Genomic DNA, 71,943 nt, shown 5'->3' on the forward strand with positions numbered 1-71,943 from the left:
GCTGCTTCTGTTACTATGCTGAGAGGGTTGTCTGCAATGCACGATCTGGCCAGGAGGGGTCAGCTCTTGTGTAACAGGCGCAGGTGTGGGGGGCTGGGCACATGGGAACCCCTGGAGCTATGTCTTCAGTGCTCCTATCTGCAAGTCACTGTGCTTGAAGACAGGGCAAAGGGACCGTACTTGGCCACTGGCCTGGTCGTGTTTGGTGTTTGTTTGTCCTTTGTGGTAAGCATGCATATCTACATCTGTTCAGTCTCCTCTGATAGCCTCCAGGCCACGGCCCCATAGTTCTGCCCATTTTCACTTGTCCATGCCAAGCCCACATGCTCACCTGTATTCTCTGCCTTATGCTGCCAAAGTTGGCAACCACAGCTCACATGACAGGCCACAGGACCATAGTGTGCATCCACTTTGACTCTGCCTGGCAATGGTGTTCTTCCTGGCCTTGGTGTCCCCAAACCTGGCCTTGCTACATCTCTGCAGGGAAGGGTTCCATACAGCTGTGGTGAAGCAAGACACCCACAGGAAGCCAAAGTGTTTTTGGTCCCTCTGTCCCAGTTGGATGGACCCTGGGCTCCCTCCTGTAGAAACACTGACAATGTCCTCCAGCTCCTCACTTTCTCTGGGAGCAGTTGTTTGGTAGGAAAGATGGTGCCAAACGGCTACTAGGGTCCCTCCAGGCAGGCAGGTGGGCCACCACTGATGGCAAGGACTAGCCCAGGGCTAGGAAGTCATTGTCCCTGCTTGATCATGGCTCCTCCTCACTGCAGCCTCCTGGGTGGAGACCCTTGTGTCCTTACTTACTCTTAGCTGGTCATCTTGGGCTGTGAAGTCTCAGGAGAGTCAACATCAATTGTGAACACAGGCCAGAACACAAAGCCAGTGGGTCCCTGTGGTGGTTTGATTCAGGTGTCCCCCATAAACTTAGGTGTTCTGAATGCTAGGTTCCCAGCTGATGGAGATTTGGGAATTAACGCCTTCTGGAGCGAGTGTATTGTTGGGGGCGGGCTTTTGGGTGTTTTTGCCAGTTTCCCTTTGCCAGTGTTTGGCATACTCTCCTGTTGCTATTGTCCACCTTTTGTTGGCCAGGGGGTGATGTCCACCCTCTGCTCATGCCATCGTTTTCTCTGCCATCATGGAGCTTCCTCCTCGAGCCTGTAAGCCAAAAATAAACCTATTTTCCCACAAGCTGCTCTTGGTCGGGTGATTTCTACCAGCAATGCGAACCTGACTGCGACAGTCCCTGTTGGCTGTGCACTATTCTGGGCCCCAAAAGCTACAGAAGGTTGGAATTAGAGCCCCTCCTCAAGCTGTACTGGTATGGACCCACCGATCTGTCCGTCAACCTACCCCCTCCAAATCTTCTAGTTCATTGCCTTCTCTGTCTCCTTGCTTCCATGCCCTGTCCCTCCCCTACTTTTACATCCTGTCCTCCTGGAGAGAGCCCCTAGTCCTCCAGTGACCTATCTTTGGAGTGTGTGTGTGGGTGCTGTTGCTCCCTTCACCCTGGAGGGCCCAGCTCTTCCTACCTTTATTTACCGTTTTAGAGGAAACATACATTGCTTCCCAGAAGCCATCTTATTTATTTATTTATTTTGTGGTGTAGGAAACTCCAAGCTTCCCTCAGGCTAGGCAAACACTCTACCACTAAACTGCATCCCCAGCCCCTTTTTGCTTTAACCAGACTTCCTCAGATTATGTGTGTACAACATGCCATGTAGTTTTTAAAATATTTTATTTTTATTTATTTATTTGACAGAGAAAGAGGGAGGGAGGGAGAGAGAGAGAGAGAGAGAGAGAGAGGGAGAGGGAGAATGGGTGTGCAGGGCCTCTAGCCACTGCAAACAAACTCCAGATGCACGCACCACCATGGCTTACATGGGTCTTGGAGAATCAAACCAGGATCCTTAGGCTTCACAGGCATGTGCCTTAACCACTAAGCCATCTCTCCAGACCCAAGATTTTTTAACAGGAAAAAAAAAAAAACAAAAAAAACTCAAAAATGTGCTGTTGTCCCAAACTGTGTGTGGGAGTTGCTGGGGTGGGGACAAGTCAGTCAGGGCAGGAGCCTGGTCATCTTTCAGCAAGTGGTAGGTGGCAGGTTTCCTGTGGGGGCTGAAGGCTCAGGTGAGACCCCAAGAATGCCATAGGATGACTGGACACTCCTAGTCACAGTCCCTCTCCTTATGGGAGGGATATTTGTGCTGATGGTGTTCTGTGGCACCTGGGAGGGCTTGGTTTTTATATTCTTTTCCCTCCAAAGCTGCCAGCCTCATAATGTAGCTTGCCCTTGTGGTCATGGAACCCTTGCCCTGGAAAGTGAACACCATAGGGCTAACTGGGCTTGTACTGCCTCTTCCTGGTAGGGGACAAAGAGGAGAATTCCTCAGTCCCAACAGCCAGGGGATCAGGGATCAGGGTCTACCCTCCACAGCAGCAGCTGGAGTAGGGCCTGATCTCCATAGCAGCTGTTGTGAGTTGAGGTCAAGGACTGCCTTCCACATTAGCTGTCCCAGATCGGGGTTAGAGGCTGCTCTCAACAGCACCTGTCTTGGGGTGAAGTCAGGACCTGCCATCCACAGTATCTGTTTTGAGTTGAAGTGACAAGCTGATCTCCATAGCAGCATCTATCCTGGCCTGGGGTCAGGGACTACCCTCCATGGTAACTGTCCTAGACTGAGGTCAGGGACTACCCTCCATGGCAGCTGTCCTGGCCTGGTGTCAGAGACTGCGCTCCATGGCAGCTGTCCTTGACTGTGATCAGGGTCTACCCTCCATGGTAACTGTCCTAGACTGAGGTCAGGGACTACCCTCTATGGTAGCTGTCCTAGACTGGGGTCAGGGACTGCCCTCCGTGGCAGCTGTGCTCTGCTCGGGTCAGGGACTGCTATCCATAGCATTTGTCCTGGGCTGGGGTCAGTGCATGAGTTTGGTTTGGGTGTGTGGCTGGTATGGCCTGGGTACGTTTGTGCCTCTCTCTGAATATATCTGTGAAAAGTGGGGTTCCTGTTCCTAGAGGCTTTGCCCAGGACAATACCTGAGGACAGGCTTGGGGGTCTTCAGTGGCCTTATGGGCACACCCTAACTGCATTCTGCTTGTGTCTCTGATTCTGCATTTATGTGTGACTCTGATGTGACTTTCACCATGGGTCTGAGTGTGTGATATGTGCAGTGTCAGCCTGTTGTGGCAGACTGTGAGCCTCAGAGAATATGTATGAGTCTATAGAGTTTGTTGGTACATGTGTGTGTGAACATCAGTGTGTGCTGTGTGTTCCTGAACTCATGTATCTCTGTTATGTTTCTGGGTGCCCATGCAATATGTCTCTATACATGTGTGGTTGTATGTGTGTCCAGTTGGATGTCTGAATGCCTGACCATTTTTCTATTTCTGTGTGTGAGTGTGTACTTATCTGTGTGTCTGTGTCTCTGTGTGTATTTGTAGGTCCATGGATGTGTCTTTTAGTCTCTGTGTGCCTATGTGTCTTTTTGTGTACCTCTATGTGTACAGGTGTGATTCTGTGTGTGTTATGGGTTGATGTATGTGTCTGTATGTCTGCTATGCGTGCCTATGTATATATGTGTCTGTATATCTCTCTGCATGTCTGTGTATCTGTGTCTATGTCTGAGTATCTATATGTATGTGCCTGTGTGTGTCTGCATATGTCTCTGTGTGTGTCTTTATGTCTCTGTGCAGGTCTTTGTGTCTGTGTGACTACATGACTGTTTTTGTGGAAAACTGTACATTTGTTGGGGGGGGTTCACTCCTATCCCTGACTCATCATCCTGGCCATTCTTTGAAATCCTCCCAGGGACACTGCTTTACACTGAGATCTGCCTGGAAACTCACATTCAGCTGGGAAGGTGGGCTGAGATGCAGGCATCCTCCAGGGACACAGGCTAGACATTGGGTTTCTGGCCTGGACATCTCAATGTGCACATGGGCACCCACAAAGTGCTCCTTTCCCACATCATCCTGTCTATGTGGGATCTTGTCTGGTGGGAGGAGGACTTGATACAGTTCCTGTATGTAGACTGGGGTTTTATGGCACCCCTGAGACCTCTTGGGGACATGGGCTGAGGTAAGGCAGGTCTGTACTAGGTTTGCTCTGGATCTTGGGGCTAGGAGCTGCACCCTGGTTGCATCCCAAAGGGAACCGTGTAGGCCAGACATGGTGACAAAATTTTGGTAGCAGGATCTACTGTGAGGAGCTTCAGGGTAACAGCTGAGGGGGCAGCTAACATCCTAGGTTGCTTGACTTTTCTGCTTAGGACTTCTGCCAGGTGCTGCAGTTTCCCAGGCAGACTCACTGCATGTCTCTATATGATAGTACTCTGTAGAGCATCCTTGGAGCCTGGTCATCATTGCAGTCTGGACACAGCACAGGTCTGGCCACTTAGTGGGGGAGGTAGAATGGGGAAGGGTTTGTCAGGAACCTCTAGGCCCACTGGCCCAAGGCCAGTTTCCTTTCTCCCCCACAATGCAAATCTCACCATGAAGCTGGATCTCCATGTTTCAGTCCCAGGGGTGAGCGGGGCTTTCCACCCTGGTCTCCACCTGCTCTGTGGTTCCTGTTTTCAGCAGTTTAAGAAAATTTGCAAGTGTTTGTGTTATGTGTGTGATGGGGGAAGGGAAGGAGCAGTAACATGCACCATGGGGTCTTGCTTTTCAGATTGAGCTGGGTGAGGGTGAGGGTGGGGGTGGGATGGGGACAGTGAGTGTCTTGGCTGGTTTAGGCTATGGTATACACTCTGGTCAGTCTATGGAGTAAAGTCTGCATCTGAGACATGGTGGGGAGGCCCTGGCAGACCCAGTGCCCAACCTGAGCATGACCCAGGCCTATCTCAGGCCCATGTCAGGGCCAGTATCAGGTGGTGAACCCAGTCCACCAAGGACTGTACACACACACACACACACACACACACACACACACACACACACACAAACACACACACATGTGCTGACCCATCATGCAGTGTGCAGGGTCACTGTCCCTGTGTCCTGCACTGTAGCCATGGCCTGGTTCCTGGACCAGCTGTATAACTTTGACACTGGTCAAACTGGGTATAGCTGTCATTTCTTGAGTCTTCTCTGATCCTAGGTACCATAGCACTCCCAAGCAGTGCCTCTTGTGTGTATGTGTGTGTGTGTGTGCGTGCATATGCACACATGTGCATTGTACAAGCCAGTGTGGGGTGCACATGTGAGGCAAGAGCAGCTAGGATCAGGGTGAGCTATGAGTCTGGACAGACTCTTGTGTTGTATGCAGTATGCATATGTATGTGGGTGTGTATAGCTTTGCACAGGTGTGTGGAAGGGCTCACATTCTCACCAATAGGACAAGGCCTCTATCCACCCTCATGGCTCTGCAGGCACCTACAGTAACTGGGAGTAACAGGACTGGTGGGTGTAAAGGCTGTGATCTGGCCAATGTGGCCTGGTCCAGAGTGAAGGATCCTGACATGATGGAGCTGGGATTGGGAAAGTATATTTGGGGGAAGTGGGTTGATGCTTGTGTGAGTGTGTTTGTGCTTCTACCCTACATACATGTGTGTCTGTGTCCCTGTGTGCACACTGGGGTCTACCCAGGTGGCTGTCTATATACAAGTAGTCTGTCCATGTGTGTCTGAATATGCGTTTCTGTGTATATATGTGAGTTTGATTATATCTGTGTATTTGGATAAATTTGTATGTGTCTCTGTGTATACACATATGTGTTTGGAGTTTGTGTGAGTGTATGTATTTATCTCTATGTGGTCATGTTTTGTGTGTATGTCCCTTGTGTACCTGTTACTATAAATATATGTCTGTGTCTGTGTATGTCTGTGAGTGTGTCAGGGTAAGTCCATGCTGGTGTTCAGGTGCAATGGGTTTGCTGAACTCCTTTCTGGACTGGGCAGCACTGGAGACACAGTGTGGGAGGGGGTTCTAGATTGTCTTGGAGGGCTGGGTCCTGTACTCCTGATGGGGAGAGCTGGGGGAAAGGAGGAGGTGGTAGCTATAGCCACTCAACTTCTGAACTTTCCCCAGCTTAGACAGATGTGGGGCCTGAAGGGAAAAGTGGGCTCAGAGACAGACAGACATCAGCCGAGGAATGAATGAAGGAGACATGACAAGTCATAGGAATTGGAGGCTTAGGTTAAGAGTACAAGTGTCCCTTACAGCCACATGTAAGCCCTGCCACACAAAACACATTTGTTTTTACACACCCACAATCACCTGGGAACACTTATCTATACTTACTCCTGAACTAACTCCCCACTCACTGTTAAGTAGTACATACCCCAACATTTCCAGGATTACACACAGAGATGAGCACATACATATTCATTCTTAAACACACACTCATCCACACATATTCTCTGACACCCCTTCACTTGCCTCAATCATCCCTCATGCCCATAGGACAATATACACAGATGTTTACACACATGCCTTTAAACACACACTCACACTCTCACAGTCACATTCACATTCACACTTCCCTACCCCTAAGCATGCAGGAGTATGCACATAGGCACCCACCACACTCTCTTTTATACATTTACACACTTATACCCATACATTCACTCTCACCTTCACAAATTCAGCCAAACTGTCACTTACGTACATCCCTCATTAGCACCTTGATATCCCACAACTCCAAGAATGTACACAAGGGTGTATACAAAAAGACTAGAAAGGACACTGTGTAGGTGCACAATGCCATCAATATCTGCCACACAAGCACAGGCATATCTGAGAAGCTTATGTGTATACAGAGGTGTCAGTGTGCAAAAGTGCTTGCATGCTGAAGTGTCTGGGTCCTGATCTGTCTGTGTGCTGAGGTACCTGTGTACTGAGGTGCTTGTGTGCTTAGGTGCCCATGTGCTGAGGTCTCTGTGTGAGGCGGAGTCTATATGACAAGGTGTCTGTATGCTGAGTTGCCAATATGTTGTGGTACCTGTGTGTTTAAGGTGCTTGTGTGCTGAGTTGCCCATGTGTTATCTGTTTGCTGAGGTGTCAGTGTGTTGAAGTGTCTGTGTGGTAAGGTGACTGTTTACTAAGGTGCCTGTGTACCAAGGTGTCTTGTGTGCTGAGGTGACTGTGCTGAGGTATTTGTGTGATGAGGTAACTGTGTGTTGAGATGTGTAAGGAAAGTATACGAGAAAAGCAAAAGATAACTCTGGACTTGATCTCTACAGACAGTTTTATTGAAACAAACAGTGAAAGGGCAGCAGCCTTGCTGTGGGATGAAGCGCTGAACCATGCTAGGGTTTGAACTTATATGGAGGATCCTAAGAAACAGACTGTACCAGGTGCAGTTGATAAGAAAATTGTAGCTGTTTGTGTCCTTATTCAGAATAGGTTTCTTCAGCCAGGAATGTCTAAGGGAGGATGCTCAGAAGGTCCCTGGTCCTTCAAAGCATTCTAGGCTAAGGGGAGTACATCAATTAGGGAAGGTGTCAAACATAATGAGGACAAATAACTCGGTTGCTTCTTTATTGCTCTTGAGCTTTAAGGATAGATATTAACTCTTCAGTACCCTTTAGTTTTCAGGGAAGGCAATTAACCCTTCAAGATGACTGTGTGCTGAGATGTCTGTGTGCTGAGATGTCTGTGTGCTGAGGTGACTGTGCGCTTTGCTGCCTATGCTGAGATGACTGTGTGCTGAGGTGATTGTGTGTTGAGGTGTCTGTATGTTGAGGTGTCTGTGTATTGAGGTGACTGTGTGCTGAGGTGTTATTGTTCTGAGGTGTCTGTGTGCTGAGCTGTCTGTGCTGACTGTGTGCTGAGATGTCTGTGTGTTGAGGTACTGTGTGCTGAGGTGACTGTGTGCTGAGGTGTTTGTGTGTTGAGGTGTCTGTGTATTGAGGTGATTGTGTGCTGAGGTGGCTGTGTGCTGAGGTGTTTGTGTGTTGAGGTGTCTGTGTATTGAGGTAATTGTGTGCTGAGGTGGCTGTGTGCTGAGGTGTTTGTGTGCTGAGTTGTCTGTGTTCTTTTTTTTTGTTCACTTTTATTTATTTATTTGAGAGTGACAGAGAGAGAAAGAGGCAGATAGAGAGAGTGAGAGAATGGGCACGCCAGGGCTTCCAGCCACTGCAAACGAACTCCAGATGTGTGCGCCCCTTTATGCATCTGGCTAATGTGGGTCCTGGAGAATCGAGCCTTGAACCAGGGTCCTTACACTTCACAGGCAAGCGCTTAACCACTAAGCCATCTCTCCAGCCCTGAGTTGTATGTGTGTTGAGGTGTCTGTGTATTGAGGTGACTGTGTGCTGAGATGTCTGTGTGTTGAGGTGACTGTGTGCTGAGGTGTCTATGTGCTGAGGTGACGGTGTGTTGAGGTGTCTGTGTATTGAGGTGATTGTGTGATGAGGTGTCTGTGTGCTGAGCTGCCTGTGCTGACTGTGTGCTGAGTTGTCTGTGTGTTGAGGTATCTGTGTATTGAGGTGTCTGTGTGCTGAGGTGTTATTGTTCTGAAGTGACTGCTGAGGTGATTGTGTGCTGAGGTGACTGTGTGCTGAGGTGTCATTGTTCTGAGGTGTCTGTGTGCTGAGCTGTTATTGTTCTGAGGTGACTGTACTGAGGTGATTGTGTGCTGAGGTGTCATTGTTCTGAGATATCTATGTGCTGAGGTGACTGACTGTGTGCTGAGGTGTCTGTGTGTTGAAGTGTCTGTGTATTGAGGTGACTGTGTGCTGAGGTGTTATTGTTCTGAGGTGTCTGTGTGCTGAGGTGTCTGTGTGTTGAGGTGTCTGTGTATTGAGCTGACTGTGTGCTGAGGTGACTGTGTGCTGAGGTGGCTGTGTGCTGAGGTGTTTGTGTGCTGAGGTGACTGTGCTGAGTTGTCTGTGTGCTGAGGTGTTTGTGTGCTGAGCTGCCTGTGCTGAGGTGACTATGTGCTGAGGTGTTATTGTTTTGAGGTGACTGTGTGCTGAGTAGTCTATGTGTTGAGGTGTCTGTGTATTGAGGTGACTGTGTGTTGAGGTATCTGTGTGTTGAGGTGACTGTGTGCTGAGATGTCTGTGTGTTGAGGTGACTGTGTGCTGAGGTGTCTGTGTGCTGAGGAACTGTGTGCTGAGGTGTCTGTGTGCTGAGGTGAGTTTCTTCTGAGCTCTATGTGCTGTGGTGTTTGTGTGCTGAGGTTACTGTGTGCTGAACTGCCTTTGTTAAGATGTCTGTGTGCTGAGATTACTTTGTCCTTAGCTTCCTCTGCTGAGGTGTCTGTGTGCTAATGTGTCTTACTCTTGAGTTTACTGTGTGCTGAGGTACCTGTGTGATAAGGTGGCTATGTGATGAAGAATCTTTGTGCTCATGTGACTGTATGATGAGAGTTTATGTTTAATTTGGCATTCTCAACAGACCTTCTAGAAGTTCTATATGCTGTTTAACACACACTTGTTCTCCTGCACCCTCATAAACTAATAACCCTTCCCTTTCTGGCCCTTTTTCTGAGGCATTCTTGCTCAATGTTACTTTGCCTGGCTACTTCCCAGCAGGCCCAGCAAACATCTTGGTTTTTCTGGGTTTACTGGACGTTGTTCTGAGAATCAAGCCCAACCCAAACAGGCTAGCTGGGCTAGGGGTTTGTGTGTGGGCCTTGGACCAGGGGAAGCCATTGTTAGACCTGAGAAGGCCCCAGTCTATGTTACACAATGCTAGCTAGGGCCATCCACTATCAGACCTTTGTGAGATCAAGTTCAGCCAGGATTAGAGAAATGCTACACATGATCAACTATGGTCTACCCAGGGTCATCAAATATCAGGCAATGTCAGTGAGGGTCAGCCTAGATCAGACAAGGGTCAATATGGTAAATCCAAGGTCAAAAGATCTATTCTACCAGCCATGTGGAGTAAGCAGCTCAGCAGGAACTTTCTGAGTACAGGATACAGAATGTGAAACACATTGCCACTGCAAGGACATGTAGCCAGGTAGTCAGGCCTTGTAGCCTTCAATCCTCCCTCAGTTTCTTTCAGGCCAGAGCTGGACCAAAATTGTAAGGGAGTGTTCCACACTCAAAAATCATAGAAGGATGTATTCCATACCCAGGGTCACAGAGGTCCAGGCAGGTACAAGTGACACAAATAGGTATAGGAATAAGGACAATGAGAGGTAGAAAGAAAGAGAAAGAAAGACAGAGATGAAGCTGGAAGCAAAAAGATTCTGAGGGAGACAGAACAAAAGACACTAAGAGAGAAAGAGAAAGGGTAAGGGAACAAAAGCTGTACTGAGACAGAAAAACAGATGAACATGGCCAGCATGAGTGAGGAGACACAGATACACTGAAAGAGGCAGAGAAATAGAGAGACAGTTAGAAAAATATACTGAGACATGTAGAGATGGGCACAAAAGGACAGAGATACTGAGAGGAGAGTGATAAGTGAATATTGATACAGGATAGTGAGTTTTCTTCATGGTCCTAGAAACAAAGTCTTTTTTCTGATTGTTGAGACCCGGATGTACACACTGATGCATGGTCAAGATAACATGTCCTGATCACTGAGTCCTGGCACTGATCACTGAGTCCTTGTCATGATCACTAAGTCTTGGTCATGAACACTGAGCCCTGGTCCTGATCATTGTGTCCTGGTCCTGATAACTGAATCCTTGTCCTGAACACTGAGTCCTGGTCCTGATCACTGAGCCCTGGTCTTGAACACTGAGTCCTGGTCCTGGTCACTCAGTCCTGGTCCTGATCACTGAGCCCTGGTCCTGATCACGGGGACCTTGTCCTGATCACTCAGCCCTTGTCATGATCACTGAGTCCTTTTTCCTGATCACTGAGTCCTGGTCCTGATCACTGAGTCATAATCCTGATTACTGAGTCCTGGTCTTGAATACTGAGTCTTTGTCATGATCACTGAACCCTGGTCCTGATCACTGAGTCCTGGTCCTGATCACTGAGCCCTGGTCTTGAACACTGAGTCCTGGTCCTGATCACTGAGTCCTGGTCCTGAGCACTGAGCCCTGGTCCTAATCACTGGGACCTTGTCCTGATCACTCAGCCCTTGACATGATCACTGAGTCCTTGTCATGATCTCTGAGTCCTTTTTTCTGATCACTGAGTCCTGGTCATGATCACTGAGCTCTGGGCATAGACATTAGACCCAAATTATGATCCCTAACACTGGTCCTGACCCAGATCCATAATCTCACCACAGGCCCATTGATCTGAGGGCCAAGCCTACACCAGTGTTTTACACACAGAGTCCATTTTCTTCATTGTGAGCCTCAATCTCATCAGGAAGGTTCTGGCAGGGCTCAGGGAAAGCTTCCAGGAGACTCATGAAAGTGTGCCCGTAGACTGTGCTGTCATAGGGATGGTGGTCTCCTTTACTCATCCATGCTTCCCAGCCCCAAGGAAGGAATAGAAATCAAGGTGGCTCAGGCTTGCTGAGTTGGAGCCTCCATCCTTGGGGGTCTTTGGGTCCAGGATCACCACCATGGACGAAGGGTTGCAGTACAGGTGTGGGGGCAGGCCAGGGGACTAGCATGTTTTGCAGGCACTTGTTTTTCTCTTTCTGTCACCTGCTGAAATACCCAAAATAGCCCTGAGGGTGGCTGAGTCATTGTGAACACAGCCCAACACAGATGTTCCCACCCAGAGATGCTGTTCTGAGAATCATACCCCAAAGCAGTCCCGCCAGGTGGGCCTAGGGGCTGGAGAGGGCCTGCAGGCAGGGAGAGCCTGCAAACTGGAGATGCCCAGTCACCATCATCGTGGGCCAGTCAGGACTTTCCATAATCAAGCCTTAGTGAGACCACCTCAGCCAGGATTAGAAAAACTCTAACCAATGGATAGGGGAGCTGGCTCAGTGGTTAAAAGCTCTTGCTTTCAAAACATGCTGGCCTGGGTTCCTGAGTACCTATGTAAAGATGCACAAAGTGGCACATGAATGGAGTTGGTCTATACTTCCAAAAGGCCCTGGCTCTCACACTCTTACATTCCTTTTCTCTCTCTCTCTCTGTCTCTCTCTCATAAATAAAGTATGTTATAAAAGAAAAGGAAAGCAAAGAAAAATTCTGGTCACCCAGAATCAGGCAGTATCAGTCAAGGTCAAACAAGATCAGACTGGGGTCCATCAAGGACATCCAAGGTCAAATGGACTGTTCTAGAAGTTACCTAGATTGGCAAGATCAGCAGGGCTCTCCTGGTGCAACGAAAAAGAGTATGCACACCGGCCAGGGTAGGGCCTGGACACCAAACACCCTCATTCCACTTCCACCGGCCACAGCTGGGCCCAGACTATGTGGGATTGTCCCAGCCCCAGACTCATGGCATGACATGGCCACACATTCAGGGAAACTGAGGTCCAGGGAGGATGATGGACCAGGCCCCTAAGAGAGACAGAGATGGTCAAGAAGACACAGACACAGAGAGGATCAAGGAGTATAGACATGAAGGCTCATAAGAGAGACAGAAATGGGCAAAAAGAACAGACATAGACAGAGAGGCAGAGAGAGGTAAAAGGAATAGGGACATGACAGACACATGGGAAGAAGATGACAGAGAGCTGAGAGACAGAAAGGCAGAGATGGAGCAGGGGACACAGGGACATTGGGACAGAAGCAAAAAGAGACAGACATGAGGGTAAGGCAACATAGAGGTGAAACAAAAAGAGATGGGGACAAGAGGTCAGACACTAGATAGACTGAGATGATCAAATGGGCACAGAAACACATACAGGTAAGACTGTGGGCAGACAGACACACGGAGAGACAGAGACAGGAACAAGATGAGCCACAGAGACAGTAAAGAAATGAGAGACAGGGATAGGAATAGACAGAGAGACAGGGGCATGTAAGAGAGACAGAAATGACAGGAGAGGCAAGGAGAAACCAATAGACCGACAGAGAGGCATAGCAACATTATCAGCACTCAGGCGCAGGGCCCTGGCACACACATATGTACTCCCTGACAAACAGCCAGGATCCACAAAGCTGCAGAAGTAATCATCACCAGACACGCTCACCCCAGAACACTCACTCCAGACTCCACACAGACACAGCACAGGACCCACCTACCCACCACAGACCCTTCACACCCACCACCCAGTCCAACCCCTCCAGTCGCCCTCAGGGAGTCACACTGAGGGTATCCCAGACTGGACACTTCTCAGGGGCCTAATGAACAGCCTGAGCCTCTGAGTGCTCAGTCCCCACCACTGCTGACTGCGGGCATCATGTCTTGCATGGGTAGAAGGGGATCTGAGAACAGGCATGTGTCTATCCTCTGCTCTGAGTGGTCTGGGACAAGCTCCTAAAAGGCCTGGTCAGCTCAGGCCCTGTGAACTGAAGAAAGCTACTCTGTGTAAAAGATTCCATAGACTCACTGATTAGAACCTCACTGATTATGGAGAGTGAAATGTTGCAGGTCATTGTCTTGGGATATCTTTTTAAAATTTCTTTTTTTCTTTTGGGTCATTTTTAGGCCCTTAGGTTTCCACCTCTGTGTTTGAACAGTGTCTTGCTTTAAAGTTACTTTAAGTTTGTTTGTTCTATTTCTACAAAAATTTCATGAAGCTGTTACATCACATAAGAACATCAAACTTGGGGTAAACTAAATTGTGTTCCAAGCCATAGCCACTCATATTTGGCTACAGAATAAACCATCTCTTATTGTTCTTGAAGTGAGGGCTATGTTTCTCCTTTCACATGCCAAATGGGGACAGGAGTCAATGGGCTAGGTTACCTGACAGCTGTGATGACCTGGCCAGTCTTGGTCACACAGTCGGGGATGCTCAGAGCCCACTGTACCTCTGCAGTCTGGCCCCGCAATAATCCTGGGCACCTACCCAGTTCTCCACCCTCATTCCCTGTAAATGAGCCAACCAGGGATGGCCTGGGCTTCAGAGAGAAGCACACAGAGCCACAACAGACCCCAGTTCCCAGGGCTTTGGAGGGAAGAAGAGAAGGAAAAGGAACAGGATTCTAGGGTATTGGGTTCCCAGCCTAGAAACAGCCAGTAAACAGTGAGCCTGAGCAGCATGGTATAGAGTTGGTAGGTTCTCACTCTAGTCCAATCTGATCAGTCTTGGTCATATAGTCTGGGATGGCTCAGGGCCCACTGTACCTCTGAGGTCTGGCCCTGCAATAAACCTAGGCACCCACCCAGTTCTCCACCCCATCACTGCCCAGCATGGCTACTAACTTGCCCACAAGTGGCAGAGGCTTTACTGTGTCCAGTCATTGAAAGGACTAACTAAGAAATTGCCTGGACTAGAGATGCTGCTCATCCAAGGCCAGGGCCTATGGCCTCAGGTATTATTTCATGATAGCCTACAAGATGGGAGTCCTACTCCCTCCTCGCAAGGTTCCTTCCAGTAGGAGAGGCTCCTCTTCAGACAGATAGGTGTGCAGATAGATTCCACAGAACCAACTTTGGATTGATGTTTCCCTTAGTGACCGGGGATACAGAAAGATAGAGGTAGGAAGAGGAGGAGGAATAGAAAAAGAAGGAGAAGGAGAAGGAGAGGCAGTGAGACAAAGGTTGAGAAGTCATAGAAAAAGAGTATAATATAGCCAGAAGGAGGAAGATAGACAATGAGATAGAGACAGGGCCAGACAGGAGATTGGGAGACAGATGGGGGATAGAGGGAGAGGTAGAGACAAAGGAAGAAAGAGGGCTGGAGGGATGGCTTAGTGGTCAAGCGCTTGCCTGTGAAGCCTAAGGACCCCGGTTCGAGGCTCGATTCTCCAGGACCCACATTAGACACATGCCCAAGGGGGCACACACGTCTGGAGTTCGTTTGCAGTGTCTGGAGGCCCTGGCGCACCCATTCTCTCTCTCTCTATCTGCCTCTTTCTCTCTCTGCCACTCTCAAATAAATAAATAAAAATGAACAAAAAAAAATTTTTTTTAAAGGGAGAAAGATAGAGGGCCAGAGGCTGAGAGAAGGGAGACATGAGGACAGAGAGTAACAGAGGTAAAGGAGAGGAAGAAACAAGAGATAAGGGGGGATAGAGAGACAGAGATGGAAGGGATGCCTGAAAATGCTATCTTACCTCGAGAAAGGGACTATGAGAGGGGCTGGAGAGATGGCTTAATGGTTAAGACACTTGCCTGTGAAGCCGAAGGACCCTTGTTTGATTCCCCCAGGACCTACGTAAGTCAGGTGCACATGGCACATGCGTCTGGAGTTCATTTGCAGTGGCTGGAGGGCCTGGTGCGCCCATTATCTCTCTCTCTCTCTCTCTCATAAAGAAATAAATAAGTAAAAATATTTTTTAAAAGGGGACTCTGAGATGGAGACAACAGGGACATAAGAGACAAAGAAGGAATTTCAAGATGGTAGGAGAGAGACCACTGATGGGGCTCATGGAGATGGAGACCATGACAGACAGAGATACCAACAATGGGAGAGAGACAGAGACTGAGGTAGAACGTGGAGGTTAGGGCTTGGAGAAGTGGGGTTGGCCAGAGAAGAGAACAGAGGGAAAGGCAGAAAGCACAGGAGGGACAGGCTCATGGACAGGTCCAGGGACAGGCCAGGGAGGCAACAGGCTGGTGCCATGACCACCTCACATCCCACTGGCCATGGCCATAGGGCCTGTCTCTGTGTGACAGAGGGCTAGACAGGCCTACTTCCTGCCCTGCCAAGCTCATCTGTAGATGGGACTGGAGAGTGAGACTAAGTGGAGAAAGTCAGCACTTTGCCAACGGGGTGACCGGTGCCTGGTGCATGCTGACCATTGCTCCATATGTATGTAGGATGGGCCCAAAGAGGCTTCTGAGCTCTTGTGTCCCTGTTTGCTTGGTGGAGCCTGCACAGCAAAGCAGTGGCTCTCCACAGTGGCCCACATTGTACATGGACTGGCTGGGTGAAGAGCAGCCATGCCACAATGGGAAGTTACTCATTTGGGGCAAACTTGGCCCTTAAGGGAGCATACAAATGGCTCTTTGTTCCATACCAAAAAACATTAAATTAAATGGATCTCCATTTGTTGCTACCCTTGTGATACGGCACACGTGGCTGGAAGTATCCTTAGTGCTGTGATTAAAGTCATTTGCCACCATATCCAGCTTGCTCATCTTTTCCTTGTCTTCCACCTACCCCCTTCTAGCCCTCAGATCCATTTAATTCAGTAAGTTATCACTGAAAGAGTCACAGAACTACCGATCCTTAGTATCCTTGTACTGGGGAGGATGTCACCAATCCTGATAATGGGCCTAGCCTGGCCAAGTGGGGGGTTGCAGTTGCAGGTGCAGATGGGGAATCAATGCAGATGTTTTTTCAAATAGCTTGAGTGAGTGAGAAACATGTTTTTCGGTATGGAACAAAGAGCCATTTGCATACTCCCTTAAGGGCCAAGTTTGCCCCAAATGAGTAACTTCCCATTGTGGCATGGCTGCTCTTCACCCAGCCAGTCCATGTACAATGTGGGCCACTGTGGAGAGCCACTGCTTTGCTGTGCAGGCTCCACCAAGCAAACAGGGACACAAGAGCTCAGAAGCCTCTTTGGGCCCATCCTACATACATATGGAGCAATGGTCAGCATGCACCAGGCACCGGTCACCCCGTTGGCAAAGTGCTGACTTTCTCCACTTAGTCTCACTCTCCAGTCCCATCTACAGATGAGCTTGGCAGGGCAGGAAGTAGGCCTGTCTAGCCCTCTGTCACACAGAGACAGGCCCTATGGCCATGGCCAGTGGGATGTGAGGTGGTCATGGCACCAGCCTGTTGCCTCCCTGGCCTGTCCCTGGACCTGTCCATGAGCCTGTCCCTCCTGTGCTTTCTGCCTTTCCCTCTGTTCTCTTCTCTGGCCAACCCCACTTCTCCAAGCCCTAACCTCCACGTTCTACCTCAGTCTCTGTCTCTCTCCCATTGTTGGTATCTCTGTCTGTCATGGTCTCCATCTCCATGAGCCCCATCAGTGGTCTCTCTCCTACCATCTTGAAATTCCTTCTTTGTCTCTTATGTCCCTGTTGTCTCCATCTCAGAGTCCCCTTTTAAAAAATATTTTTACTTATTTATTTCTTTATGAGAGAGAGAGAGAGAGATAATGGGCGCACCAGGCCCTCCAGCCACTGCAAATGAACTCCAGACGCATGTGCCATGTGCACCTGACTTACGTAGGTCCTGGGGGAATCAAACAAGGGTCCTTCGGCTTCACAGGCAAGTGTCTTAACCATTAAGCCATCTCTCCAGCCCCTCTCATAGTCCCTTTCCCGAGGTAAGATAGCATTTTCAGGCATCCCTTCCATCTCTGTCTCTCTATCCCCCCTTATCTCTTGTTTCTTCCTCTCCTTTACCTCTGTTACTCTCTGTCCTCATGTCTCCCTTCTCTCAGCCTCTGGCCCTCTATCTTTCTCCCTTTAAAAAAAATTTTTTTTTGTTCATTTTTATTTATTTATTTGAGAGTGGCAGAGAGAGAAAGAGGCAGATAGAGAGAGAGAGAATGGGTGCGCCAGGGCCTCCAGACACTGCAAACGAACTCCAGACGTGTGTGCCCCCTTGGGCATGTGTCTAATGTGGGTCCTGGAGAATCGAGCCTCGAACCGGGGTCCTTAGGCTTCACAGGCAAGCGCTTGACCACTAAGCCATCCCTCCAGCCCTCTTTCTTCCTTTGTCTCTACCTCTCCCTCTATCCCCCATCTGTCTCCCAATCTCCTGTCTGGCCCTGTCTCTATCTCATTGTCTATCTTCCTCCTTCTGGCTATATTATACTCTTTTTCTATGACCTCAACCTTTGTCTCACTGCCTCTCCTTCTCCTTCTCCTTCTTTTTCTATTCCTCCTCCTCTTCCTACCTCTATCTTTCTGTATCCCCGGTCACTAAGGGAAACATCAATCCAAAGTTGGTTCTGTGGAATCTATCTGCACACCTATCTGTCTGAAGAGGAGCCTCTCCTACTGGAAGGAACCTTGTGAGGAGGGAGTAGGACTCCCATCTTGTAGGCCATCATGAAATAATACCTGAGGCCATAGGCCCTGGCCTTGGATGAGCAGCATCTCTAGTCCAGGCAATTTCTTAGTTAGTCCTTTCAATGACTGGACACAGTAAAGCCTCTGCCACTTGTGGGCAAGTTAGTAGCCATGCTGGGCAGTGATGGGGTGGAGAACTGGGTGGGTGCCTAGGTTTATTGCAGGGCCAGACCTCAGAGGTACAGTGGGCCCTGAGCCATCCCAGACTATATGACCAAGACTGATCAGATTGGACTAGAGTGAGAACCTACCAACTCTATACCATGCTGCTCAGGCTCACTGTTTACTGGCTGTTTCTAGGCTGGGAACCCAATACCCTAGAATCCTGTTCCTTTTCCTTCTCTTCTTCCCTCCAAAGCCCTGGGAACTGGGGTCTGTTGTGGCTCTGTGTGCTTCTCTCTGAAGCCCAGGCCATCCCTGGTTGGCTCATTTACAGGGAATGAGGGTGGAGAACTGGGTAGGTGCCCAGGATTATTGCGGGGCCAGACTGCAGAGGTACAGTGGGCTCTGAGCATCCCCGACTGTGTGACCAAGACTGGCCAGGTCATCACAGCTGTCAGGTAACCTAGCCCATTGACTCCTGTCCCCATTTGGCATGTGAAAGGAGAAACATAGCCCTCACTTCAAGAACAATAAGAGATGGTTTATTCTGTAGCCAAATATGAGTGGCTATGGCTTGGAACACAATTTAGTTTACCCCAAGTTTGATGTTCTTATGTGATGTAACAGCTTCATGAAATTTTTGTAGAAATAGAACAAACAAACTTAAAGTAACTTTAAAGCAAGACACTGTTCAAACACAGAGGTGGAAACCTAAGGGCCTAAAAATGACCCAAAAGAAAAAAAGAAATTTTAAAAAGATATCCCAAGACAATGACCTGCAACATTTCACTCTCCATAATCAGTGAGGTTCTAATCAGTGAGTCTATGGAATCTTTTACACAGAGTAGCTTTCTTCAGTTCACAGGGCCTGAGCTGACCAGGCCTTTTAGGAGCTTGTCCCAGACCACTCAGAGCAGAGGATAGACACATGCCTGTTCTCAGATCCCCTTCTACCCATGCAAGACATGATGCCCGCAGTCAGCAGTGGTGGGGACTGAGCACTCAGAGGCTCAGGCTGTTCATTAGGCCCCTGAGAAGTGTCCAGTCTGGGATACCCTCAGTGTGACTCCCTGAGGGCGACTGGAGGGGTTGGACTGGGTGGTGGGTGTGAAGGGTCTGTGGTGGGTAGGTGGGTCCTGTGCTGTGTCTGTGTGGAGTCTGGAGTGAGTGTTCTGGGGTGAGCGTGTCTGGTGATGATTACTTCTGCAGCTTTGTGGATCCTGGCTGTTTGTCAGGGAGTACATATGTGTGTGCCAGGGCCCTGCGCCTGAGTGCTGATAATGTTGCTATGCCTCTCTGTCGGTCTATTGGTTTCTCCTTGCCTCTCCTGTCATTTCTGTCTCTCTTACATGCCCCTGTCTCTCTGTCTATTCCTATCCCTGTCTCTCATTTCTTTACTGTCTCTGTGGCTCATCTTGTTCCTGTCTCTGTCTCTCCGTGTGTCTGTCTGCCCACAGTCTTACCTGTATGTGTTTCTGTGCCCATTTGATCATCTCAGTCTATCTAGTGTCTGACCTCTTGTCCCCATCTCTTTTTGTTTCACCTCTATGTTGCCTTACCCTCATGTCTGTCTCTTTTTGCTTCTGTCCCAATGTCCCTGTGTCCCCTGCTCCATCTCTGCCTTTCTGTCTCTCAGCTCTCTGTCATCTTCTTCCCATGTGTCTGTCATGTCCCTATTCCTTTTACCTCTCTCTGCCTCTCTGTCTATGTCTGTTCTTTTTGCCCATTTCTGTCTCTCTTATGAGCCTTCATGTCTATACTCCTTGATCCTCTCTGTGTCTGTGTCTTCTTGACCATCTCTGTCTCTCTTAGGGGCCTGGTCCATCATCCTCCCTGGACCTCAGTTTCCCTGAATGTGTGGCCATGTCATGCCATGAGTCTGGGGCTGGGACAATCCCACATAGTCTGGGCCCAGCTGTGGCCGGTGGAAGTGGAATGAGGGTGTTTGGTGTCCAGGCCCTACCCTGGCCGGTGTGCATACTCTTTTTCGTTGCACCAGGAGAGCCCTGCTGATCTTGCCAATCTAGGTAACTTCTAGAACAGTCCATTTGACCTTGGATGTCCTTGATGGACCCCAGTCTGATCTTGTTTGACCTTGACTGATACTGCCTGATTCTGGGTGACCAGAATTTTTCTTTGCTTTCCTTTTCTTTTATAACATACTTTATTTATGAGAGAGAGACAGAGAGAGAGAGAAAAGGAATGTAAGAGTGTGAGAGCCAGGGCCTTTTGGAAGTATAGACCAACTCCATTCATGTGCCACTTTGTGCATCTTTACATAGGTACTCAGGAACCCAGGCCAGCATGTTTTGAAAGCAAGAGCTTTTAACCACTGAGCCAGCTCCCCTATCCATTGGTTAGAGTTTTTCTAATCCTGGCTGAGGTGGTCTCACTAAGGCTTGATTATGGAAAGTCCTGACTGGCCCACGATGATGGTGACTGGGCATCTCCAGTTTGCAGGCTCTCCCTGCCTGCAGGCCCTCTCCAGCCCCTAGGCCCACCTGGCGGGACTGCTTTGGGGTATGATTCTCAGAACAGCATCTCTGGGTGGGAACATCTGTGTTGGGCTGTGTTCACAATGACTCAGCCACCCTCAGGGCTATTTTGGGTATTTCAGCAGGTGACAGAAAGAGAAAAACAAGTGCCTGCAAAACATGCTAGTCCCCTGGCCTGCCCCCACACCTGTACTGCAACCCTTCGTCCATGGTGGTGATCCTGGACCCAAAGACCCCCAAGGATGGAGGCTCCAACTCAGCAAGCCTGAGCCACCTTGATTTCTATTCCTTCCTTGGGGCTGGGAAGCATGGATGAGTAAAGGAGACCACCATCCCTATGACAGCACAGTCTACGGGCACACTTTCATGAGTCTCCTGGAAGCTTTCCCTGAGCCCTGCCAGAACCTTCCTGATGAGATTGAGGCTCACAATGAAGAAAATGGACTCTGTGTGTAAAACACTGGTGTAGGCTTGGCCCTCAGATCAATGGGCCTGTGGTGAGATTATGGATCTGGGTCAGGACCAGTGTTAGGGATCATAATTTGGGTCTAATGTCTATGCCCAGAGCTCAGTGATCATGACCAGGACTCAGTGATCAGAAAAAAGGACTCAGAGATCATGACAAGGACTCAGTGATCATGTCAAGGGCTGAGTGATCAGGACAAGGTCCCAGTGATTAGGACCAGGGCTCAGTGCTCAGGACCAGGACTCAGTGATCAGGACCAGGACTCAGTGTTCAAGACCAGGGCTCAGTGATCAGGACCAGGACTCAGTGATCAGGACCAGGGTTCAGTGATCATGACAAAGACTCAGTATTCAAGACCAGGACTCAGTAATCAGGATTATGACTCAGTGATCAGGACCAGGACTCAGTGATCAGGAAAAAGGACTCAGTGATCATGACAAGGGCTGAGTGATCAGGACAAGGTCCCCGTGATCAGGACCAGGGCTCAGTGATCAGGACCAGGACTGAGTGACCAGGACCAGGACTCAGTGTTCAAGACCAGGGCTCAGTGATCAGGACCAGGACTCAGTGATCATGACAAAGACTCAGTGATCAGGACCAGGACTCAGTGTTCAGGACAAGGATTCAGTTATCAGGACCAGGACACAATGATCAGGACCAGGGCTCAGTGATCAGTACTAGGACTCAGGGATCAGGACTAAGACTCAGTGATCAGGACCACGACTCAGTGATCAGGACCAGGACTTGATCAGGACCAAGACTCAGTGATCAGGACTAGGACTCAGGGATCAGGACTAAGACTCAGTGATCAGGATCAGGACTTGATCAGGACCAGGACTCAGTGATCAGGACTAGCAATCAGGGATCAGGACTAAGACTCAGGGATCAAGATCAGGACTCAGTGATCAGGCCCTGGATTCAGTGATCAGGAATAAGAGAGATCATGACAAGGACTCAGTGATCATGACCAGGACCCAGTGATCAGGACTAGGACTCAGTGATCAGGAAAAAGGACTCAGAGATCATGACAAGGACTGAGTGATAAGGACAAGGACTCAGGACTCAGTGTTCAGTATCAGGACTCAGTGACCAGGACCATGACTCAGTGATCAGGACCAGGACTCAGTGATTATGACAAGGACTCAGTGATCAGAACCAGTACTCAGTGTTCAGTAGCAGGACTCAGTGACCAGGAACACAACTCAGTGATCAGGACCAGGACTTGATTAGGACAAGGACTCAATGATCAGGGCTAGGACTCAGGAATCAGGACAAGACTCAGGGATCAGGACCAGGACTCAGTGATCAGGATCAGGACTCAGTGATCAGAACTAGGACTCAGAGATCATGACAAGGACTCAGTGATCATAACAAGGACTCAGCAATCATGACTAGGACTGAGTGAACAGGACCACGACTCAGTGATCAGGACCAGGACTCAGTGTTCAGGACCTGGACACAGTGATTGTTACCAGAACTCAGTGAGCAGGACCAGGCCTAGTGATCATGACCAGAACTCAATGATCATGACCAGGACTCAGTGTTCAGGACCAGGGCTCAGTCATCAGGACTAGGACTCAGTGTTTAGGATCAGGGCTAAGTGATCAGGACCAGGACTCAGTGATAAGGACCAGGGCTCAGTATCAAGACCAGGACTCAGTGTTCAAGACCAGGACTCAGTGATGAAGACCAGGACTCAGTGATCATGACCAGGGCTCAGTGATCAGGACTAACAGATCAGGACCAGCACCCAGTGATCATGACCAGAACTCAGTAATAAGAACAAGGACTCAGTGATCAGGATCAGGGCTCATTGGTCAGGACCAGGCCTCAGTGTTCAGGACCAGGACTCAGTAATCAGGAACAGGAATCAGTGATCAGCTCTAGTGTTCAGGACCAGGGCTTAGTGATCAGGACCAGGGCTCATTGGTCAGGATCAGGCCTTAGTGTTCAGGATCAGGACTCAGTAATCAGGAACAGGAATCAGTGATCAAGGCCAGGACTCTATTGTTCAGGACCAGGGCTTAGTGATCAGGACCAGGACTCAGTGATTAGGACCAGGGCTCAGTGTTTAGTAGTAGTACTTCGTGATCAGGACCAGGACTCAGTGTTCAGGACTAGGGCTCAGTGATCAGGACCAGGGCTCAGTGTTCAGGTCCAGGACTCAGGGATGAGGACCAGGGCTCAGTGTTTAGTAGCAGTACTTCGTGATCAGGACCAGGACTCAGTGTTCAGGACTAGGGCTCAGTGATCAGGACCAGGGCTCAGTGTTCAGGTCCAGGACTCAGGGATGAGGACCAGGGCTCAGGGATCAGGACCAGGACTCAGTGCTTAGGACCAGGGCTCAGTGATCAGGACAAGGACTCAGGAATTATGACCAGGACTCAGGGATCAGGACCAGGACTCAGTGTTCAGGACCAGGGCTCGATGATCAGGACCAGGACTCAGGGATCAGGACCAGGCTCAGTGATCAGTACCAGGACTCAGTGGTCAGTACCAGGGCTCAGTGAACAGGACAAGGAAGGCTTCAGTGATCATGAGTAGGGTTCAGTGATCATGACCAATGGTTTGTGATTAGGACCAGGGCTCAGTGATCAGGATTATGGCTCAGTGTTCCAACTTCAAGGCTCAGAGATCATAAACAGGACTTTATGGCCAGGAGCAGGACTCCTGTATTAATTTCCTGTATTAATGTTTACATATCATTGTTCTGTCAATATTTCTGTCCTTCATGCCCATCTCTATGTGTCTCAGCATCTTTTTTTTTCTTTCTCTCTATTTTTCTTTCTCTCTCAGTGTGTCTGTGTCTCCTCTGGTCATGCTCATTCTGTCTCTCTACATCTCATGTTCCATTACTCTATCTCTTTATTGGTCTCTGTCTCTTAGACTCTCTGTCCACTCCTTTATCTCTCTCTCTTTCTCTTAGTGTGCATGTTCCTGTAGCCATCTGTGTCTCTTGCATATCAGCTTCAATATCTCTTCCTTGACCTCTGTGACCCTGGGTATGCAAGTACACTTTTGTATGATTCTGGGTATAAAACTCTCCTCTACAATCTGGACCCATTTGTGTCCTTTGAGAAACTGAGGGAGGATCGAGGGCTGCAGAGCCTGCCTATAGTGCTTAGTGATTAGTAGCATGGGTCAGTATTTGTGATCTGGTCCCAGCTCTAAAGTGGCTTTCTGGGGTCTGTCTTTTGATGTATCTAGCATTCATCCTTCAGCATCAGCCATACACAGTCCCAGTCATGTGTGGGATACCAGGCTAGAGGCACCCTGTGTATCCTGCCCTAACACTAATGTTAAATGATATAAGAGTATAAGACTAAAAAGTCTGTTGCCACCATGCTTTCCCTGGCCCTCTACTCTCCTCTGTTTATGTCTGTCTTTGAGAGTGACAACATTTGCTTTCATATAAATTTATTGTACAAGAAGGCATGTGATTTGGGATAGGGCAGTTGTCACACAGGGTGCAATAGTAAAAAGTAGTGGGACTCCTCCATGCTTCTTTCCTGAAAAGACAAGAGGGTTAGGACCTGGGCCTAAGGGTGAACTATGTCTTTACCAGTTTCCTGACCAAGTATTGGCTTGTGGGAGCCTTGGCTGAATCCTGAAGTTACTGCACCTGTAGGAAGCTACTGCCTTGACTCCTGGACTCCACATCCTCAGTGTCTGTGAGGGGTCCCAGCACCCCATGACAAAGGGTCATGCTCAGAGCAGAGTGTACCACACCCATTCAGCCTATTGTCTCCTTTCTGACTCCCACCTGTGTCCTGCTGGTTTCTGGTCAGTACTGGGGTTCCTCTTTGTTGCCAGGTATGCCTTTCACAGTTGTCACAGTGAGTGCCGTGCTGTAGAACAGGCTCAATAGGAAGAGGGTGAGGAAGGTGATGGTGGTGGGCCACAGGTTGGCACCTGGTACCTCATCCTCCAGGCGCTCCTGTGGCTGGTCCAGTATCGCCCAGGGAAGTGTCTCTCGACATTCTGCAAGATATGGGGGGGGGGGGCTGTCAGACCCAGACCCATGAGTATGGGGGCCTGGGCCTAAGGCCTCCCCGTGCTTTCTTGGGTTTTGAGGATGGTAGTGGTAGTGTTCCCTGAGGAGCCAGAGCCCCAAGGTAAGGGGCTGGGGTCATCATAGCTCTCGGGATGCCCACAAGACCCATTTTTCTCAGGACTAGAGGGGGTCACTGTCTGGTTCTATGAAGAGCTTGAGCCTCAGGTCTCAGCTGCATCAGGAGACTTAGTGAGCCCTCACCAAGCCCCAGTTCTTAGGATGGCTGTGGCCTGTGTGCCGGAGCTGGGCAGGTCCAGATACACCTTCCAGGAAATCTGAGCCAACATGGAGTTCTGTGTCTGAGGTTGGCATGTCAATAGCTGTATAGAACTGACCAGAGAACTCTTTACAGTCCCAGAACTTGTGACTATGGGAAAGTCACTAGCAAGGTCCCGGTGAAGGCTACTAGCACAGGTAGCCCTGCTATCTTCAGGGTCCTAGAGTTTAAAGCTTCCATGATAAATCTGCTTGTTACATGCTAATATAGCTGGTCATCCTTCCTTCTTTTCATCCGTCTCTCCATCTTACCATAAAGCTATGCTCTATCCATCCTCCAGTCAGCTATGACCCATTTTCACCTCTGTCCGTCTATCCATCTACCCAGTCATCAGTCATCCTCCAGCCACCCCCATCCAGTCATATGATCCATCTACTTATCTGTCTACTCTCCTTTGTGGGTTCAGCTTTCATATATTGATTCTTCTCCCTTCCCCATCTCTAGAAAACCCTGCTTTTGGCCATGTATTTGGGCTCCATGGGTGGCTGAAGCACTGCTCTGCATCAGGCTTTCCCGTTTTCCTGTTGTTCTTGCTAGTCCCCTCTGGTTATTTGACTTTCAAGGAGCAAAGCAGTGTTCAGGATGCATATGGGCCTTTACTCCATCATGGCCCTAAGAACAGAGAGAAATTTCTAGAAGCCAACACCCTGAGGAGGCCTGAAGGCTTGTGAGATAAAAGCAGTGGCCCCACTGCCCCCTTGTGGACATCCTAGTGCTTGTGTCTCCACCAGGGTTGCAGAGCCTTTTTCTTAGTGCTCTTGGGGGCCCCATGCAGAAGACAGAGGCCTCCTGTTAAGGTTTATGAGAGAGAGGCTTCTCTGACCTGCTTTTGCCTACTCCCTCTTGCTTTGCCCCCTCCTCTATGGTTTAATCATACTTGGGCTCAAGGATAGAAAGTAAATTCAAGTTATGGGGACCATATAGGGAGCAGGGATCCCCTGGAAAGGGTCTGTGGACTTTTCCCTGAGCTCTACATACTTAGCAAGGCTGGGTCTGGGGAATCCCCTTAGGGGCTTGGGAGGGGACTCCCCTAGCTTTCCAAGAGATGAATGTGGAGTATGAACTTCCTGTCCCTGAAGGTCTTAGGTGCATGTGAGTATACGAATGTGTGTGTGTGTGTGTGTGTGTGTGTGTGTGCATGTGTACCCACATGAATGTGTACAGAGCATAGTACTGCTGAGGGTAGGTTGTGCCCATATTGTGGCCCCTTTCCATGCCATAGAGTGCTCTGCTCAAGGCTAATCCACCAAGGGGGGTAGGACCATCATCCTCTCAGTGCTCCTGGAATTCAGTCCCTCATTCCTTCACCATCTCTCCTGTGGCCCCCACATGGCACAAGCTTTGTTCCTACTAAACTTTTGCTTTCTTAACCACTTCCTAGCTACTTTCAGAAGCCGTAGTCTAAGATACAAATAGCTATATCACTGGCCTATTCAGAAATCTTCTGCAGTCATCCACTGCTCTTGGGACTCTTCCTTGGGCTGTGCCTGTCTTGGTTTGAGTCTAATGACCTAACAATCACATTTCATATCCAGCTTGGCCTTATCTCCCATTCACTTCACACATGGTAAGTACACATGCTCACATGCATACACATAAACTCTTATACCCACACAGGCACACAAATTTACTCCCAGGCACACAGTCACAAACAAATGCATATATGTAACCAGATATATAGCACACACATACACACTCACAGGTATATGCAGGCACATGCACACACACACACACGGGCACATACAGGGGTAGTTATCACAGACAAACACATAGTCACACACACACAGACACATGCACACCAGGGCACACACAAATACAGACACACACATACAAGCACACACAGGTACAGACACACACACACACATGTGCTCCTAACATGAAGGGCCTTTGAGGTCCTGAGGTTCCAGAGTTTCAGGAAGTGGTTCTCCTTCCTTTCTAGGCCCTTGTCCCTCCTAGTATGTGGTAGACCCCTAAGGATGATGGACAGGCGCGGGATGGAAGTGCAGGGCTACTTTGGAGGAGCATGGAATTTATTTAAAGGAAAGACAGGCAGGACAGCTCAGTAGCAGGTGCCATCTGCCTCTGACATGATCACGGACACGTTGACGTGGGTTGGTTTACCCGATAGGCGGTCGATGGTCTTCTGCGTGAAGGTCAAGGGCAAGGTTTCATGGCCCACCATGCAGGAGAAGCTGTCGCCCTTTTTCCAGGCTGCAGCTGTCACACGCAGTACACTGGTCACTGCAAAGGTGATGGTGCCCTCGCCTGGCTCCTTTAAGGGTTTCCACACCAGGTATTCCTCACGGGGAAGCTCCTGGCTCCCGTGCAGCCAGCGCACCAATATCTCCTTGGGGTTGAATCCCCGCACCAGGCATGTCAGTGACACTAGCTCGTTCAGGGCCAGCTCCTCCGACGGCGGCGGTAGCAGATGAACCTGAGGTGGGAAGGTGTTTTCTGAAAGGTAGAGAACAGGGTCATGGATCAGAGCAGGAGATGAAAGAGCCCTTTGCTCTTCTGGGAAGCCCCTCAGATGGTCTCAGTTTCCCTCTGCTATATGGGGGTGGGAGCAGCTGAGTATAGGTGTCATGGAAAGCCCACCTGAGACTTTGGTAATGTTGGCAGTTAGTGGGGTCTTGAACTCAGAATGGGTGGCTGTGCATGTAAAGGTCTCTCCACTGTTCCAGAGCTCAGCACAACCTGGCAGGACACTGGTTACACTGTAGCAACCACAGGAGTCCTTCTCTGGTGACTTCTGCACTGGATCCTTCCCAGCTGATGGTTGCCAGCTGAAGGTGGCTCCCTTGGGATTATTAAGGCCGCTCAGTACGCATGTGAGGCTGGCATCTGAGCCCAGGAGTAGGTCCTCTAGGGCTGGCCGGTGTAGTGACAGACGGGGCTGACAGTTGCACACAGGGCATTCTATAATTGAGAGGGGCCAGCATGTCAGTGCACCTCTCCTGTCCCCTTCCTTGTTCCCTTCCTTGCCTATCCTACGCCTCAGCCCCCTCCTGGCCCATCTATGGCTCCTCCTAGGGCCTTGCAAAGCCGTCTACTCTGGTGGCTTCTGGGGTTTCCTGGGAGGGGGTATGAGTTAGGTACCAGATCAGGGAAGGGCTGGATCCATCCCCAGCCCACTCTCTGACCTTTTCCTCTGTGGCAGGGCACAGTCACATCTTGAATAGGGTTAGAGTCATGCTGCACGTAACATGTCAGGCATTTTTCATCACTGCACTGGTCAGCTGGCAGGGTCAGTTGGCTGCTCATGGTGTATAGGCCCCCTGGAGCCTGGGCAGGTGGGAAGTTTAAGATGGTCACATGTTCCCCGCTCTCACTCCAGGTCACATTCATAGGTCCCGACGGGAAGTAATCCTGAATCAGGCATCCGACCATAACTTGGTTGTTTGACTCAGGATGTGGGAGGCTAAGTGGGTAGATGGAAGGCATCCTCTGGGGTTCTGGAACATAGGACATGAGTGAGATAATGGTCATCACATTGCCCATCCTGAGATAGCCCCTGAGGATGGACAACACCTGCCTCTTCTTGACAATGGAGAGCTAGTGACTACCCAGTGTCACACAGCTTTGTCATAGGTCTGTGGTTGTGGCCAACCATTGGTTCTCACTGCACCACTTCTGACCCCCAAACAATCCTTCATGGAGACTTTGCTGGGTGCCTCTAATAGGACCTTGCTTACATTGTGTGTCCAGTTACCAAACATGACTGTGCCACTGAGCACTCAAATGTCCTACATTCAGGAACCTCACTCCACTTTTAGGCAGTGGGTACAGCAGTGCTCTCAAGCCCAGGGTTTAGAGGCTCATGAATAGTGGGCCTGGGCAGAGATGGACAGCCTGGTCTTTAACCTCAGCCAGCACAGGTTGGGAGACGGCAGGGGCAGTGATGGCTTGAATGTCATACTAAAGAGAAGGGAACTATTCTGCCTATGTTTCTGCCACACTCTTGCTCTATCAGGGCTTCAGACCTATCACTAACTAACTCCTCCAACCCCATCTAGTCATCTAACAAGCAGCTGTAGATCCCCATGGTCTACAGAGATCTTCAGCACAGAGCCCTAAACTCAAGCAGTGCTTTGGCCTGGATAGGGCAAGAATACTGCTATGTACTATCTTCCTTGTCAGAGCAAAGGGGAAGGTAGGGAGAACATATGAAATGGCTACTGAGATGCATGGCCCAAACATGACTGAGATGCATTCATCAAAAACAAACTGTGACTGCCAAACAGACTCATAGGAAAAAGGCTAATCCAAGTATAGCCTGAAGGTTTCAGATCACTTCAGCAAAAATCTCAGACAGCTCTGTTCAACTCAATGAAGCTCAGACTAGGACTGTGAATCTAGTTCAGCCAGACCATCCAGGCCCAGCACAGCTTAGCCTGGTTAGACCAGCCCAGCCTAGCCCAGCCCAGTTAGACAAGTCCAGCACAGTTTAGTACAGACAGGCCAGCCCAGTGAGATAGTTCAGCCCAGCTCAGCCCAGCCTGCCCAGTTCAGTTAGACTAGCACAGCCCATCTCTACACAACTAAGCTTGATGAAACTCAGACTAGGATTGTGCATCTAGCTTAGCCAAGGCCAGCCCAGTCCAGCTTAGCCCAGCCCAGCTCAGTCAAGCTTAGCTTAGATCAGCCAGTCCTGCTCTATTTGGCCAATTTAGCTCAGCCTAAGTCAGCTCAACCCAACCAGTCCAGCCTAGATCAGTCCAGCCCAGCATAGACCAGCCCAACTCGGCTCAATCAAGTAAGACCAGCCTATCTTTCAGCTCATCTTAGCCTAGTTCAACCCAGTTCAGCTCAGCTTAGCTAAATCCTGCTTGACTTGGTTTGGCCTGGCCCAGCCCAGCTATACCAACCCAACCCAGCCCAGCCCAGCCCAGCGTACCTATATCAACCCAACCCATCCCAGCTATACCAACTTAGCCCAGCCCAGCCCAGCTACACCAACCCAACCCATCCCAGCTATACCAACTTAGCCCAGCCCAGCCCAGCTACACCAACCCAACCCAGCCCAGCTGTACCAATGTAGCCCAGCCCAGCCAAGCTATACCAACCCAACCCAGCCCAGCCCAGCCTAGCCCAGCTATACCAACCCAGCCCAGCTATACCAACCCAGCCTAGCTATACCAATCTAGCCCAGTCCAGCCCAGCCCAGCCTAGCTATACTAACCCAGCCCCGCCCAGTCCAGCTATACCAACCTAGCCCAGTCCAGTCCAGCTCAGCTCAGCTATACCAACTCAGCCCAACCTGGCTCAGCTTGGCTTGGCCCAGCCCAGCTATACCAGTCCAGCCCAGCTCATCCCAGCTCAGCTCAGCTCAGCTCAGCTCAGCTCAGCTCAGCTCAGCTCAGCTCAGCTCAGCTACACTAGTCCAGCCCAGCTTAGTGCAACTCAGCTCAGCCCAGCTAACCTAACTCAGTCCAACCCAGCTGAACCCAGCCTATCTCAACCTAGTCCTGCCAGCCCAGCTCAGTCCAGCCCAGCTCAGTTCAAACCAGCTCAACCTAGTATAATCCAGCCCAGCCAGCTTAGACCAGTTCATCCCAGCTCACCATAACCCAGCCAGTTTAGGACAGCTCAGCTTAACCCTGCTCAGCTCACCCCAACTCAACCTAGTCCAGCCAGTCTAGCCCAGTCCAGCCCAGCTCAGCCTAGCCTAGCCTAGTTTAGCCCAGCCCAGCCCAGCCTAGTCCAGCTCAACCTAGGCCAGCCAGCTCAGGTCAGTTCAGCTCAGCTTAGCCCAGTTTAGCCAAGCCCAGTTAAACCTAGTCCAGCTAGCCCAGATCAGCTCAACCCAGGATAGCCCAGCTTAGCCCATATCAGTCCAACTAGCCCAACTCAACCGAGCCTAACCCAGTTTCACCCAGCTCAGCCCAGCCCAGCTGAGCCCAGCCAGCTCAGTCCAGCTTGATCTAGTTCAGGCAGCCCAGTTCAGTCCAGCCTAGCCTAGTTTAGCCTAGGTTAGCTCAACCTAGTCTAGTCCAGCCCAGCCCAACCTAGCTTATCCCAGCCCAGCCCAGCCCAGCTCAGCCCAGCTCAGCTCAGCTCAGCCCAGCATAGCCCAGCCAGCTCAGCTCAGCTCAGTTCAACTTGACCTAGTTCAGGCAGCCCAGCTCAGTCTAGGTCAGCTCTACCTAGTCCAGTCCAGTCTAGTCCAGCCAAGTTTAGCCTAGTTCAGCCTAGGTCAGCTCAACCTAGTCTAGTCCAGCCCAGCCCAACACAGCTTAGCCCAGCCAGCTCAGCTCAGCTCAGCTCAGCTTGACCTAGTTAAGGCAGCCCAGCTCTGTCTAGGTCAGCTTGACCTAGTTCAGTCCAGTTAAGCCCAGTTTAGCCCAGTTCAGGGCAGCCCAGCCAGTGCAGCCAAGTCCAGCTCAACCCAGTCTAGCTCAGCCCAGCCCATTCAGCTCAGCAAAGCTCAGTTCAGCCTAGCACAGCTCAGCCTGGCTCAGCCCATCCCAGTTTTGGACAGCTCATTCCAGCCCAGCCTAGCTCAGGCCAGTCCAGTCCAGCTTAATCCAGCACAATTAGACCAGCTTAGCCCAGCTCTGCACAGTTCAGGTATGGCTAGTTAGATAAGCTCAGTTTAGCCTGCTAGTCTAGCTCAGCTAATCACAGGTAGACCAGACCAGCTCAGCTTAGCCCAATTTAGAAAGTCCAGCCTAGTTTAGCCCAGCTCATCATAGCTTATTTCAGGTTAACCCAGTCAGACTAGCCCAGTCCAGCCCAGTTCAGCTCAGTCCATATCAGTCAATCTAGCTTAGCCCAGCCTAGTTCAGCTCAGCTTAGCTCAGCTCAGCCCAGCTCATTTCAGTTCAGCTCGGTCCAATGTGGTCTATTCCAATTAGCCAGCTCATTGCAGAAGTTTGTATCAGCTTGCCCTTTGCTGTTATTTCCTATTCTTCACCTCGGTACAGCCTGCAAATAGCTTCTTGCTTTCCAGGGATTTCTGTTTCATCTATGTTTCCTCTTCTCTGCATCTCAGCTCATGACACCAGCTGGTGCCTGCCTATGTTCATGTTCTGTGTTCTGGGTCTACCTCTCTAAATCTCCTTCTCTTTCTTGGTGACCATTATTTATCCTGCACTATTAGCACTGGCCCAGCTGAGATGCCTCAGTGTACCAATGAGCAGAGGAGGCCAGAGAGCACTGGAACCCACCTGTCCACTGGGGAGCAACCAGGCCCCCGTTGGCCAGGTGGTCCCACACTGCAGGTCCAATCTCATAGATATTGCTCGCATGCCTCATAGGAGTTGTAGCAGGAAGGCAGCTCAAATCTGGGCTCTGCTTGACCTGGAGGCTGTCTCCTCAGTTGTCTTTGCTTCTCTCCGAGTGTGGTTGCCTGTGGCTGGGCCAGTCTGGATGCTAAGGTATAGGCTGGAGAGGGGCTGCATGACTGTGTATCTGGCCCCTAGATGGGGTCCCTCACCCACTTCCTGTTCCACCTCCACATTGTGGCCGCTCTCTTCCACGTCATGTCTGGTCTGTGGTCTGGCTGTGGTGGGGACAGGTGTGTTGTTTGACCCCATGGGCCATGGTGGGACCACAACTGCACATGGCTAGACTGGGGCCTGAGATACATTTAGGGAAGGAGACTGAAATAGACACAGTCAGCAACTCAGAGACACTGAGACAGTGAGGAAGAAGGAAAGAGGCAGATCAGGGCTGGAAGGAAGCCCTAAGGGCCAGTAGGCATGGATCCAAGAGGCAAGTCTGGCCCAGAGTGATCCCCAGGCAGAGAGGTCTCTGGAAAGTTCTTTGAGGTCATAGGCTGGGCACTGAAGTAGGAAGAATGTCTTGTATGGTTTGGCTGGAGCCACACCAGACTGGTTATAAGCTGTGGTTACCCCCATAGCTAGCTCCAAGAGAAACTTGGGGCTCTAGACTTATGCCCAGGGTATGAGCCTGGTAGCTTGATGCTGTTTTTGCTCTCATCCCCTACTTCTCTGTGGCAACTCTGTCATGAATTCCCATGTTGGAGACTCAGCCCCACAGGTCCCCTCAGAGGCTGCCTGGTGAAGTCTCATCCTTTCCTTTCTCCTGTACATATACTCCTGTCTCCTCCCTGACAGCTCCCAAAGTGGGCTGCTACTGTCACTGTGCCTCATCCACATGAGTATTCCTTGAACACATAGGGCTCTGGACCTCCACACAGGCACTGGACAGTTCTTGCCTTGGGAAAGGCCCATGGGTAGGGGTTGAGTAAGCAGGTGCAGTGGAGTGTATGGGTGGTGCTGGAGTGGGAGCTGTTTGCTCTTCCTGGAGTCTTGGCTGGGGTACTTCAGAGTATTGAACAGCATGGGGTGAATTGAAGGGCCCCTGGCTCCACTCCAGCCAGAGGAGGTGGGGAAGTGGAGTGAGGAGGAGGACTGGGTTATGGGAATGTGGGAGGACATATGGGCCTATTTCAAGGGGGCCCTGCAGGGTCTTTCATAAGCTCAGGGTTCTTGGTGCTTGGGAGCTGTAAGCAATGAAGACCTTGTGGATGGGTGTCTTAGTTGCTTCTGTAGCTGTAACAAAAATACCACAGGATGGGCAGCTTAGTCAGTTAATGTTTATCTCTCAGTTCTGGAGGCTGGAAGCCAACAATCAGGGTGCTGGCTGGTCAGTTGTGGTGTGGCCCACTTCCTGGTTCATAGGAGGCCATTTAGGAAACTAACCTTGTCATGAGGCTGCACCCTCATGAAACAATGATCTCCTTTTGGATTTAGTTAATGAGACAGCCTCCCAGGACAGTCTAGAAAGAGCATGCCATGCTAACATGGTGCCACAGGCTATAGCATGTCATTGAGGCCAAGAAGATGAAGATGTTTCAGGTGGAATGGGAGTTTCAGCCTGCTATCACCATGATTGTGAGGTTGGATGGGTAGCTGGTAGGCCAATGTCCCAAAGAGGCTTTTCTGTGTGGGGTCTCAGTGGCTGTGAGTTGTGATTTTTAGTGGAGGCTCTTATGATAGTTATTATTAAGCAGTCCTATGTGAGAACCTCCCACATGGCTCTCCTGGTGCCACAGGTTATCATTAGACACAGAGTTTCTGTTTAGGCTATCTCTGTTTTACATTTTGATCTGGGGGAACAGAGACAGTCATACTGCTTTTCCCTGGGTTGTACTCTTTGTTTCTGTCTCTCTTTTTCTGAGTGTGTTTGTATGTATGTAGAGTCCACAGGTTCCACTTATTCTCTACCTTATTTTTGAGACAGTACCTCTCACTGAACCTGGAGCTCACCAACTGGACTAGATATGTCAGCTAGCAAGCCCAAGGGAACGCTTGCCTACACAGTGCTGGGTCACCAGGCTCAGATTTTATGTGGGTACTGTGGATCTGAACTCAGGTTCTCATGCTTGTGTGACAAGCACTAACAGAACCATCTCCCAAACTCCTCCTTCTGTTTCTTATGTGGACACTTGTCACTGGGTTAAGGCCCATTGTCCAGTCCCTGATAATCTTGTCTTGAGAAGGTTACTTTGGCCACATCTATGAAGACCTGTTTATCATAATGCCAGATGGCTGTGTCTTTTGGAGGATCCCACTGAGCCCTTCATGGTGTGTTGATAAAAGCATAGAAAAAAGAATGACTAGGGGGCCTTTGATGGTGTCCTTTTGGTCCAGAGAGGCCATGGCATATAGAAGGCAGGGTCACTGGCCCAGATGCTTTAATTGAGTTCAGCTATCAGTGAACTCTGGGCCCAGGCAATTGTTTCTCTTTCCTCAGGTCTGTGTGGGGTGGAATTTGCTCATGTGTGTTGATGCCTGTCACATAGGGCCAAGTGAACTTAGCTCTTGCTACCTGGGTCCCATGATGTCTGGGGTTCTGGGCAGAGGAAGAAGACATTGAACTATACCTTTTGGGGTCCTGGTCCTAGAATTGGGGGCACCTCGGTCTCAGCCTGAAGGAGCTGGGTCTTAGGAGAGCTAGGTATGAGGAGGGGTAGCCAGGACCTGGCTCCCTGAGGCTATGTCTGAGTATGAGCCTGTGTGTGTGGCATGCCTGGCTCTGTGAGAGTCAGCATGACACAAATGTATGTTTGTGTGTTTATGTTTGAATGTGTGTGACTGTGTATACCCCCAAATGTGAGCTCATGAGAGTGTATCTTAGTATGGGAAGACTGGGCAAGGCTGGGGCTTTGGCTGCATTTTGAGCAGCCTCTCCCTTCCATTCCTCCAGGTCTTGGTCAGTCAGACTTGCTCCTCCTTGCCTTCACTAGTTAAGCCCTGACTGCCCCTGGGCCTTCAGGAGCCCAGTTCTATGGTGGGATAACTGGCTCAGGGGCTGGGTTCTGGCAGAGTTCACATGGTGCTACATTTGGCACTCTGACATGGATCTTCTTGTGGGGCCATTGGACAAGTGATGACTAGGGTGTTCATCTAACTGGTTCCCCAAATGGTCTTAGCAATTGTTATGCTCTCAGCCTGAGCCTGAAAGGGCCATGCTCACCCTAGTGTACTCCTTATTGCAACAGTTCATATCACTGAAATGTCTTTTTTTTAAACATATCATTGGCTGTTGTGTTTTTTCTTTCCATGAAGATTCACCTTTTTATTGGTTCCTGAGTGCTATTTGTATATGAGGCAATCCTGAATTTTGTCATGTAACTTTATGCATTCTCCCTTATTTTTGTAGGATTTTATGTAACCTGTAAACAGATTTCTCCAACCAGAAGAAACCTTTGTGCTGAGTGCAAGTCCAGCCCCAGACCCATTTCTATTTTTTTCTGGCCATCTCTCCTTTCATTTGTGCCTTCTTTTGTCTTCCTAGTTGATCAGGATTCTTTCTGGGTATGTCAACTCTTGTTGCCTAGTGTGTCCCTGCTTAGCCTGTCTGGCATCCCAGGTGGGGTCAGTGGATGGGCAGACTGTGGTCCTGTGAGGTCATATATAAGTTACTCCTTGGTGACTTGCAGTAAGCTCCAGTGGACCTTCTCTGACTACAGCATCAGCCACTCTGGCCTTGCCCATAGTAACTCTACTGTTACTTTGGCCTAAGAAGAGGGTGTAAGTCTGGACTAGAGGCCAGCAGGCATGACAGATGGTGTGGGAACCTGGGTGTCAAAGGTACTCTCACATGGGTGGTTGCATCATCCCTGCCCAGGCTTCCCTCTGGCCCTGGCCCATATTCTTGGAGGTCTTGCCTCCTGTTTTTCCCATGGCAGCTATTGGTACCTACCTCTCCAGAGCACCCTTAGAGACATGGGGCTGTAGAAAGTAACTTTACTAAGAGACCCAGAGATAAACTAGGACTGTTGGGTCAAAATTAGAGGGTACTGAGGCCATGGGTTGCCCTTCACTTGCTGTGGGACCCTCTGTCCAGCCTAGGGGCCTGAAACCACCCCCAGTCCTGTGGTCTCATCCCTGAAGGCTTGTTTACTTCCTCATTCTGCAGAGTCTGAAGGCTGGCATTGGTGAGCAGCAGGGAAAGACTGGACTGAGTCTGGGGGTATAGGGACGATGACATCTGGAGAGCAAGGCCCTGGGCTTGTACTAGCTGGTTCTAACTGTCCTGGCTCTGGCCTCTGGGACAGGGGACAGACTAAGGGCTTTGGGTCCTTGCGTTTTTGTGGTCATTCATTCAAAAGGGAGTGACCCTGATATCCACGGGGATAGGTAAGGTGGTTGTCATCCATCCTACAGCATAGGCCACTTGATGAGGGGACACATACTTTTGTGTGGCTTGCCTCAAAGTTGAGTGGTATCCACAAAGTTGTCTTGAGCTGGACTTTTCTGGAGCCTGAAGCTTCAGTTGCTGGGCTCTGCCTTTGGTCCCTGTGGGTTAGTCTGTTCCCTCCTGAGGCTTAGCTCAGAAGCTGGTGAGGGGTGGGTAGTATGCCTGGGTGATGTTTACATTGCTTTTAGACCCTAGGCTGGAGGATGTTGATGTAGTCATGGAAGGTCTGAGGTGTATCCTGCATTAGGGCAGAGAAGATCCACTTCACCTGGGGGAGATAGTATATGTGAGGATAGCTCTGCATCTTGGTTCAGGCCTCCTTGACCCAACCTACTGAGGCACAGGATCCCACCTTGAGGAGGGTGACAGTGGCCCCATAGCTCACACTGATCAGGAACAGAGTGATGAAGATGTAGGTGCTGGTCCACAGCTCTTCCAGCTCCTTGCTCTCAGACTCCTCTGCACAAAGGTCCTGGAGGTCCAGCTCTGGGGGTGGGTGGGAAGGGACCAACCAGTTAGCCACCCTGGACTCCTGGTGACAGTGGGGAGGGGTAGAGCCCTTGCTGGTCTCTCAGGAAGCTCTACTGAAGCTAGAGTGATAGAGCCCCCTGTCCAGACCCCTCTGGGACTGCCCTAAGCCCATGGCTACCCTAGAGTGTTGAGGATGTACCTACCTCCCCAAGTTAACAAGCAGGTGGGGAAAACAGCCCCCTACTCATTCCCTCTTTTTTCCTCAGGTGTCCACAGTGGTCTGCCATATTTTCCCCTCCACTTTGCATGGATGTCCACTCCAATCCTTGGGATGGATGTGGCATGGAGTGAAGCTGGACAGTAAGTCCAGGGACATTGAGTGTTGACCCAGTCTGAGTGAGAACATCTGGCAGGGCAAGGGGATCAGGGTGTGGGGACAGGTGGGCTCAGCTCCAATAGCTGCTATGCACAGAGGGGAAGAGGCAGGACCCTGTGGAGTCTATCTCTTCTCTTTTGTTCCCTGGATGCCTTCACTCCAGCCCACAGGCCCAACACTTCCCAGAGAGGGCCAGGGGCTTCTGGAATGGCTCTAATTTACAGAATGGTTCCTAGAACCTGCAGGCAGGCTCTAGTCTCAGGAATCTTGACTGAGTTTTCTATGGGGCTGGAAGGCCACATGAACTCTGTAGTCAGGCCTGTGGAAGTCCAGATCATCCTCCTGATTCTGCAGTGGCCCAGTATCCCTATGGCCTGGTCCATTGCCTTTCTAACTCCCACACAACCTCCTTTCTATTTCTGGGCCCCCATTTCTCAGGCTGATGCTGGCTTTTCTATCTCTCCTCACCCAGTACTGGTGCTAGGGTGGTCTGAGGTGAGAGAGTAGGCCTAGGGGAAGCCTTGGAGTGCTGGGCTTTACTCTGAGGCATCTTAGAGGAGGCTGTGCACTGTCACATGCTGGACATTTGTCTCTGTGGATGTGGTGTATGTGCATGGCTGTGCATGTATGAAGGGAGTCCTGGTCTCAGGTGGTGAGGCAGATGTGTGGGTCATTGTTGCTGGGATAGGTGTGGCCTGGATTTGGCTTCCTCATCCTCCAGGCCCTGGGATGAATAAGCAGCTTACACTAAGTTGTGATTGAACACAAAGGAGCCCACACTTGGTGTGCATTTCTGTCCATGTTTGTCTGTCCTTGGGGTATAGCAGACAGGGAGGCTAGGGTTATAGGAGGAGGGATCCCTGCTGGGGAGTGAGGTCTTATTTTTTGTCTTGCACTCTGGCCCATGTGTGTTCAGGGGAAGGTTTGGGTGAGCTGACAGCATGGTGGTGGTGGAAGGCCCAATTCAGGCCACATGTCAACATGGGTATATTGCCATTTTGGGTGCCCATGAGTGTGTGCTGTTGAAGTTGTTCTGAGGCTTAAATGGTCTGTGTGTGGGGACCTGGAACAGATGCTTGATTGTGCAAGGCTGGATGTCCACTCCAATCCTTGGGATGGATGTGGCATGGAGTGAAGCTGGACAGTAAGTCCAGGGACATTGAGTGTTGACCCAGTCTGAGTGAGAACATCTGGCAGGGCAAGGGGATCAGGGTGTGGGGACAGGTGGGCTCAGCTCCAATAGCTGCTATGCACAGAGGGGAAGAGGCAGGACCCTGTGGAGTCTATCTGCCTGTGTGGTCTTCTAACTCTGGCTGTTTCTCTACCCAGAAGGTAGTGTCCAGGAACACCTGTGGTGCAGGAGTTATCCAACCAGAGGAATAGAGACTTTACCCTCCCATATTCCACACTGGCCCCCTCTTTGGCTCTTTGGACCCTATTCAGGAGCAGGATACATAGTAGGATACAGGGAGGGCTGTGCCGAGTCCCTGTAATGTGCTACTTGACATAAACCTGACACACAGCCAGATGAACAAGCCATATATCGTTCTTACTCCTCTCTCAAGGCGTCCTTCTATACACCTCTGCTTACAGCCCTCCCCAATAATGGGTGCCCAGGGCTCCAAGAATGCACTTAGCATTTATTGAGATAGTTTCCTGGTGTTACAAGAGTAGACAGAGGACTTGCTAACCTCCTTCCCCACCCCAACTGCATGGAGCCCTAGGAGACAGAAGTCATCATTTACCAGGGTTATTGGACACTGTTTTCTCAAGGGTCCTAGAATTGGGGATAGCTTCATGGATCACACGGCAGGTGAATTGGTTATTCTGCATCCAGTCTTTCCAGGTGACTTGCAGGCGGGAAAAGATGAAGAAGGCTGCTTTGGAGCTGTTGTCCTTCAGAGGTGCAGTGGTGCTGTACTGGTTGCTGGGGATTAGCACCCCATCCTGCAACCACTGTACTGATATATCCGCAGGGAAGAAGTTCTGGATCAGGCAGGTGAGTGTGAGTTTTTTGTTTTTGTTTTTCTGAATCTCTTCTTTGGGTGGCAGGTATATATAGACCTTGGGTTCCAAACGCTGGCCTGTGGATGGGTATGGGTCAGTTCAGCCTCAGATTCTCTAACTATTAAGGGAAGACCCACCAACTGCCCCTGGCCTATGCTCACCTGGGGCCTTGGTGATGGACCGTACAATGGGCTTGGGTAAGTCAGGGTGGAATACCATGCACCGATAGCCTTCGCCTTCAGTCCAATCCTTGGCATCCACTGGCAGGGTGGAGATGATGCTGATTGTGGCATTGTAGTGCCTGGTGGAATGCCAAGACATCTGGCCCACAGGCTTCCTGCTCTCCCGAGTCCAGTTCACAGTGACAAGGTTCTCACTTTCCAGGTCCACCACCAGACAGGTGAGCTTGGGTGCCATGTTTACATATAGGTCAAGAGGGCTGGGTGGGATCAGGTAAGTACTCACACCACGTGGCTCATAATCTATGGGGAGGAGAAGGCTGTATGAGACCTCCTGCTCCTTAGACCCCTGAGAGTTTGGACATTAGGCAGGAAGGGGGGGTCCCACCTGGGCACTTCTGAGCATGAGCCTTGTAGATCACGCCTTGGGAGATGACTTGACAAGTGAAGGTGCTCTCAGACACCCATTCCTCCCTGGTGATATTGAGCTCACTGTAGGTGTAGGCCAGCTTGCCCTCCTGCTTGAGCAAGAATTCACGTGGGAAAGCTTTGGGCATTTCCTGACCGTTCTTCAGCCAGGTGACAAAGATGTCACCTGGGGTGTGGCCATAAATGAAGCAGTAAAGCTGGATGGTAGAGTCAAAGTTATTGGGGTTGCAGGATGAGTGGAGTAGCTTCAGGGTGGGCTGAGTGATGTTGGAATGAGGAACATCTAGGGCAAAGGGAGTGAGCTGTGAGTGCCTTCCCCAAACCTTGTGTCCCTTCCTCTTGTCTCTCTAGCCCCCCCAGCCTGCTGGGTTCTCCCCTGCCCTTGTGTCCCTGGTTCTTCCCACTCTGCCCATGTTCCCTTGCTGTGGTTAAAGCCAGCCCAGCCCTGCTTACATAAGATCTTGTAGGTTGCAGATGGAACATGCTCCACCCGACAGGTGAAGTTATTGGCCAGCTTGCCCCAGGCAGTCACTTGGCTGGTGGTGACCCAGGCACCAGAGTCGAGAGAGATGGCAGGGAAGTCCAGGATGCTCACGTTCACAAAGACTGGGTCCCAGGTCACAGTCACTGGCTTGGGGAAGTAGTCCTTGACTAGGCAGCCCAGTCTCATGGGAGCAGTGCTTTGGTTGCAAGACCTCAAGAGGTAGGTGAAGGGAGGCTGAACAGATGCTGTGGAATAGGGTCCAGGTCAGACTAAACACAGATCATTACTTGCCTCCAGCCTCAGGGTCTGGGTAGGGAGGTTGTGACAGAGGTGGGGCACGGGGGACCCTGCTTCAGCCTGGGGGCCAGTTGGCTAGGCTCCTTCTGGGTCCTGTTTTCATTCTAAGTCCCAGGTTCAGAGATGATGCCCCTACATTCTGCCAGGTTTTGTACACATTTTTCTCAGGCTGGCTCAGCACAGGGGCTCCCATGAGGGCTAGACATGGGATCTGAAGGAGCAGAGGCACTAGGGTATCCCCAGGCTGAAATCCAAGGCACGGAGAACCCACAGAGATGAGGCCCAGAGACCCCAGGAACCACCAGGTAGTTCTTTCTGTTCCTACCTGCAGATCTCATGGGGACTGGGGAGACATCCCAGGACCCCCTCTCAGTCACACCAAATCTGCTGTGGGGCACACTGAGAGCAAGACTATTGAACCCTTCCCCAGGTCCCTGCTCTCTGGAACTATTGGCCTGAGGTTCTCAGATGCCAAGTGCCTTGCCATGCTTTCCTCTTCATTATATCCCTTGCCTGACCAGTCAGGACTGCTCAGTGCTCTGCCTCCCTGCTGACCTCCATGGGGCCCAGAAAGCATACAGTTAGAGGACAAAGGCCACTTTGTAGGCCATCTGAGTCATGATGCCACAGTCATTCTGGTATGTGCCTATGATCATGATGTAGAGGGAGGGGAAGCCTCATTCAAAATAGTGTCTCTAAGACCCTCTCCCTAGAGTGCTGATCAGTCAGAGGAAACAGGTTCAACAGCCATGGAGATTGAAGAACTCCTCTGCTCCTGGGAACTATAGGGTTAACCACAAATGACAAGACAGGGGTCCAGGTAGTAGGGACAGACTGAAGTCACCAGGACAAGGAGCCATAAACAATACATGTTTGAATTATAGTAGTCACCCCAAGGAACTTCCCCTTCAAGCTAACAGCTTATTGTTTGGCTTCTTCCCTTTACAGCTATGTCCTGCTTACAATGTGTTATCTAAATGTACAACTGTGCTTCCTTCCTATGTCTGCAAGCTTGCTTGCTGCCAAAAGATGTTTAACCCACCAATAATGTAAAGAACTCAAGGTGATGTCAAGCTGCCTGTCAAACAACTTATAAAAGACACTGACATATAATTCAGGTCTGAAGACATTTGAGAACATGGAGCTCACTTCAGCCCACTGGTGTAATAAGTGGATTCTCCACCTCTCTGAGTGATGCTTGGATTTCTCACTGACTTGAGCCCAGATTTCTCTGGAACAATGACATTCCCTAGACCCTGAGGCATAACTCAGCGTTAAGTCTGAGCTAGGCCCCAAGAGATCCAGTGTTCAGCATAGCTCTGCCCATCCTGCTCTACTTTGTTTGCTCAGTTTAGCTGACCACTGTGGGAGGACAGTGAAATATCATCCCCAACAACTTGCACCAACACCTCCCACACCTAGTTAAATGCAGCATAACAAGGGCCAACTAGGCCAAGAGAACCCATCTGAGCCCAATTTATGAAGTACAACTCAGTCCAGCCTATTCTAGTCCTGCTCAGCCCAGCTCAACCCAGCTCTGCTCAGTTCAGCCCAGCCTAACCCTGATCAGCCCAGCCAAGGTCTGTTTTTTTTCCCTTACTAGTCCACTTCAGCCCAGCTCAGCTTATCCCAGATCAGTAGCTTATCACAGTCCAGCCCAGTCCAGCCCAGATCTGTTCAGTCAAGTTCAGCCTAGTCCAGCTCAGCCCAGTTCATCACATCTGTTTAGCTCATGCCAGCCCAACCAGGCTAAACTCAGTCCCACTCAGCTCAGCTCATCCCAGCCCAGCCAAGTTAAACTCAGTCCCACTCAGTTTAGCTCATCCCAGCCCAGCCCATGCCAGCCCAGCCAAGTTCAGCTCAGCTCACCCACTCAAACTAGCTCAGTCCATTTCATCCTAGCTCAACTCTTCCCAACCCATCCTAGTTCAGCTCAGCCCAGCTCAGCTCAGCTCAGCCCAGCCCAGCCCAGCTCCTCTTCTCTTCTCTTCTCTTCTCTTCTCTTCTCTTCTCTTCTCTTCTCTTCTCTTCTCTTCTCTTCTCTTCTCTTCTCTTCTCTTCTCTTCTCTTCTCTTCTCTTCTCTTCTCTTCTCTTCACCTCTCCTCTCCTCTCCTCTCCTCTCCTCTCCTCTCCTCTCCTCTCCTCTCCTCTCCTCTCCTCTCCTCTCCTCTCCTCTCCTCTCCTCTCCTCTCCTCTCCCTCCCCTCCCCTCCCCTCCCCTCCCCTCACCTCACCTCTCCTCACCTCACCTCTCCTCTCTTCATCTCAGCCTAGCTCAGTCCAACCCAGCCCAGCCCAGCCAAACAGCTTTGTCCAGCTCATCCCAGGCAAGCTCATTTATCCCAGTCCATCTTAGCCCAGCTTACCTAAGCTCAGCTCAGTCTAGCACAGTCTACTTCATCTCAGTTCAGATAAGCCCAGCCCAGCTCAGCCAAGATCAACCCAGCTCAGTCCAGCCTAGCCATGGCAAGTTTTACTCACTCTTTCTCAGCCCAGTTCATACCATCCCATCTCAGCTCATGCCAGCCCAGCTCACCCCAGGTTAGCCAAGCTCAATTCAGCTCATCTCAGCTCAGCTCAACCTAGCCCAGCCAAGTTTGGCTTAGTCCAGCTCAGCCAGGCTCATCTTAGCCCAGCTCAGTCCAGTCCAATTTAGCCCTTCAGAGCCCAGCTCAGCCAAGCTCTGTCCAACCCAATACTGCTCAGTTTAGCCATCCTAATTAAGCCCAGCCCAGTTTAGCCTAGCTTACCCCTGTTCAGCCCAGCTCAGTCAAAGTCAGTCCGGTCTACCTCAGTCCAGCTCATCCCAGCTCAGCCTAGCACATTCCAGCTCAGCCTAGCTTATCCCAGCCCTGCCCAGCCCAACCCAACCCAACCCAACCCAACCCAACCCAACCCAACCCAACCCAGTCCAGTCCAGTCCAGTCTAGCCTAGCCCATCCCAGCCTAGGCCAGTGAAGCTCAGCCTAGTCTAGTTCAGCTCAGACCAGCCCAGGCCAGCTCAGCCTAGCCCAGTTCAGCCTAGTTCATCCCAGCCCATTCCACCTCTTATCATAGCTCATCCCAGTTAAGTACAACTCATCCCAGCCCAGTCCAGCCAAGGCAAGCTCAGATCATTCCAGCCCAGGTCATCCTAGTCCAGCCCAGCTCATTCCATGTGTACTTTTCACCCTGTTGAACATATTTTTTACAGAACAGTTCTCTGCTGTCATTTGCTGCATCTGGTTGATTTTTCTGTCGGTGTTTACAGGTAGATTTGTGTCTAACCTAGTCTGAAGTCTCTGAGCTTCCTCTGACAACTTTAACTTCAGCCTGGTCCAGCTAACTTGGGTGAGATTCACAACCTCCTGTTTCCTCTAGATTGGCTATATAGGAAGTTTCTAATTCTCCTGTGCCCTGGTACAGTGAAGGGATAGCTGAATGACATGCAGTGACAAAAGGCCCTGTCATGCTGGGACGATGACCCATGTGTCCCCCCATCCATGGTCCTATAGCCAACCTATCTTTGCATCTTGGGCCAATCTTTTTGTTGGTTCCCCTGGGCTATGATACCTGAGATCCTTTGTGGTGTTGGTGACTGGCCTGGATATGTTCATCTGCAGCCATCTCAGGTCCCTGGACAGGCTTCCAAAACAGTGTGAATTGTTATAACCATTGTGGTTATTTTGTGCTCAGGTGGCAGTGCCTGGATGGGGGAGGGAGCTCTACCTTGGTGTCCTCAGCTAAAAGTGGACTGGGAACCCCCTGTTCTCAGCAGCCCTGAAACTTCCCTTTTCTCTCTGTTCTTGGGAAGTCGACTGAGGGATGGTGGAGTCTTAAGTGGGCCCCCCTTAGCAAGGAACACCCATGCATGTTCTGAGCGAGTTCCTCTCCTGTGTGAAGTCTGGTATCGGGTCTCTGCACAGGTCTCATCTTGATACCTGTGTGTTCTTGGTAATCACCGTGCCTGCCCCTTTGGAGTCCTGCTGCCCTGGGAAGTTAGTGGACACTAGGCACTATTACCTCTACTCCTTTGGTAGCCCAGTAATGGGAACATATTGGCTGCTTAAAACTTGATATTTGAGACAGGAGAAGGAGCAGCCTGTTGATCACAAGCCTCAGATATGACACACAGAGTTTCTGATAAAAGAAAATTTGTTTATGATTCAGCCTTGGAGCTGTCATTCGGAGGCAGGTGACCATCTCTGGTACTCACTCATAGGTTACTGTCCTGCAGACTGGCAAGAGAGGTAGAAGGCCAGAGCATATCTGGGCTAGAATTAGGCTGCATGGAGCTGTGGAGAGGTAGCTGGTGGCTCTGCCAGGCCTCTGACTAAGGGTGTTGCATACACCATGTCAGTGTTGAAGGAGTAAGTTGAGTGGAGAAGGCATGGTGTGTAAGGCTGGGTTCTGGCTTATCAGCCTCTCAGCGGTGTTGGCAGCAGCTGTTCTGGCTATAGCTGATGTTCCACTGACCTGTGTGAAGCAGGAGTTGAGCTGGGTGGAGATTCTCCATTCACACTGTGACATCTCTGCATGCCTGTGGACTCCAGGAGTTCCATGCGCACACATGAGCAAGCCATAGGCAACCATTAACTTGCATTGTGAGTATGGGGTCTTTCTATAGGTATACAAAGCTTTGGAGAGCAACATCAGGATCATGTTCCTTAGGCCCAGGATGGCCAGGGCCAATGGCTCCCATGCAGGAGTGTTAAGTGACAAAGATTGTGAGGCCTGGCTTCCTTAGAAGGATTTTCAGGTATTTGGAAGACTCCAGAAGGGCTGCTGGACAATGGCAGTGTTATGGAAAACTGAGTCACACAGAGATGTCACTAGAGATAGAGTAGAGAGTCAGAAAATTTATTCATGTTGACATTGACTTAGGGGAATAACTTCCAAAGTCTGAAAACTGAGCTCTAGTAGCTCAGAGTTGTTTTAAAAATATTTTTATTGACAACTTCTATATTTATAGACAATAGCCATGATTCACTACCCTTCCCTACTTTCCCCTTTCACAACTCCACTATTCATCATATCACCTCCCTCTCTCCATTAATCTCTCTCTTATTTTGATGTCATCATCTTTTCCTCCTACTATGAGGGTCTTGTGAAGGTATTGCTAAGCACTGTAAGGTCTTGGATATCAAGGCCAATTTATGTCTGGACAGTTGCATTGTAAGGAGTTGTACTCTTCCTTTGGCTCTTATATTCTTTCCACCATCTCCTCCACAATGGGGCCTGGCCCTTGGAGGGTGTGATAGAGATGTTTCAGTGCTGGACACTCCTCCATCATTTCTCAGCACTATGTTGTCTTTTGGGTCATCCCAATGGTCACTACCATCTGAAAAGAGAAGTTTCTCTGACCAAAAGTGAGAGTAGCATTAATATATGAATATGAACATTAAGTTTAGTCCTTACAGGGCAGTTTGGTGAGCATAATATATGCATTTAGGCAGACAAAAGCAGGCTTTATACCCTAAGACTCATGACCTCTCCTGCCATAGTCTTTTGATTAGTTTTTCAGTACCAGGCATATATTACTTTCCATAGAGCAAGGTCCCAGTCCAATTACAGATCAGGTGGTTTCCCCCAGAGCAGACATGCCACTATTGCATCCATTCAGTCATTTGGCCTGTCTGGCAAAACTTGAGGCTTCCAGTGTACATTATTTTCACTGCTGATGACTTTGGTTTCCCATAGGGCTGCATGCAATGTAGCTTTTTCTAGTTTTCAGACAACTGGTCTACAGGGAGGAGGTTTTCCACTCAGCAGCCCCAGCTTGATTTCTTAGGGACCTTGCCTCCCAGGCATGTGGACTCTTCAGCAATAGGGTCTTACCACCTGTTTCTGGTGGGAAATGAAGGACCTTGGCAATAGCCTGTAATGTTTTGGAGGCAACAACTCACTGGAAGGTATCCCATCCCTGGCACTGAAAAATTTCTAGCAACAGTCTATGGCTTCTGGATATGCCATTATACAAAAAAGTAGGCTTTCATATCTCCTATTCAGAATATCTTGAATTTTGATTGACCCTTCTCCCACCCTTCTTTTACTCAATCTCTTCCCTGACCTCACTTAGCCCTTTCTACTCCCTATAATCTGTTCTTCGGCTTACACATATACAATACTACCCCCTTAAGTCCTTCCCTCTCCTGCCACCTCTATAGCCTTTTTCTAGCTTACTGGCCTCTGCCACAGACTTTTTTGGTCCCAGCTTACACACAAGTCTAAATGTTTGTAGCTAGGATCCACATATGAGAGAGAACATGCGATGTTTGGCTTTCTGGGCCTGGGCTACCTCACTTAGTATAATCCTTTCCAGATCCATCCATTTCCCTGCAAATTTCATAATTTCATTTTTTCACCACTGAATAGAACTCTATTGTGTAAATGTACCACATCTTTATTATTCATCCATCTGTTGAGGGACATCTAGGCTGGTTCCATTTCCTAGCTATTGTGAATAGAGAAGCAATAACATGGTTGTGCAAGTATCTCTAAGTAGTGAGAAGAGTCCTTACTATACATGCCCAGGGGTGGTATATCTGGGTCACATGGTAAATCTATTCTTAGTCATCTCAGGAATATTCACACTGATTCCCACCATGGCTTTTCCAGACTACATTCCCACCAACAGTGTAGAAGAGTTTCTCTTTTTCCATATCCTCACCAACATTTGTTGTCATTTGTTTTCTTTTTTTAAAATTTTTATTAGCATTTTCCATGATTATAAAAAATATACCATGGTAATTCCCTTCCCCCCCACACTTTGTCATTTGTTTTCTTGATGATACCAATTCTGACAGGAGTGAGATAGAATCTCAAAGTAGTTTTAATTTGAATTTCCCTGATGGCTAAGGATGGAGAACACTATTTTAGATGTTTATATGCTATCTGTATTTCTTTCGATGAGAACAAATCAATAAGAATTCAAACAACTCAATTTTTAAAAATGGGCTATGAAACTAAAAAATTGAGTTGTTTGAATTCTTATTGATTTGTTTTTTGAGTTCTTTGTATATTCTGGATATTAATCCTCTGTCAGATGTATAGCTGGAAAATATTTTCTCCTATTATGTAGGTTGTCTCTTTGCTCTAGTCACAGTATCCTTTGCTGTATAAAAGCTTTGCAATTTCATGAGGTCTAATTGGTTGATTAGTGGATTTATATCCTGAGCCACTGGGGTTATATTTAGAAAGCTGTTACCTATGCCAATATGTGGAAGGGTTTCCCCTTCTTTTTTCTGTAGCAGTTTTAGAGTTTCTGGTCTGATATTAAGGTCTATGATCCATTTGGACTTTATTCTTGTGCATGGAGAAAGACAAGGATCTATTTTCATCCCTCTACATGTAGATATCCAGTTTTCCCAACACCACTTGTTGAAGAGGCTATACTTTCTTCAATGAATATTTTTGGCATTTTTGTCAAAAATCAGATGGCTGTAGCTGCCTGGGTTAACATCTGGGTCCTCTATTCTGTTCCATTGATCTACACATCTGCCAGTATCATGATGTTTTTGTTATTATGGCTTTGTAATATAGCTTAAGATTGGGTATGGTGATACCACCAGCCTTATTTTTGTTGCTCAAAATTTGAGCATTTGAGGATTTTTTGTGCTTCCAAATGAATTTTAGGACTGCTTTTTTCTATTTCTGTGAAGAATGCTATTGGAATTTTAATGGGGATTGCATTAAATGCATACATTGCTTTTGGTAAGATTGACATTTTTACAATATTGATTCTCCCAATCTAAGAACATGTCTAATGTCTTCTGCACTTCCTTGCTTGAGTGTTTTAAAGTTCTCATTGTAGAGATCCTTCACTTCCTTGGTTAGGCTTATTGCAAGGCAATTTATTTATTTATTTATTTACTTATTTTAGGCAACTGTGAATGGGAGAGAGTCCCTGATTTTATCCTCCACATGTTTGTAGGAAAGTTACTAAATTTTGTGTTTATTTTGTATCCTGTTATGTTGCTAAAAGTGTTTATCAGTTCTAACAGTTTGCTTGTAGAGTCTTTAGGGTCCTTTGTGTATAGAATCATATCATCTGCAAATAATAATTTGATCTCTTCCTTTCCAAATTATATCCCTTTATGAATGTCTCTTGCCTTATTGCTATAGCTAAGACTTCCAGTACTGTATTAAATAAAAGTGGGGCAGTGGATACCTTTCTCTTGCTCCTGAATTCAAGTTTTTCTCCATTTAGTATTATGTTGGCTGTAGGTGTGTCATAAATAGCCTTTATTATGTTGAGATATTCCTTCTACTCCCAGTTTTATAGGACTTTTACCATGAAAGGATGTTGGATTTTGTTGAATGCCTTTTCTGTATTTGAGATGATGATGTGATTTTTGTGCTTCAGTATTTATATAGTATATTACATTTATCAATTTATGTATGTTGAACCATCCCTGCATTTCTGGAATAAAGCCTACTTGGTCAGGGTGAATAATTTATCTGGTATATTCTTGTATTTCATTTGCCAATATTTTGTTGAGAATTTTTGCATCCATGTTAATGAGGGAGATTGGTTTGTAATTTTATTTTTTTTTGTCCTGTCTTTGTCTGGTTTTGGTATCAGGGTGATGCTGGCTTCATAGAAGGAGTTCAGTAGTACTCCTTCCTTTTATATTATATGGAAAATTTTTAAAAAAATTATTTATTTATTTATTTGAGAGCAACAGACACAGAGAGAAAGACAGATAGAGGGAGAGAGAAAGAATGGGCGCACCAGGGCTTCCAGCCTCTGCAAACGAACTCCAGACGCATGCGCCCCCTTGTGCATCTGGCTAATGTGGGACCTCGGGAACCGAGCCTCGAACTGGGGTCCTTAGGCTTCACAGGCAAGCGCTTAACCGCTAAGCCATCTCTCCAGCCTTATATGGAAAATTTTGAGAAGCAGTGGTGTTAGTTCTTCCATGAAGGTCTGGTAAAATTCACCAGTGAATCCATCTGAGCCTGGACATTTTTTATTTGGGAGGTTTTTAATAACTGCCTGGATCTTTGTATTTGTTATAGGTCTGCTTAGGTGGTTTATCTCATCTTAGTTAAATTTTGGTAGGTCATATAAATCAAGGAAATCATCTATTTGTTTCAGATTTTCAAACTTAGTAGAGTATATGGTCTTAAAGTATGGCCTCATAATTTTCTGAATTTCTTTTCTTTTCTTTTTTTTTTTTTTTTGAGGTAGGGTCTCACTCTAGCTCAGGCTCTCCTGGAATTCGCTATGTAGTCTCAGGGTGACATTGAACTCACAGCAATCCTCCTACCTCTGTCTCCCAAGTGCTGGGATTAAAGGTGTACACCACCACGCCTGGCAATTTTCTGAGTTTCTTTGGTATCTGTTGTAATGGTGTCTTTTTCATCTCTAAATTTATTTATTTGTGTCTCTTCTTACTTTCTTTTGGTCAGATTTGCTAAGGGTTTATCAATCTGGTTCATCCTTTCAAAGAACCAACTCTTTGTTTCATTGATTCTTTGTATTTTTTTTGGTTTCTATTTCATTAATTTCTGCCCTAATCATTATTATTTCTTCCTGTCTACTGATTTTTGGTTTGACTTGTTCTTTTTTCAAGGCCTTAAGGCGAAGCATTAAGTTGTTCGCTTTCTAATTTCTTAATATTGGCAGTTAAAGCTATAAATTTTTCTCTTAGGACTACCTTCATTGTTTCTGAAAAGTTTTGTAAGTTATATTCTCATTATCATTTGATTCTATGAATTTTTTGATTTCTTGTTTGATTTCTTCAATGACGCATAGTGTATTGTTTATTCTCCATGATTTTGTGTATGCTCTGTAGTTTTCCTTATTGCTGATTTGTAGTTTAATTCCATTGTGATCACATAGAGTACAAAAAATTATTTCAATTTTCCTGTATTTGTTAAGATTTACTTTGTATCCTAATATATAGTCTATTTTTTTTTTTTTTGAGGTAGGGTTTCACTGTAGCTGGAATTCACTATGTAGTTTCAGGGTGGCCTCAAACTCATGGCAATCCTCCTACCTCTGTGTTCTGAGTGCTGGGATTAAAGGTGTGCACCACCATGCCTGACTTATGGTCTATTTTATAGAATGTTCCATGTGCTGCTGAGAAAAATATGTATTCTGTAGCATTTGGATAGAATGTTCTATAGATATCTATTAGGTCTATTTTTTTATGATATCATTTAATCTGGTTGTCTCTCTGTTTATTTTTGTTTTGCAAGGATGATCTGTCAATAGATGAGAGTGGGGTATTGAAGTCATGCACTACAATTGTACTTGGTGTATTGTGACCATAAGTATAATAGTGTCTTTTTTTTTCTTTTCAAGGTAGGGTCTCACTCTAGCCCAGGCTGACCTGGAATTTACTCTGTATTCTCAGGGTGGCCTCAACCTCATGGTGATCCTCCTACCTCTGCCTCCCAGGTGCTGGGATTAAAGGCATGTGCCACCACACTCGGCTAATAGTGTTTTTTTTTTTTTGATGAAACTGGGATCACCCATGTTAGGTGCATATATGTTTAGAATTGTAATGTCTTCTTATTGAATTGTTCCTTTAATCAATATAAAGTGACCTTCTTTATCTTTCCTTAGTAATATTAGTTTGAAGTCTATCCTGTCAGATGTTAGGATAGCAACACCTGCTTATTTCCTAGGCCCATTTTCTTGGAATACTATTTTCCCTCTTTTCACTCCAAGATAGTGTCTGTCTTTTATGGAGAGATGAATTTCTTGGAGGTAACAAACAGAAGGGTTATGTCTTTTAATCCAATCTCCAAGCCTGCATCTTTTGGTTAGGGCATTGCAGCCATTATATTAAGAGTAGTTATTGAAAGGTATGTATTTGTACTATGATTCTTCTTGTGTTGTAGTGCTTCCTTTTCTCCCTTTATTATAGTAAGTGTTTTCAAGTATGATTTATTTTCCTCTGTTTCCTCATATGTGTGCTTTTCTTTATCTTCAGCATGGAGGATCCCTTCAAGCATTTTCTTTTTGTTTATTAGATATGGACATATTTAGTATGTAAGGATATATTTAGTATGTAAACAACACATGTTGGTACCATCCTTTCCCTCCACCCTGCCCATTCCAGGTCAACCCCATGGGGATTGGGTGGGGAGGCAATGTCTCTGTGAAAAATATCCCAACTTGTGGCTCTAACAATCTTTCCACCTCCTTTTCCACAAAATTCCCTGAGCCCTGCTTGGAGCACTTTAAGTCTATTTCAGTGATAGACACTTAGGAGCCTCTGGATCTCTGGTTTTGTAGGTGTTGAGTGTCCTCAGTGTCTATCTCCATCACCCTTGTGCTGATATTAGATTCACAAAGGAAGCAGCACTCTTGTACATTTCCCCAATTTCTCTGTGGTTTCAGCTGGGGCAGGGGTGGAGTGACTGGGTCATTTATCTCCTCAGGTCCAGCTCCTGTCTGAAAAAGAGCAGATTCTCCAAAAGAGAATCAAGTCAGCATCAGTTAAATGAGATAACCATTATCAATTTAGAGATAATTAAAATGGTGTAGACCCTCTTATATTCTAAGGTTACTGGGAGCTTGGCAATGGAAAGCAGAATCATTATCTGGATATGATTCTGACTTGCTTCCCAGTTCCAAATATGGTTTCCTTTTTACTGAGTGGATCTGTTAGCCAATCCAAGAGCAGTTGGTTACCCACCATGGCTGTGTGCCACTGTTGAACTTATGTGAGCATCATCTCAGGTTATTTGCTTCTGAGTCACTTAGACTTTGAGTTGCTTGGACAGATGTTGGCCACTTTCCCCAAGTAGCTCATGTAGTGCCTTTGAGAACTAAATGGGCTGGCTTATTGGGGACTGTCTATCCTCTGGATTCCAACCAGGTCTCTCCATGGTCTGTGCTGATAGCATGTGGAGTCTTCAGCAGTAGGGTCTTAACATTAACCTCTGGTGGGTAATCAAGTGTGCTGACAGAAGTCTGTCTTGTTCATTTTGGGAGATTTAGTAGGTCTCTCTGATCAACAGCTCATTGTGGATGTGGATCACATCCTGTTACAGGGAATTACAACAGGCCAGCACCAAGGGGGGTGGGAAACAAAGAAAAAGACAGAGAAGAAAGAGAAACAGGAGAAATTTGAGGTTAGGTTTTACCCTCTGTAAGGCCCTTCTATTTAGGTTTTCCCCCTAATGTCCTCTTGAGGGTTCCATATTTTAATATGACTTCCAGGATATAGGATTCTATGGTACCAGTTCAATTTGTGTTTAGTTTTATGTCCCCTTACCCTTTCCCTTCCTAAAAGCCCTACCCTCCCTATTGTCCAAAATGCTATTCAGGCATGTCAGCAATTCTGGCTGATCTAGGTTTGGAACTGCAGACGAGTGAGACTGATAGTTGTCTTTCTGTGATTGTGTGAGTTCACTTAGAATGATCTGTTCCAAGTTTGACCATTTTTCTAAAAATTTCAATGTGTAATTTTTTTCTTACTGCTGACTAGAATGCCATTATGTAGATATATTACATTTTGGTTATCCATTCATCCAGTGATCGGCACCTGGGTTGATTCCAATTTTTAGCTATTATGAATTGAGCAGCTATAAACATGGTTGAGCAAATATCTCTGAACTGAGATGTGCATCTTTGAGGGAAAATGCCCAGTAAAGCAATAACAGGGTCTGCTGGTAACTCTATATTCTTCCTTTTCAGGAGTCTCCATATTGATTTTCATAGTGGTTGTACCAGCTTACATTCCCACCAACAGTGAATGAGGGTTCCTATTTCTCCATATCCTCGCCAACATTTGTTTTCATTTGATTTTTTAATATTTGCTATCCTTACTGGGGTAAGGTTGAATCTCATCATTGTTTTAATTTGTATTTCCCTAATGGTTAGGGATGATGAACATTTTCTTAAGTGTGTGTTACCATTTGTAATTCTTCCTCTGAGAACTCCCTATTTAGTTTCTCTGCCCCACTTTTGGAGTGGATTTTTTTATTTTTTTATTGTTTAGTTTTTTGAGTTTTTTGTAGATTCTAACTCAGGTTTCTGTCAGTGGTATGGCTGGTGAAGATTTTCTCCCATTCAGTGGGTAATCTATTGACTCTGCTTATGGTATGTTTGTCCGTCAAAAGCTTTTTAGCTTCATGATATCCCATTGGTTGAGTTCTTGTTTCATTTCCTTGGCTACTGGGGTTTTGTTTAGGAAGTCTTTTTCCAGTCCTATATCATGAATAGTTGAAGAGTTTCAGGTCTTATATTGAGGACTTTAATCCATTTGGACTTGATTTTTGTGTATGGTGAAATGAGTGGGTCTAATTTCATTTTTCTATATATGGTTATCCAATTTGTACAACACCAATATGGTTATCCAATTTGTACACCACCATTTGTTGAAGATACTGTCTTTTCTCCAGTCTATATTATTGACAACTTTGTCAAAGCTCAAGCAGCTGTAGTTGCTTGCCTTAAGGTCTGGGTCTTAAATTCTGTTCCATTGGTCTATGTCTCTGTTTTCTTTCTTTCTTTTTTTTTTTTGGTTTTAATTTTATTTATTTATTTGACAGAGAAAGAGGGAGGGAGAGAGAGATGGGGGGGATGGGTCCATCAGGGCATCCAGCCACTGCAAACAAACTCCAGATGTGTGCACCCCTTGTGCATCTGGCTAAAGTGGGTCCTGGGGAATTGAACCAGGGTCCTTTGACTTTGCAGGCAAATGCTTTAACTGCTAAGCCATCCCTCCAGCCTTATTTTTCTGTTTTTATTCCAGCACCACGCTGTTTTTGGCTTTGTAATATAGCTTTAGATTGGGTATGGTAATACCGCCAGAGGTGGAGTTTTTTTTTTTCCCCCCCCTGAGGATATATTTGTATATCTGAGGCCTTTTTCCATTCCATATGAATTTTGAGGTCATTGTTTTCAATCTCTGGGAAGAATGATACTTGTATTTTTTATTGGTATTGCGTTAAATCTATATATTGCTTTTGGTAGAATTGCAAATTTCACAATATTAATTCTACATATACAGGAGCATGGGAAGTCTTTCCATCTTCTCAAGTCTTCCTCTATTTCTTTCTTGAGTGTTTTTATGTTTTCATTATATAGGTCTTTCACATCCTTTGTTAATGTTATTCCAAGGTTATTTTTGTTGCTATTGAAAATGGGATAGCCTCATTGTTTCCTAAAAGACAGACAGATTTCTGTCAGAGTACTTGATGTCTCTACATCAATTGAGATTATCATGTGGCTCTTATGGTTCAGTTTATTTATGTGGTGCATTACATTGACCAATTTCTGTATGTTAAACCATCCCTGCATCCCTGGGATGAAGCCTACTTGATCAAGATGGATAGCACTTTTTAAAAAAAATTATTTATTTATTTATTTGAGAGTGACAGACACAGAGAGAAAGACAGATAGAGGGAGAGAGAGAGAGAATGGGCGCACCAGGGCTTCCAGCCTCTGCAAACGAACTCCAGACGTGTGTGCCCCCTTGTGCATCTGGCTAACGTGGGACCTGGGGAACTGAGCCTTGAACCGGGGTCCTTAGGCTTCACAGGCAAGCGCTTAACCGCTAAGCCATCTCTCCAGCCCAAGATGGATGGCACTTTTGATATTTTGTTGAATTTGGTTTGCAAGTCTTTTGTTTATGATATTTGCATTTAAGTTCATTAGGGATATTGGTCTATAATTTTCTTTCCTTGTTGCAGCTCTGTCTGGTTTTGGCATTGTGGTGATGCTAGCTTCATAAAAGGAGCCAGGGAGGATTCCCTGGTCTCTGATGATGTGGAACAGTTTGAGACAAATTGGTTTAAGTTCTTCAATGAAGGTTTGATAGAATTCAGCTGAGAAGCCATTCAGTCCTGGACTTTTTTTTATTTTTTTTATTTTTTAAATTTTTTATTTTTATTTATTTGAGAGCAACGGACACAGAGAGAAAGACAGATAGTGGGAGAGAGAGAGAATGGGCGCGCCAGGGCTTCCAGCCTCTGCAAACGAACTCCAGACGTGTGCGCCCCCTTGTGCATCTGGCTAACGTGGGACCTGGGGAACCGAGCCTCGAACCGGGGTCCTTAGGCTTCACAGGCAAGTGCCTAACCGCTAAGCCATCTCTCCAGCCCCCTGGACTTTTATTTTTGGGGAGGTTTTTGGTTACCTTTTCAATCTCCATGGATGTGATAGGTTTGTTTAGGAGATTAATCTGATCTGAGTTTAGGTTTTGTAGATGGCATGTGTCTAGGAACTCGTCCATTTCTTCAAGATTATTTAATTTTGTGGTGTAAATGTTTTGGAAGTATGCCCTGATGATTCTTCTAATTTCATTGATGTCTGTTGTGATTTTTCTTTTTTTAATTTCTGATTTTGTTAATTTGACACTTCTCTCTCTCTCTCTTTTTTTTTTTTTTTTTGCTTGATGAATTTATCCATGGGGTTGTCAATCTTGTTTATTTTTTCACAGAACCAGCTCTTTGTTTCATTGACTTAAAAAATTATTTTCTTAGTGTCCAATTCATTATTTTTTGCTCTAATATTTATTATCTCTTTCTGTCTGGAGCTCTTTGGTTTGGATTCCTGTTTTGTCAGTGCCTTTAGGTGGATAGTCAGGTTATTGATTGGTAACTTCTCTGACTTTGTAATGAAGGCATTTAGGGATATGAATTTTCCACTTAGGGCTGCCTTCATTGTGTCCCATAAGTTTTGGTAAACTTTGTTTTCATTATCATTCAATTCTAGTAATTTTACAATTTCTTTTTTTTTTTTTTTTTTGAGTGAACAATTTTTATTGAAACCCTTAAAGATTAAAGAGGACCAAATGGTGAGTTTGGGTACCATAACAACAACAACAAAAAATCTCACCTAACTGTACCATTATTCACAGGAATGAACAAACCCAAACATGAAAAAATTCAAATTCTCATGTAACTGCTACAAGTGAAGGTAAATGAACTAATCATTTTATCATAACCCTCCTTTAATCATAGGAAAAAGGGAATTTACATGGCATAACAAAAGATATGCAAAACTTAATGAAAACACATATCTCTTAAATCTCTCAAACTTACTTTTAAAGGATGCAAAATACATTTGATATGATTAAATGACTTAAGCTGGTTCATTTTATTATTGCAAACTTTTAGCATCAGCTTAGCCCCTCATGTATGGTACTCAAAAATAAGAGTTTCTGAATTAGATCACTTATGTTAAAACTAGGAATTAAGTACTACTACAACGGGTGAGTTTTTTAAAGGAATTTTCAAGTACCAATATATATAGTGAAACAATACTAATTTTGGTTACATTTTCCCCCTTACTGATAAATATAAAAAATATAATACCTTTCAAAATAAAAATACCCACATAAGATACTTTAATAATAATCATTTGAATGAGAAATTGGAAAAACATTAAGAATGAAATTTACTGGGCCAATATCTTAACTTCTGATTATTCAAACATTTGATTTTGTACCTATCTTCTTTTGTAAAGCCCAATACTCCCCTTTGGTCCTCTCAATTAAGAAACATTTAGTTGGCTGTGCTCGTGAGACAACCTGTAATAAATTCATTTTAGAGGAGTAATATCTTTTTTTTTTTTAAATCTATTTATTTATTTATTTGAGAGAGAATGAATGGGTATGCCAGGACCTCCTGCCACTGTAATCTGACTGGATGTATGCACCACTTTGAGGAGGAATATCTTGCAATACATTGCCTGACCAAGAAGGAAGAGAAAGTTGGTACTTTGGAAAAAAAAAACTTAAATGAGAAAAACACACATTACCAAGTGAAAAACCTTTTTCTTCTAAAGGAATGCTGCACCCATTTCCTTAAGATTAGAAATCCAGGTTAAAGGCACTAGGATGTACTCCTCAGCCCACTGCTCATGAGTGTTTCCAGATTTCTTACATAAAAACTAATGTCAATTTAACAAGTTTAAATTCATTTATAATATAACTAGTTTTATAAAAATATCCAGAGTTGCTAATAAAGCACCAAGAAAACAGAACCTCAGGGGAGAACTCAGCTCCTTCCAACAAGGTCACCCTTTACAGTTGTCTCCAGCAGGACCTCCAGAATGACAACAGTAATCTCTGAATGTCCTACTTATACAATCTTAGGGATGTAGAACATAGCTATGGTGACTATACTCAAATGCCAATTTTCATTTATAAAGAGTTAAGAGATATAAGTTTTCATGGCTTAGTCTCAAAAAGGTAAAATAGGTGCAATTTTCCTTTAAGAAAGTTTTTATTCTGTAATATACCATTAATATGTAGATGTTCCCTTAAGTAAACATTGATATAACTATATTGGGACTACCAAAGAATTGTGGAGTAGCTATGGTTATCTACAAATACTGTGTTCTAATAAAAAAACAGTATTTGTTGTACATTTTAAGAAAATATTGTACAAAAAATTATATAAACCAAAGTCTCAAAGAAATATATGTCACTAGGTTTTCGAGTTGAAATGACCAAACACCATAGCAAATGAAAAGATTTCTAAACATGATGTAAACATAAACAATCATGCAAAATATCAAGGTATTCAAATCTACCGTATTTCTATTTTCACCCTTAACATATCATTCTACATAGCTTTCTCCTTTTGGAACAGTATATAAGGGGCAGGGCATTGTTTTCATAACCTTATGCCATCAAATCAGTTAATACAGATGCATGACACATTCAATTATACAAAATCAATTTGTTTCAAAATACAAAATTAATGTTGATATGTACTTAATGAAAAAAAAGATGTTAAAAAGATAACTATAAGAATTCCCAGATATATGCTGTATTCCCACTTATATAGATCTGATTAATAAAACATCAACACATTCACTTAGATACTGATTTAATTCATGGATCAAGGCCATATTTTCAAAGTATTTTAAGGATGCCAGGACACTACAAAAGCTGGAGAAGAGAGTTGAGGAACAGTATATGCTTGCTAAACAAGAACTATGTTTATTTAGCTAGTGAATACCTAGAATAATAAAATTTTTACTTCATGATAGCAATCAGGCTCGCAAACACCCAGAAATAGGAATTAAGGGTTTTAAATGTAGTTATAAAGGTCATAAAAAGTCTGATTAGACTGAGGTACATTTACTCAAAATTTTGAGGTTCATACAATTTCTTTTTTGATTTATTCCAGGACCCATTCATTGTCTAAAAGTGTGTTGTTTAGTCTCCAGGAGCTGGTGGAGTTCTTGATGTGTCTCTTGTTAATTTCTGGCTTGAAAACATTGTGATCTGACATGATACAGGAAGTTACTTCAATTTTCCTGACTTTATGAAGGCACACTTATGACTTTATAATATATGGTCAGTTTTGGAGACGGTTCCATCAGCTGTTGAGAATTTCTATTCTGTAGAGTTGGGGTGGAAAGTTCTGTAGATATCTGTTAGGTCTAGTTGATCTATGATGTTGTTGAGCTTGAATATTTCCTTGTTGATTTTCTGCTTGGATGATATATCTATTGATGATAGTGGAGTGTGGAAGTCTCCAACTATGATTGTATTGGTGTTTATATCTGTTTTATTGTTGAGTAGATTTTGTTTTATAAACTATGGTGTATGTGTATTTGGTGCATATATATTTATGACTGTGATGTGCTCATGTTAGATCATTCCCTTGATGAGTAAGAAGTGACCTTCTTTGTCCTTTTTGAATACTTTTTTTTTGAAGTCTATTTCATCAGCCATCAATATAGCAATACCTGCTTGTTTTTTATTTCCATTTGCTTGGAATATCATTTCCAGTCTTTTACCTTGAGGAGGTGTATATCTTTAGTGGTGAGGTGGGTTTCTTGAAGACGGCAGATAGAAGGGTCTAGGATTTTGATCCAGCCTCATAATCCGTGTCTTTTGATATGTGATCAAGACCATTAATATTTAAGGTTATTACTGGGAGGTTTGAATTAATCCCTGCTATGATGAGGTGTTTTATGGGGTTTGGTGCTTTCTTGTGATATGTACTGTCTATTTTGGTTATTGTGATCTTCTTGTTGTCCCTTGAGATTGGTTGTTTGACTTTTTTTTGTGTAGATTATTCCCTCAAGTATTCTCTGTAGGATTGACTTTGTGTTCATATGCTCATAGAGTTGACTTTTTTCATGGATAGTTTTTCTTTCACCATCTATTATAAGGGATACTTTTTGGGGGCTATAGAGATGGCTTAGTGGTTAAGCACTTGCTTGTGAAGCCTAAGGACCCAGGTTTGATTCTCCAGGTCCCACATAAACCAGATGCACATGGTGGCACATGTGTCTGGTGTTCGTTTGCAGTGGCTAGAGGCCCTGGTGTGCCCATTCTTTCTCTATCTATCTGCCTCTTTCTCTCTCTGCCTGTTGCTTTCAAATAAATAAATAAAAATAAACAAAGAAAAAATTATTAAAAAGCAGGGATACTTTTTCTGGGTAGAGTAGCTTGGGTTGGAAGTTGGGTTATGATATGAATAAGACAAGGCTGTTTACATTCTTCTCAGCTTAGACTCTGAGGTGTTTGCAAAACACTGCCCAGCACAGAAAAGGGCAGAGGGGATTTAGTATTTTGAAATCTAAACTACATTTCCCTTTTTTGATGTCTTTTATAGATATTATCAAGAAACATCACCCATTTGGTATCATCATAGATGTCAAACCTTTGATAACCCTGGAAGAGGATTTTTTATATTGAGACTATAAGGGCCAAACAGAAGGACAATTATGAGCCCCAGGATGGCCAGAAAATGGAAGAAACCAGGATCCTTTTCATGTATCTATCTTTGACTTATAGAGGTTAATAGGGCATAAACTGTTATAAGAAGTAGATAATTTTTCCAACTAGGCATAGCAAACATATGAGGAACATGGTTAGAACTACTTTGTTTTGGTTCCAGTGGGAGTGGTGGACATCCTGTCCTTTTCTCCAGTATCCCACATCAAATTTCTCAGGATTCTGCCATGCATGGACTAGCCAGCTTCCAAGATTGTGACTAGAGCAAGGCTATAGACCCCTTAAACTTCTGTTGTGTATCATAAGCCTCTGGAGTGACTAGAGCCTGAAGGGCAATAGCCTCCTTCTTTTTTATTTTTAAATATATTTTATTTATTTATGAGAGAGAGAAAGAGAGAAAGAGAGAAAGAGAGAGAGAGAAAGAGAGAGAGAGAGAGAGAGAGAGAGAGAGAGAGAGAGAGGCAGAGAGAATGGGCACACCAGGGCCTCAAGCCACTCAGAAAAACTCCAGACACATGCTTCCCCTTGTGCATCTATCTGGCTTACATGGGTCCTGAACAGTGGAACCAGGATCCTTTATCTTTGTGGGCAGATGCCTTAACTGCTAAGCCATCTTTCTAGCCTCTCATAGTCTCCTTCTTATTAGGGGCAAGTATCTTCTGGAGTTTGATCCTGAGGAAACTTTCTGGATCCCTGATAACTTGTAAAGGCAAACAGTGGCTGATTAATTAGGGCCAGGAAGAGGTAGAAGAAGGCATAGGATAATGTAAAAATTTAGTATTGTAAGCCAATGTCAGTCATGGAAACCTAATAGTCTGAATCTTTGTTTATAATGTAATATTTTAGTTATATTCTTTTTTTTTTTTTCGAGGTAGGGTCTCACTCTAGCCCAGGCTGACCTGGAATTCACTATGGAGTCTCAGGGTGGCGTTGAACTCATGGCGATCCTCCTACCTCTGCCTCCCGGGTGCTGGGATTAAAGGTGTGTGCTACCACGCCTGGCTTTAGTTATATTCTTTCACTTGGTGTTTAAGGCCATGCTAGCCATCAAACTAACCATGTATTATATTTTTGGAGGTCAATAATGGGTCTGTAGGAAAGACTTTTATAGCCTATGAGGACCTCTATGACTCTCAGCATTGTGTTATCTGCTAGAATAAGTCAAGGCCATGCTAACTATTGCAGTCAGTTTCACGTTGCTGGCATGAACCTCCAGACCAGGCATACTTTATAGGAGGAGCATAATTTGTTGAAGCTTACAGATCCAGGGGAAGTTCCATGATGGAAGAAGAAGCTGGCCTCCTTTCATAGGTCCATGTAGGCAGAAAGACCACCACCATCACCATAAGCAAGCACATTCCAGGAACCCTAAGCAGAGCTCAATCACTCAGTATATCTTTGGCTGGAATTCAGATCCACTCTTAAACACACCTTAGGGCTGGACCTTACGATCTACCCACAGTGGCATCAAGTTACAATCTTGAATAAAACTCCTAAATCTTTTGGGAGACATCCACTAAAACTACCACATTCTGCCTCTGGCCCCCAATAGATTCATAACAATCACACATTGTAAATTGTACTTGGTAACTTCAAAGATCCTATAGTTTTTTTTTTTTTTAAGACTGTTCCAAAATTACAAGTCTCATCTAAGATTTATGACTGTCTCTTAAGCGTGAGTCCTATAAAATAAAAACAAGTTATATACTTTCAACATATAGACACAGAGTAAACATTTCCAACTGATATAAGGCATAACAAGGAGAGAAGTCCAATGCAAACTCAATAACCATCGAGCAAACATCAAACATCTGCAGTTCAAGTCTGATATCATAACCCATGACTGATAGTCTCTGGAGTTTTCAACTCTGCCCCTCCAGCTGGCTGAGTAGTGAGGGCAAACTTCCCTCCCAAGCCAATAGTGTTCCACAGTAGCCCTTGCACAGTTCTGGTATATCCAAAACACCTTCAGGTCTCCATGCAAACCATGGCCCATATTCCAATGGCTCCACCGGCCTATTAAGGTCTTCATGCCCTGCCTATATACTGCCGTGGGTAGTGGAACTATGAGCACTTCATGACCCACTCCATACAGTTTTCACATGTCCAAAATCATTATCCGCTATGCAGGACACAATCACATTCTTAATTCAGGGACAAGGTAAATCATGACCCAGACAAGCAGGTTCCTTCCTTTCAGGCAACTCTTTTCAAAATAGTTTGCGTTTCTACCATTCAGTCCTTTCTCAGGCATCCTTTCCATTGTTTCAGTGTAAAGTACTTGGGGCATCTTCCTTCCAAATACTAATGTATTTGACAATAGTAGCTTCAGCAACCAGTCTCAGTGCTAGTAATTTTAAACTTGATTGAGCTTTTCCAACTTGAAATCTTAAATTTCTCAGTTCTATTATCTTTAGCCAAGCTCATCAGTCCATTACAAGTTTAACCTTTAAAAAAATTTTTTTTGAGGTAGGGTCTTGCTCTTTAGCCCAGGCTGACTTGTAATTCATTATGCAGTCTCTGGGTGGACTCAAACTCATAGCAATCCACCTACCTCTGCTTCCTGAGTGCTGGAATTAAAGGTGTTTACCACCAAGTACAGCTACAAACTTAGCCTTTATCAAACTATCTGGCTATGGGCAGCAGAAAGCAGCCAGCTCTTATGCCAGTAGCCTAGTTCCAACAAAGTTGGCTATCTTTCCTTCCCCTTAGAAAGCTTATAAGCAAAGCTTCCAAATACAATTCTCTCTGCATTTAGCATTTTCAAACTCTCATTTCATCAGTAAAATAGTCAATAAAACTTTTTTTTACCACTCTGGAAGGCATATTCAGTTCAAAGTGCCAAGTCCATGCCATTCCTCCAAAATAAAAGTTCCAAAAGACCAAAATCCATATGGTCAGATTCATCATGCAACAACACTCCACTCTGGTACCAATTCTGTCACACTCAGTTTTACATTGCTGGGATGAACCTCCAGACCAGGCACAGTTTATAGGAGGAATGTAGTTTATTGAAGATTATAAATCCAGGGGAAGTTCCATCATGGCAAAAGAAGCTGAACCCTTTCATAAGTCATGCAGAGAGAAAGACCACCACCAGCATCATAAGCAAACACACCCCAGGCAGGGCTGAAGCACTCTGTCTATATTTGGTTGGAATTCAGATCTACCCCCTAACACACCTTAGGACTGGACCCTAGGATCCACCCACAATGGCAGCAAGTTACAATATTGAATAAAACTCCTGAATCTTTTGTGAGATATCCATTCAAATTACCACACTGACCATGTGGCTTCCTTTGTAAGCATTTGTTGTGACTCTCCTTTTGCAGATACTCTGGCATTGATCCCATCTCTTGGTCTCCATGTCCTCCTTGATCAAGAAGACAGGTAAACTCATCAGAATCTACATGCTAGTAGTGTCCTGTTGTCTCTGGGGCCTTTGGACCTAGAAGCAGGAAACAAAATATTGGTTATCTTTTTAACTCTGCTGTTTCTGATTGGTATTGGCTTCTACATATGAGTATTAATCACTCAGAGAGATTGTACACATGATTAGCAAGATAGATTTAGTTAAAGAAGTATAGCAGCCAGATATGGTGGTGCATGCCTATAATCCCAGCACTCAGGAGGCAGAGGTAGGAGGATCATGTGAGTTTGAGGCCACCCTGAGATTACATAGTCAATTTCAGGTCAGCCTGAGTTAAAGCGAGACTTTACCTCAAAAAAACCCCCAACAAACAAACAAACAAACAAAAAACCAAAAAACCAAAAAACAACCCTACAGAGCATATCTGATTAACATTTGTTTAGTTGTCCAGTGACAGGGTAAGTTATATCTGAAACATAGAAAGAAGGCATATTTTCTTCTTCTTCTTCTTCTTTTTTTTTTTTGCTATAGGTGTAAGTTTCATTGTTTTACTCATCCAAAGAAAAACAAAAACCCAGCCATTTTTTTATACTTGTATCTTAACAGAGATATAATTGGAAATGAACCCCACACCCGAGTTTTCCCAATAAACAGCAAACTTATTTTTATTCATGATTTGTACTACTGCAGAATGGCAAGGATGTAGAAAGTTCGTTGAAGGGGATGATGGAGACAAAAACCCCAGAACCAAGCACAAGTCTTTCTCCTAATTTATGTGGTCCCAGGCATGCCAAGTGAGCAGTGCCTCCTCCAGCAGCAGAGCAGCACCGTGGCGAGGAGAAGCAGTGAAGACGAAAGGGAGGAGGGGGCTCTCTAGAATTGCTGTAGGTCTCAGACCTTGTATTAAATCTTGAAAATAAAAAGTATTTAATAAGCACATTTCCATTTTCTTTCTCCAGTTCTTTACACGAATATTCTCTGCTCATGGAAAAAAGAAAAGCTATAGGAACTCAGCATCTCAAATGACTCATGAATCCATCAACTAGTACTTTGTTACTTAAGCACTCATAACCATCCAAATATTGGTAATGCATTGGGAACACTTCAATTATCACAAATCTTATGTTGCATCTATAATAATGACATTTTTCTTTCATCATTCTATTTTAGAAGTCACCAAGGTTCAAGTTTCTGGGGTTTATGGCCAGCTCCAAATATTTTTCTTTTTAAATGGAAAAATAAAATGCCTTTTTAAATTTTGAAAATTTAATGGTTATTATGTTATTTGTTCCAGAGAGTGGAAGGATACATAAGAAGTGAGAGAGGGTTTATTAAAATGACACCTCAAATTGCAACATACACAGAAAATTCTTTCTGATGAAGTGGGAAGGGAAGGCAGCAGCAGCGCCACAGCCCAGGCTGGACCGAGAACACGTCACTTTGGTTCCTAAAGCCAAGTCTGAGGAGAAACAGGCAGAAAGGGAGACAGAACTCTAGAATATAGTCAGTGGGATTCTTTTTCTGTATCAATGATTTAGTTATAAATATAGATTATTAGTCCTTTTTCTATACATGTAACAAATGTCAAACTCACTATCATAAAATTACTAAAATGGACTCTTTCACATTGTAAAAAAAAAAAAAAAAAAAGGCAAAACCGACATATTTTTCTTCCCCCTTCTTCTGTTCAAGTTCTGAACTGAAAAATTACATGTAACAATAACCGGTCCTAACTTCTATAAAAAGTTAAACCAGGGCTGGAGAGATGGCTTAGCGGTTAAGTGCTTGCCTTTGAAGCCAAAGGACCCCGGTTCGAGGCTCAACTCCCCAGGACCCACATTAGCCAGATGCACAAGGAGGCACACACATCTGGAGTTTGTTTGCAGTGGCTGGAGGCCCTGGCATGCCCATTCTCTCTCTCTGCCTCCCCCCCTCTCTCTGTCACTCTCAAATAAATAAATAAAAATGAACAACCCAGATGTCCATCATTAGAAGAATGGATAACGAAGATGTGGTATATCTACACAATGGAATTCTATACAGCAGTAAGAAAAAAATGACACAAAGAAATTTGAGGAAAAATGGTTGAACCTGGAACAAATCATTCTCAGTGAACTTACCCAATCACAGAAAAAAAAAATTGACCCATAGTCTCACTCATCTACAACACCTAACCTGAATCTACCCAAGATACCTTACATACCCAGCAAGCACCTCATGGACTAGACAATAGGATGGATGGGGAGGGCAGGGAGGTCATCGAAGGGTGGAAAACAGTAATCTGGACCCAAACGGCAATGGTACCATAAAATTCTACTTCCTAAAAGACAGACCAAATGGCTGAACCTTCACTAGACCCTTACAGGAAACACCTGAACCACAAGACACTGGAGAGGGGAGGATCAAGACTAACCTAAATCTTCTACATCTTTCCTCCCTCCCTCTCCCCCTCTCCCCCCCTCTCTCTTCTCTCTAACTCTTGTATATTAGTTATGTTTTTTCCTCAATTTCTTAGTGGGCAATGACCTGTAACCCCCACTTCCAGCTTGGGGCTATCATCCACAATGAGCTTTTGATCAGAGAAACCTACAAGGTTTCCCAAAACAATGACAGACTTCTGTCAGAGTACTTGATGACCCACCAAAGGCCAGTGGTAAGACCCTATTGCCAAGACTCCATATGCAGCTGACACGTAAAATGGAATGGCATGGCTGGAAGCCAGGAAAGAGTCAGTCCCCAGACAGTCAGCATGTCTAGTGCCAGAAGGTGCTACATGGGCGACTCGGGGAAATGACCAATATCTGTCCAAGCAACTCATTGTCTAACCTAATTAGCAACAAATAACCTGATGTGATGCCCACACAAGTGCAATAGTGGCACACAGCCATGGTGGGGAACCAACTGCTCTTGATTTGGCTAACTGATCCCCTCAGTGGTACGAGACCCATAGCTGGAGCTGGGAAACAAGTCAGAACCATGCCCAAACATAAGCCCACTCTCCAATATCAAGCTACCATCAATCATGGGGTACAAGAGGGCCTACACCTATCAAACTGTCTATCAAAAAAGTAAGTGTTATCTCATTTTCCAGGTGCTAACTTACTCTCCGTTGGAGAATCTGCTTCTCTTTTTCAGATAGATGCAGATCCTAAGGAGAGAGCTGCTCCAACATACCTCAAAAGGGGCCCGACTGAAACTAAGGACAATTGACGAAACAAGCAAGGGTGATGTTTTCCTGATGAACCGGATACCAGCACAAAGGGGAAGGAGACCAACACAGAAAAATCAATTCCTACCAAATCAGAGAGCCAGAGCCTCAGAGGCCCCCAACACCTCAGCACGGAAGCAGACCAAAAATGAACCCAACATGGCTCAGGGAAATTTTGCGGAAGAGGGGGCAGAAAGAATGTCAGAGCCACATGTTGGGTCGTGATATGCAGAGACATTTATCGTACCAATAACTGTGGGCTAACTCCACAATGCATGACTCATTTACATCAACAAGGAGGGTCCAATGGGAGGGGGTAGATCATGGATGAGCCTAAACAATGGTACCAAACTGCCTGTATTTGCTGAAAAGAAAACAAATTAAATTTAAAAAAAATTAAAAAAAGTTAAACCATGTCAAAGCTCCTTTGCCAATATAAAGACTACATTATTTCTATCATATCTGCAACTAACTCAAAAGGAGCAAGTCAAAGAAAAGGAAAGCTACAAAGAGAAAAGACCAGATGAAAACTCTGAAAAACCTGAATTTGACATTCAAGTGTTAAAAATACCTCCAAAGAGACGATGAGTGGAATCTATTATAACAAAGTCATCAAAACAAAATACAAATGTCACACATGGTGAGTGGCTGTGGTAGGCTATCTGCTGGAAGATGTAACTCTAGTCCTATAATTCTTTTTAGACCCTAAGGCAGGGGTTCATCTGAAAGTCTGAACTCTTAGTGCTTCTTTCTCTTAGCTGTCTTCAGGGACGAGTAGTTTGGATTTATCCTCCAAGTGATGCAGATCATTTCTTTAAACCCCCCAAAGAGTAATAATTTTCATATATTAAAAGATTTCTTTCAGAAAAATGGAAAAGAGTCAGAGCCATAGCAGTGGTGTTAGCTGTTACTCCTCATTGTGTGTTTAGCTGCCATGATCAGCGGTGTCAAGCTAGATAATGGTTTGGCCAGTTTCAGGAAGGGGTGCTGTAACAGTTCTTTGGCTGAACCCCTTTTCTCCACATTCATCTCCAAACACCGATTTAAGAAATCCCGAAATATTGGGGAAAGTTTCTCTGGATTTTGAAGTTCTGGGGTTCCATTAGTTGCTATTAGGTATAAGACCCTCAAGGGATTTTCACTGAGATATGGAGGCTCTCCTTCAACCATTTTGATGGCCATAATACCCAGAGACCATATGTCAACTTTGGGGCCATAGGCCTTCCATGTAACTACTTCTGGTGCCATCCAGTAAAGTGTTTCAACCATGGTACTGCGTTTGCTCTGCTCAGGAGTGATCTGGGCACAGAACCAAAGTCAGTAAGTTTAACTAAGCCTTCCATCCCCAAAAGCACATTGTCACTTTTGATGTCTCTGTGGATCACTTGCTTAGCATGCAAAAACTCCAAAGCCTGTAAACACTCTCTGCACACAGCAGCAATCTGTACTTCATCTATGCATGTTTCTGTTACCACATCAGTAAGTGACCCGCCAGCGAGGTACTCCATTGCAACGAACAACTCATCGTCCACAGGTAACTGTCCAAAAAGTTAACTATGTTGGGGTTCTTTAATTCTTTCATAACTAGAATCTCACTAATGATCAATTTCTTCTTGGGCTGTTTCTGTAAATTGATCTGCTTGATAGCAACCTCCTGCCCCAGTGCCACATCAGTAGCAGTGAAAACTGTACTAGAACCCCCTTGCCCAATTTTTTCATATCTTGTATATTTTTTCTTAGGGTTACCTAGGCTCACAATAGTTCTTAATTTCTCCATAATCTCTTCATCAGTCATCTTAGTTTTCTTTTTATGTTTGTCTGAAGACTTTGCACCTCTATTAACGTTAGCATCGCCAACTGGGGCAGGAATAGGGTCAATTACAGAATGTGTGTAAATTGATTCGGTATGATCTGGTCGTGGGACAATGACAGGAGGAGCAGACTCTTCATCATCATCATCATCTTTCTCTGTTACTGCAGCTGCTGTTTCGGTTCCCTTGGTATTACGTGCTGCTGGTGTTCCAGAGGAAAGCCATCTTTCTCAAGAGGAGTAAAACGCAGATATTTCTGCTTTACTGTGTTAGAATCATAGAACTTTAAGACATCCAGCACAGCCTGAGGATTCTTCTTTTGCTCTAGTTTGGTGATATTTGAGGTCTGTAACAATCGCGCCCACTGTTCTGACATGCTAGTAAATTCTCCAGTAACAGCATCAAAGCCAACATGGATAGGGTGCTTAAAATCAGATGGAGGAGAAATCTCTGGCCGTTACTTTTCTTTCTTTTTACTCCCTTTTTCTGTGCTTGAGAATATGGAGATGATTTTATTCATAGGCTTTTTTTCCTCTGGAACAGAGGGCAAAGATTTCTAACTGTGATTGCCTGATAAAGGATCTTTGCCTCCAGTGCTGAAAATGGTACTGCTCATTCGCACGGGAGGTGCTGGAGGCTTGTCTTCTAGTTCCCCGTTATCAGACGTGATTCAGAATTATGAAATGCCCCGAGGCGAAGGCGGGTCCCGCCCGGAGAGGCGCCTCTTGCGCGCGAGCTCCCGGGCTGCCCTGGGCGGGCGGGCACGCGGCAGGGAGCGACGGGCAGAGGCAGCGCGGGCAGAGGAGGGCGCCGGGGCAGTGGAAGCGAGGGGAGGGGCCTTGGGCAATGGCCACGGCCAGGGAGGGGAAGCGGAACCAGCGCCGCTGCGCGTCGCCACCATTTTATTCTTTAAGTATCTGTCAATTATATGTACAGACAGAACATGTTAGCAGCCCTGGAAACAGTATGTTATCAATAACTTTAAATCATTTGTTTTAATCTAGAAATTGTATGTCAGGAAAAAATAAGACAGCATAAAATCTTGGCAGCTGTGTTTGAAAACTCAATTACTTTGAGAAAGATGAAAGCAGAACAGCAGAATTTGAGATCATTTTTCTTTTATGAAGATCATTTCTCTGTGATGAAGATCATTTGAACATGAGGTTGAATCCTGGAGCAGGGAACATGTCTTAAGAATCAATTTGTGGATAAGCAATGAACTTGAGATACCAGAAATGAGACAATTACTTAAGTAAAATTTTGAGACTCTTTGATTATGATCAACTTAAGAATAAATCAATACCTGGTCATTGTTGAATTGAACTAGTCTGATTTTAACATACATTAGAGACATTTTGACAAAGTAATTTTGTAAGTAAGCACCTTTAACCATTAAGTCACTTTTATAACTTAACATAAAGCAGTCTTGGTGACTGTTAGAATATATGAAGCTTAAATAAACTATATCAACATTATTTGTATATAGCAGGTTTTCCTAGGATATAGGAAGTTTCTGTAGTTCCTCTAAGAACAAAGTTGCAATAACTAAATCATTTTTTTCTTTTTTTTAGTTTTTTTTTTAGTTTTTTGTTTTTTTAAATCATTTTTTATAATATTTAGATGATAATCTCAGTGATGACCACCTGGCAGAACCAGCATAAACAAGGCAGGGACTGTCTCAAAGTCACAGTATTTAAAAAAAAAAATTATTTATTTATTTGACAGAGAAAGAGGGAGGGAGGGAGGGAGGGAGAGAGAGAGAGAGGAAGGGAGAGAGAATGGGCGTGCCAGGGCCTCCAGCCACTGCAAACAAACTCCAGATGCGTGCACCCCTGTGCATCTGGCAAATGTGGGTCCTGGGGAATCGAACCTGGGTCCTTTGGCTTTGCAAGCAAATACCTTAACTGCTAAGCCATCCCACCAGCCTGAAAGTCACGGTATTTTTTATTTTTTTGGCTTTACATGGTTTTATTAGTTTTGTATTCAGCAAATACAGGCAGTTTAGAACCATTATTAGGCTCATCCATGTCCTACCCCCTCCCCATGGCCCCTCCTTGTTGAGGTATATGGGTCTTGCATTGTGGAGTTAGCCCACAGTTATTGGTACGATAAATGTCTCTGCATATTATGACCCAACATGTGGCTCTGACATTCTTTCTGCCCCCTCTTCCACAACATTTCCCTGAGCCATGTTGGGTTCATTTTTGGTCTGCTTCAGTGATGAGGTGTTGGGGGCCTCTGAGGCTCTGGTTCTCTGATTTGGTAGGAGTTGATTTTTCTCTGTGTTGGTCTCCTTCCCCTTTGTGCTGGTATCCGGTTCATCAGGAAAACAGCACTCTTGCTTGTTTCACCAATTTTCCTTAGTTTTAGCCGGGGCCCTTTTGAGGTATGATGGGATGGCTCTCTCCTTAGGATCTGTATCTATCTGAAAAAGAGAAGCAGATTCTCTAACAGAGAGTAAGTTAGTGCCAGGGCAAATGAGATAACCCTTACTTTTAAAATAGAGAGTTGAATAGGTGTAGGCCCTTTTGTAGCCCATGATTGATAGTAGCTTGATATTGGAGAGTGGGCTTATGTTTGGACATGGTTCTGACTTGTTTCCCAGCTCCAGTGATGGGTCTTGTACCACTGAGGGGATCAGTTAGCCAAATCAAGAGCAGTTGGTTTGCCACCATGGCTGTGTGCCAC

The 71,943-nt window shown here is 46.1% G+C and overlaps 1 pseudogene and 2 gene segments (V, D, J or C); all 3 read right to left on the bottom strand.

Moving 5' to 3' along the window:
- Positions 1-24,754: 24,754 nt before the first annotated feature.
- On the bottom strand, positions 24,755-28,691 carry LOC101595961. The segment is given in 3 exon segments: positions 24,755-24,951; positions 27,423-27,755; positions 28,445-28,691. Coding segments are annotated over 3 exon segments (777 nt in total).
- A 420-nt stretch (positions 28,692-29,111) lies between these two features.
- LOC101596248 lies at positions 29,112-41,555 on the bottom strand. The segment is given in 7 exon segments: positions 29,112-29,219; positions 34,673-34,697; positions 39,581-39,905; positions 39,990-40,310; positions 40,396-40,744; positions 40,897-41,165; positions 41,543-41,555. Coding segments are annotated over 7 exon segments (1,410 nt in total).
- Positions 41,556-68,344: 26,789 nt separating this feature from the next.
- On the bottom strand, positions 68,345-69,680 carry LOC101596550 (annotated as a pseudogene).
- Positions 69,681-71,943: the final 2,263 nt, after the last annotated feature.

The sequence above is a fragment of the Jaculus jaculus genome, chromosome 7 (genome assembly GCF_020740685.1).
Source record: "Jaculus jaculus isolate mJacJac1 chromosome 7, mJacJac1.mat.Y.cur, whole genome shotgun sequence".
Classification (NCBI taxonomy): domain Eukaryota; kingdom Metazoa; phylum Chordata; class Mammalia; order Rodentia; family Dipodidae; genus Jaculus; species Jaculus jaculus.